The sequence below is a fragment of the Sorghum bicolor genome, chromosome 1 (assembly GCF_000003195.3).
Source record: "Sorghum bicolor cultivar BTx623 chromosome 1, Sorghum_bicolor_NCBIv3, whole genome shotgun sequence".
NCBI classification, from domain to species: Eukaryota; Viridiplantae; Streptophyta; class Magnoliopsida; order Poales; family Poaceae; genus Sorghum; species Sorghum bicolor.
The window spans coordinates 62,146,356-62,217,499 of NC_012870.2; the positions used below are offsets into that span (position 1 = coordinate 62,146,356).

Here is a 71,144-nt window from a genome sequence, read left to right on the forward strand (position 1 = left end):
TGGTGGATTGTAGATGTGGGCTTTTCTTGTGCAATTGATAAAAAGGTTGCAACTCAAGCGCAAAAGAAATGCCTACATCTCGATTGCCAAGCTACTAACATCTTCTATTCATCCATGAAAGATAATATATTTGGTGAGATCATGGACATGAAGTCCGCCCATGAGATTTGGGTATTTCTCAATGAGAAATATGGGATGATCTCCAAAGAAGATGTTGTGCCAAATGTGGAGGCACATGCGGATGTTGAGCATGACCACAACACCATGGTTGTGGAGGATTGCTCCACCTCATGGTCAAGTGAAGATGATGATGATCATTCTACAAGATCACTTGACAAGGATGATGATGATGCCACAAGTGATGGAAATGATGATGCTACCTCATGCATACTTGATGATGAAGATGATGGCTATGAGAGTGATGCTTCCACAAGCTCATCTACTACATCACCACATTGCTTCATGTCACATGATGACACTAAGGTATCTATTGGTGATGTGATTATTGATTGTGATGGCCCAAATTTTGAGCTTGTATGCAAACTCTCAAAAGCTTTAAGAAATGAGCTAGCAAAAACAAATAAATTGAAAAATGAAAACTCATTTCTAAAGACCACATGTGAACAACAAAATCATCTACTTTATGTTACTACTTGTTCACATGAGGAACTAAAATTGGTTCATGAGGAACTTTGTGTTGCTCATGACAACTTGGTAAAAGATCATGCTTTTCTCACTAAGAAGCTTTCTAATGAAGAAACTAAAACTACTGAGAGCTCATCTTTTGGGTCAAATGATCAATCATGTGATATTACTAACCCTTGTGATGTAGGAAAGAAGCATGTATCCACCTCTTGTGATGACTTATTATCTATGCCATGTTCTTCACATATAGATGCTTGTTCTACTTCTATGTCTTGTGAGACTAACCTTTTGAAGGAGAACAATGAGCTCAAAAATGAAGTGAAGAATTTGAGCAACAAGTTGGAGAGGTGTTACAACTCAAGAGTCACCTTTGAGCATATATTGAAGACTCAAAGAAACTATGGTGACAAATGTGGCCTTGGCTTCAAGAAGAAGATGACAAAGGGCAAAAGAAAGCAAGAGAGAGAAAAGCTCTCTCATTTCATGTGCTATCGGTGCCATGAAGTGGGTCATCTTGGTAATGGTTGCCCAAACAAAGAGAAGCTCAAGAAGATAAAAGAAGAAGAGAGGCTCAAGCATGTCAAGTGCTTCAAGTGCCACACTTGGGGTCATCTCACCTCAATGTGCCCAACTAAGCAATTGGTGAAGCAACAAGAAGAGCCTCAACCTAAGCCACAAGTTGAGCAAGAGAAGACACCCCAAGCTCAAGTCAAGATCAACCATGATGGTGATGACTTGATGAAAAAGAAGAAGAAAACAAGAAGGGGTGGAAGAGCAAGGCATCCAATGCAAATCCAAGATGCCAAGATGATGAGCAAGAATCAAGACAAGAAGAAAGCTTATGCTCACATCAAGTGTTTTGAGTGCAAGAATGATGGACACTTTGCCTCGAAGTGTCCTACCAAGCTTGAGAAGAAGGCTCAAGCAACTCTCAAGAGGCAAGGCAATAAGAAGCAACACATGAGCAAGGAAGAAAAGGCTCAATCAAAGAGAAGTTGCTACTTATGCCGGGAAAGGGGACACATGGCTCATTCATGTCCCCTAGGTAATAGTTCTAAGCCTAATTCAATTGATAACCATAATATGCTTAGAAAGGATGGTAATGGTACCTCTATGGTTGCTATTGCAAAACATCCCGCTACTCATACTAAGGCTATGCCTAAGTATGTTGCACCTAACTTGAGAGGACCCAAACTAGTTTGGGTACCATCAAAAAGTGGATGAATGTGTGTAGGTACCATCGGCATTGGAGGCTTGATTCAATTGATCTTATATTTTTCATCATATGATTGAGTCAAGTATTAAAGCTTAGTGCACATCCAAACCCAATGCCATGACAAGTTAGTGAAGTCTAAATGTGCTATAACATACAAGTGCAAATATTCAAGTTGTGGTGATTTATTGGATTATTTGATGACTTGCAAATACATGAGTTGAAGTTTGCAAATTGGATGATCATAAGCTAACCAAGGTATATCTTTGTTGATCATATTCATTTGGGTGCATATGAGTTGATTGAATTGGATATATATGCAATGTTGCTTGCTATAAGATGTTTGAATGGATTAAATGCTTAGTAATCAAGTTTGGATTGATTTGGGTTGGATAAATTCATAAGACAACATTTAGTAAGTGGATTGAATGGATATATGTCTTGTGAATGCATTCAATCAAGTTGATTTCAAGTTTGATTCAATTTGAACAAGTATAGCTCAATTGCTTGAAATTTGTCCTATATTGAAAACCTGAGCTAGCTGAGATCAAGTCTGAGTTTGGGTGATCAAATCTATTTGGAATGACTTGAAATTTGGGATGCATGCTGTACACTTATCATAGAAGATGCTCTAGAAAATTCATGAGAATTGGATAAGGGATACTTCGGTTTTGGAGTAGATCTTATCAGCTATAGTACAGCAGTTTTCAGCATTTAGCAGTGGTGGAAGAATTGAAATCTGGTAGCAATCTAGAAGTCAAATGAAGCTTAAATTTTTACAGCTGCTAGATGACTCAGTGAATCACATCTCCACCAAATTTCGTGGTATTTGGATCTGTACATTGTGAGATATGGATATTTCTTTAAAGGGTACAGAATCTGCCAGAAAAGTGACAATTATTGGATTGATCTAGAGTCACTTCAATTGAAAGGTCCTCAAGTTGGAAACATGATTATAAGTATTTGAGGCACCTAAGTTCGGTTTTGAATTGATCTAGAAGCATGACAAGTAATGAGTACAAGGGCATTTGATTGTGGAATGTACTTTCTGTACACATTTAGTACTCAAATTAAAAGATCAAGATCAAACTCAAGAAGAAGATAAAGTTTAAGTTCTAGTAACTATTGGAGATCATTTGGTAAAAAAATGGACTTAAACAAGTAGAAAGAAAAGGACTTAAAGAAGGATTCATGGTTACTCATCACATTAAGTCCATCACTTGAATCAATCAATTAAAGCAATTCAAGTGAGTATCAAGAATGGTTCTTTAGAGAGAGGTCACTTCTCCCTATGTGAGGGGCGTGCCGCCCGAGGAGTGGGTAAACCAAGTGTGGTGCTTGGAAGGCTAACATGGAAGTGGTGATCTAAAGGATATTTGAGATGCTTAGTTGAAGCAATCAAAAGGATTGATCAAGAAAGCAAGCAACAACCCAAAAGAGAGCTAGTCATGCTATTTCAAGTGATATTCTTAGTAGTTCTCTCATGCAAGCAATGATCAAGAAAAGATGAAGCAAGCCAACCACAACAAGATAGTGCACTTGATCATAAAGTGGTTCTAAATTCATATGGGTGAAGATTTGATCTATCAATTGGCATTCATGATTGGTCTTCACCAAGCTTATAGTTCGACTTCACATTGCTATTTGGAGCTAAATTGGAATCTTATTGACTATCCTCTACTCCAAGATAGCAAAGGTATCATTGTAATGTGCATGATCATTTCATCCTTTACTAGTATGCGGTTAGTGCATATAGTACATTCTTCATAGGATCATGCATGACAAATGAAAAGTTTTAAATTCATAACCTACCACTATTGCTTGAATGATTAATTGATCTAGTGGTATGTATATGAGTTTATTCATGAGCTAGTGAACCCAAGTGCTTGATCTATTTTGATTGTTAACAAGTGCAAGTACAACATTGGCAAGATAACCCTTAATGTGAGGTATGAAAAAGCTTGTCATTGGTTCAAACCGGACTTGGAAGCTTAGGCAAATCAACATAGTTCAAGTCTACAATTAGAAGCTCATGATGATTAGAGTACAAGAACAAGACAACAATGCAAGTGGATATCTAAACTCAAATGTTTCCTCAATTGGTATCCTACAATTGGTACTCATGATAGCAAATGTTCAAGAAAGTAAGCAAGTGGTTCCATACTAGAAGATCTTATTGGTAGAAGAATCCCATATGGTATCGGACAAGATATTTCAAATGATATCACATTTATACATATGGTATCTATCATACAAGAAGGTGGTTCCACAAGTGATCCTCAACTTTAAGTGATCATCAAGCAAAGAGAAGTTCCCTCACCAACAAGATTGACAAGTGAATGACCCATGCTATGACACAGGGGGAGTGCCCCACCAAATGGTATCAAGGTCAAAGATCATATGTGGTATCTTAAGAGCAATTCAAGTAATGTCATTCCAACACATGGTGATGTCCATCAAAAATGCAAGATTCAAGCCTCAACCATCTATCCCAATGCAATCCTTTGTCACAATGAGATTCACATTTTTACAAATGGTATCAAGTGATTTAATTGGTATCACATACCTTTTATGGAAATTGATGACAAAGGGGGAGAAGTTGGAACAAAGATATGATCATGGGATAAGTAAGTTGGACAACATGGACAACCAAAGATATGTTTCATGGGGGAGAGATCAAAGATGGACATGGACAAGGGAGCAACATTAAGATGGATCAAGAAGGATCAAAATGATGGATCAAGAAGGATCAAAATTCTTGGACAAGAGAAGCACACAAGTAGGGGGAGCAAGCTCATGAACATTGGTTGTTTGCATTTGATATGTGCATATTCATGTGCTTGCTTGCATTGCATAAGTTTCTAAATACAATACGCATGCTTGTGTGGTGTGTGCTAGTTATAGAACTTGATTGATGATATGATAACTAGCATGCATAGGTTGGTAGCTAGACGTATGTTCTTCAAGTAAAGACTAGACCCTTGCTTTTAATGTTGATCTCACGGGGTTTCTAGTGTTTTTGTTGTCTAGCTACACATGGTGCTAAGGATGGTGTACATTGAATGCTTCAAATGATATCGAATTTGGTATCAAACTACAAAGGTTTATTCTATACACCTTAGCACTTAGTAGGGTTTTATGGTGCTTATCCAAATCTTGACATAGAGCTTAAATGTTGGATAAGTAGCATAAAATCCAAAACAAGTTAAGCAATTTACACTTGTGTGAAGTGCTAGCTTGAAAAAGCTTTAATTTCCATATCTTTGTAGAGTTGTCATCAATTACCAAAAAGGGGGAGATTGAAAGGTCCTTGTTTGGTTTTGGTAATTGAGTGACAACTTAGGTGGACTAATAGTGTTTATGTGAGATACACAGGAGATTAGTCCACAGGTGATGATGTGATGATGGAGGAGCTCATTGCATATGAGACATGACATGGAGTCATGTGACCAAGGTGGAGAAGATCAAGATGAGGCTTGGCTCGATGGACCGGTTGCAAGAGTGAAGGGCAAGTCGGAGGCTTTGAAGCGAGGGACCGCGTGTGACGGTGAAGCTTGAGCAAGACTTGGCGCCGATGGACCGAGGCAACAGTGAAGAGCAAGTGAGGTCAAGATCGATGAACCAATACGGTCGCGTGATGATATGAAGTGGATCATATCATTTGGTGATTGGTTGGTGCATGTGTTGCATCAACATTGGAGGAGATGGAATGGAAAGCGCAAGGCAAAGGTATAACCTAGGGATTTTCCATTTCACCGGTCATAGGTGTGTAGAGAAGTTTATGACCGAATTTAGGATAGATGGCCGTACTATCAAGAGGGGCAAACTTGTTTGCATATCGGTCATCTAGTGCCACTTGAGCGATCTAACTTTGCATACGTGTTAGGATCGAGTGGCGTGGCAAGTTGAGAGGCTAACTCCTTTGGTGAAAATGTTTGTGAAAATACTAACACACTTGCACATGATGGTGTACACTTGGTGGTGTTGGCACATTTGCAAAGGAGAAGGTGTTGAAGTTGATTTTGTTCAACTTGGAGAAGAGAGAGAAGTCTTTCGGTGTTCTCCCGGACATTAGGATGGCTTTTAGATTGGAATACTGCTTTGATCCATTTTGATTTGGATTGAGTATTCATATTTATTGGATAGTACTCTAAGTAAGCTTTCCAAAATGTCCAAGATCATCAAATTTGGAGTTCGGAGCTAGAAGTTAGCAACCTAACAAGTTGAACTGCAGGCACAGGACGCACTGTTCCAGCGTCCGGTGGCACAGGACGCTGAGAGTCCGGTGCTGCTGCAAGTTTGCGTTGCTCTCTGCGTGTGAGTCCGGTGAGCACCGGACCGTCCGGTGTGAAGCAGCAGAGCGTCCGGTGCTACTGTTCCAGACGCGCGTGCGTGTGCTAGCCGTTGGCGGCAACGGTCAAGTTCAAACGGCTAGTGACACGTGGCTGTTTTTGGAGCACAGGACGCACTGTTCCAGCGTCCGGTGCTACCTACAGTGAGTCCGGTGCTCACGACTTTTGCCCAGTGAAGGGGCAACGGCTAGTTTAGCCCTTAGGGCTATAAATAGAAGTGGTGGCCGGCCTTGGCCGGTGCTGAGCACCCTTGGGACTTAGTGTCCATGCTTGGGGAGTGCTAGTAAAGCCTCTAACTCACATATACTTGATAGTGATCATCCGATTGTGTGAGTGAGCGATTCTAGTGCGTTGCATTGAGAGATTGCATCGAGTGGCACTAGGTGTTCGTGTTGCAAGCCGGTGGTGCTTGTTACTCTTGGAGGTTGCCACCTCCTAGACGGCTTGGTGGCTTGTGACTCCGTCGAAGCACGCAAGGAGATTGTGCGGTGCTCCGGAGAAGAGATTGTGAGGGGTACGGTGCTCACCCCGCGGGGATCGCGAAGAGCAACTCTAGTTGAGCGAGACGTGAAGAGCGACAAGTGGTCCGGCCGGGTCAAGTGCTAGAGCTTGTGGTAAGCACTCCACGTGGGAGAGTGTGACTTGTGGGTCACCACTAGCAAGAGGACCGGCGGCAACCTTGGAGCTTGTCTCAACGGGGACGTAGCTTGGTGGCAACCAAGTGAACCTCGGGAGAAAATCATCGTGTCAACATTGTTCTTCCCGTTGGTTTGCAAAGTCCCTAACACAAGCTTGTTCTTACATTCATATACTTGTGCTTGTGTAGTTGCTCTTGTAATTAGTTAGCTTGTGTAGCTTGCTAGTTACCTTCTTGCTTGTGTAGCTAGAAGTAGTTCCCTTGCGTGACTAATTTGGTTTGTGTAACCTTGTTAGTCACATTGCTTAGTTTGTGTAGCTAAGTAAGTTGCGCTCTCTAATTTGGCATTAGTTGCCTTGTTATTGAGCTTGCTAGTGAGCTTAGGAGCTTTGTGCTTTTGCTTACTAGTTTGTGTAGGAGCTCCCCCGGTTTGCAAAGTACTAGTTGCATAGGTTTGTGTGACCTTGCTCCTAGAATTGTTTAGGTGAGCTCTTGCTAAGGTAGCACCTTGCTTGCTTGTTTAGGATCTTTTCAAGGTGCTAGAGAACTTAGATAGAGGGGTGTAGTCTTGGCTAGACCGATAGTTTTAATTCCGCATTTGTTTCGGTTAGCCGACGCGTTAAGTTTTAGAAAGGACTATTCACCCCCTCTAGTCCGCCATCTCGACCCTTCAATAGGTACTCTATTGGAGACGAATTTGAAATCTCCTACAACTTATTTTGGATATAAATACCTATATAGGTTTTCTATTGTAGACAATCTTAAACTGTAATGTTAGCATATCACTTTCTTCCATGACAAGTAAAATCCACGAAGATGAATGCAACCAAAGCAACTCACATAGGAGCGCTTACATGATAAATCTAACGCACGTTGCGTCCGGTGAGGCCTTGTGTAGTGAGCAAAATTTTTTAGTTTTGGATGCTGTAGTATGTAGTATTTTCGTTTATGTTTAGTAATCATTGTTTAACCATAGACTAACTAGACGTAAAAGATTTGTCTCATAAATCACAGGTAGACTATGCAATAGTTATTTTTATCTATATTTAATGCTTAATGCATGTACCGCAAAAGTCGATGTGTAGGAGAATCTTGAAAATTTTTAGTAACTAAATCAGGCTTTAGTTGCGAAATTTTTTGGGTTCGATTACTGTAACACTTTCGTTTGTATTTAGTAATTATTGTCTAACCATATACTAACTAGACTCAAAAGATTGGTCTAAAAAATTGCAGATAAATTATGTAATTAGTTATTTTTTAATCTATATTTAATGTTTTATGCATGCGTTCAAAGGTTCGATGTGACAGAAAATCTTGAAATTTTCTAAAAATTAAACAAGGCCTGAATTTACGTGATTATGACTTAGGGCCGGTTTGGTCAAACTTTAGTCCCTATCGGATATTTGACATATGCATAAAGTATTAAATATAAATTATTTATAAAATAAAAATATAGCTAGAGACTAATTTGCTAGATGATTTTTTAAGCATAATTAGTCCATGTTAGAACTAATTGCTACAGTAACACATGTGCTAATGATAGATTACTTAGGTTTAATTAATTCGTCTCACGGAGTGCTGGCAGAATCTGTAATTTGTTTTTCTATTAATATTCGAATACCCTATAGATCACCTCATGGTGTCATATTAAACTTTAATGCCTATAACCAAATACCCATTAGATTTTTTGGTTTTTATCCACATTTAAGCCCTGTTTGATACAAAGTAATTTGGAGTTTTAGAAAAATGCCATGTTTTTTAAAGTATTTTGGTTTTAGAGTGCCATGAAATGGTTAGGTGAAATTTTATGGTTTTGCATACTATGGTATTGATGTGTACTCCCTCCGTCCCAAAATAAATGTCGTTTTCGCTTCCCGAGAAGTAACTTTAACTAAATATATAATAAAAAATATTAATATTTATAGTATATAATTAGTATCATTGGAAAGATATTTAAGTCTAGTTTTTTAACAAATTTATTTAGAGATATAAATATTGCATATATTTTCTACAAATCGAGTCAAACTTGTGGCACAAAAACCTAAAACGACACTTTTTTTTGGGACGGAGGGAGTAGTCTTTTTGGAGTTTTGAAAACTCCACTCTAAACTTTTTTTTCTAAACTACCGTTTTAGTCATCAGTTATTCTAAAACTATAGTTTTTTAATATTATGATTTTGTAATACTAGAACGTATAAACTGGGTCTTATTTTTGTCCATATGCTCGCACATCCTAATTTTTTATCCCACTTTTCTAATTGTATCCACAAATTAAACTTCTTCCATTACAAAATTATAATATATTTCCGTTTTTTAATAGATTGTTTTTACTATATACTTAGATATGACGTTCTAGAGAGGCAAAGTTTTTATAATTTAGATTAGAGTAAAATTAATTTTTTTTTTGTTCGTTTTCCATTTCTATCCCTACCTTAAAAAAAAAGAGCGAGCGCATATACCAAAAAAATTATATTAGAAAAAATATCTTTTTTTGTCCGTCTTCCTTTTTATCCCTACCCCAAAGATGATATGATAGTGGGAAAAAAGATACAGGTGCCGGGATCACTGGTTCAGGAGTCAGGACCCAAGTATCCGCATTATCGCCATTGATAAACCATATCCATCTCCATTTTCCTCCGCCATCACCGCGGCTGGCGGGATCACCGACCAAGCCACAAGCACAAGCAGCTAACCGATTCCGGATTTCCCAGTTGAGCTCATCGCTGCTCCGCTCGCCATTGCTGCCGTGTGGAGCGGCAATGGACCTCTGCTGCTCAGGCGTCCTAAGCGGCGCCGGCGCGTCGCGACCGGCGCCGTCGAGGACCTCAAGGCCCGGCAACACCGGGGCTCCGTCCACTGGGCTCCTGGTAGCCCCGCCGACGCGGCGGCGGCGAGGCGGCCACGCCGGCTGCCGCCAGTCGGCCCCGCCAGCGCCGGCCCGGGTTCACGAACGGCGGCGGGCCGCGGGCGCGGGCACGGGCACGGAGAGCGTCGTCCACATGCTCCGGTCGGCGCCCGGCCCCGCCGAGGCCCTGGAGCTCTTCACGGCGGCGGCGCGGCAGCCCACGGCGGTGCACACGACGGAGTCGTGCAACTACATGCTGGAGCTGATGCGCGCCCACGGCCGGGTCGGGGACATGGCGCAGGTGTTCGACCTAATGCAGAAGCAGATCGTCAAGGCCAACGTCGGCACCTTCGCCACCGTCTTCAGCGGCGTCGGCGTCCAGGGCGGGCTCCGCAGCGCGCCCGTGGCCCTGCCTGTGATGAGGGAGGCGGGGATGTCCCTCAACGGCTACACGTACAATGGCTTGATCTACTTCCTCGTCAAGTCCGGCTTCGACGCGGAGGCCATGGAGGTTTACAAGGCGATGGTGGAGGACGGCATCTCGCCGAGTGTGAGGACTTACTCCGTGCTGATGGTGTCGTTTGGGAAGAAGAGGGATGTCGACACGGTTCTCTGGTTGCTGAACGAGATGGAGGCCCGCGGCGTCAAGCCCAACGTGTATAGCTACACCATCTGCATCCGGGTTCTTGGGCAGGCCGCGAGGTTTGATGAGGCGTATCAGATTCTTGGGAAGATGGAGGATTCAGGGTGCAAACCAGATGTCGTCACGCATACTGTGGTTATACAGGTTCTCTGTGATGCTGGTCGGCTCAGTGACGCCAAGGATGTGTTTTGGAAGATGAAAGCGAGTGATCAGAAACCTGATCGTGTCACTTACATCACTCTCTTAGACAAGTGTGGTGACAGTGGTGACTCACAATCAGTTATGGAAATTTGGAATGCCATGGTAGCTGATGGGTATAACGACAATATTGTTTCTTACACCGCAGTTGTGGATGCATTATGCCAAGTTGGGAGACTTGATGAGGCTTTGGCTGTGTTTGATGAGATGAAGGAAAAGGGTATATCACCTGAGCAGTATTCATACAACTCCTTAATATCTGGGTTTCTGAAAGCTGATATGTTTGACCGTGCTCTGGAGCTCTTCAACCATATGAATGCTTGTGGTCCTAGTCCAAATGGCTACACACATGTCCTCTTCATTAATTACTATGGAAAATCTGGTCAATCTTTGAAAGCAATACAAAGATATGAGCACATGAAGAGCAAAGGGATCGTTCCCGATGTTGCTGCTGCTAATGCTGTTTTGTCTAGTCTTGCTAGATCTGGCAGACTTGGAATGGCAAAAAGGGTGTTTTATGAATTAAAAGATATGGGAGTTTCTCCAGACACTATCACCTACACAATGATGATCAAATGTTGCAGTAAGGCATCAAAGGCTGATGAAGCTATGAACTTTTTTTCTGACATGGTGGAAACTGGATGTGTTCCTGATGTTCTTGCATTGAATTCATTGATTGATACACTCTACAAGGGAGGCAAGGGAAATGAAGCATGGAAACTTTTCCATCAATTGAAAGAAATGAAAATTGAGCCCACTAATGGTACGTACAACACACTTTTGTCAGGATTAGGAAGAGAAGGCAAAGTTAAGGAGGTAATGCATCTGCTCGAAGAAATGACCCATAGCATTCATCCACCTAATTTAATTACATACAACACAGTTCTAGATTGTCTCAGCAAAAATGGGGAGGTGAACTGTGCAATAGGTATGCTTTACAGTATGACTGAGAAAGGTTGCACACCTGACCTCTCATCTTATAACACTGTCATGTATGGCCTTATTAAAGAGGAAAGATTTGAAGAGGCATTCAGGATGTTTTGTCAAATGAAAAAGATTCTTGCTCCAGATTACGCAACACTGTGTACTATCCTCCCGAGTTTTGTGAAAAATGGGTTGATGAAGGAAGCTCTGCATACTGTAAAAGAATACATTTTGAAGGCTGATTGTAACACAGACAAGTCTTCATTCCATTCATTGATGGAAGGGATACTGAACAAGGCTGGTGTGGAAAAGTCGATCGAGTTTGCTGAAAACATAGCATCTAGGGGAATTCTGCTGAATGATTTCTTTTTATGCCCATTGATTAGGCACCTCTGCAAGCACAAGAAAGCTCTTGAAGCACATCAACTCTTCAATAAGTTTAAAGGTCTTGGAGTTTCACTAAAAACTGGTTCATATAATTCTCTTATCCGTGGCCTTGTGGATGAAAACCTGATTGATATCGCTGAAGACTTGTTCACTGAAATGAAAAGACTAGGATGTGGCCCAGATGAGTTCACTTACAATTTGATTCTTGATGCCATGGGGAAATCGATGCGGATTGAGGAAATGTTAAGAGTCCAAGCGGAGATGCATCGTAAGGGATATGAATCAACTTATGTTACTTATAACACTATCATTTCAGGTCTCGTAAAATCGAAAAGATTGGAGCAGGCTATAGACTTGTACTACAATCTGATGAGCGAAGGCTTCTCCCCAACACCATGTACATATGGTCCTCTTCTGGATGGGTTGTTGAAAGCTGGAAAGATGGTGGATGCTGAAAATCTTTTTAATGAGATGCTAGAGTATGGATGCAAACCTAATTGCACCATCTATAATATTCTACTGAATGGACATCGAATAGCTGGCAACACAGAAAATGTTTGTCAGATTTTTGAAAAGATGGTTGAGCAGGGAATAAACCCAGATATAAAATCCTATACAGTTCTTATTGATACCCTCTGCACAGCTGGAAGATTAAATGATGGTTTGTCTTACTTTAGACAGCTACTAGAATTAGGACTTGAACCTGATCTTATCATCTATAATTTGCTCATTGATGGTCTTGGAAAATCTGAAAGAATAGAGGAAGCAGTCTGTCTCTTCAACGAGATGAAGAAGAAAGGAATTGTCCCAAACTTGTACACATACAATTCACTAATTCTCCACTTAGGGAAAGCAGGGAAAGCTTCTGAAGCTGCGCAAATGTATGAAGAACTACTGATAAAAGGATGGAAACCTAATGTTTTCACATATAATGCCCTTATCAGGGGTTACAGTGTCTCTGGCAGTACAGATAATGCATATGCTGCCTATGGTCAGATGATTGTTGGAGGGTGCCAGCCTAATTCTAGCACTTATATGCAACTTCCAAATCAATTGTGACTGAGAACTTAGTTACAGTATGTAGTTATTTCTGTAAAGTTGTGTCCATAGTGCGAAAATGATCAACTGTACATAGTAGCCAATATTTTTAACATACCTGAGGATCGATAGATCTTGTTCTACATTATTGTTCCATTCTTACTAGCAGAAGTTTTTGTAATATACAGATAATGTTACCATGTGCTCCATTTCACTGGCATGTTCAAAACAGTCACACCTACCGAATTCACCTGTCTGTCATGAAAAAGATCGACTTGCAGTACAGCTACAGGTTTTATAATAGTGGTTTCTGCTGCTATTAACGTGGCATGTTATATATTTTGTTTTGATAAGATTACTTGTGATTCAATTACTGAACTAGGCTGACAAAATTGCATTTGCTAGTTCTATTTGTTGACACACAGTACTCTGTTCTGACCAAACACTGCATACTACATAACTGTGTGATGGCTTTTTGAGATATTTTTCCCATTGTGCACCATGTTTTTTTTTATGGTTTATTATACTCATTTAATTGATTGATCCTTTTGCTCTTTTTTTTTGTGCAAGCCATTTGCTATTATTAATTCACTCTTTCGGAATAATGGTTGGAAGAAATGGTCTTGCTAAAGCATTATCTTGCATATATCATTCAGCTGAGCCCGTACCTCAGCTGATCATGTGTTCTTCTGTCACCTTTTAGCCTGCAGTTTTTATCAGATTGATTATCCATGTTGATGAGGCCATGATCATCAAGTTATAACTTATCAAATATCAATATGCAGAGTGTTGTTGCACCTAGATCTTGATAGAAATGCTCACTTCATGCTGTGCCGCTGAATAGGCTATCTTATTGTTCCATCTTAGAAGAGTACTTGCATCTCCGCTGTGAATTTGTTCCAAAACATGAATGCCATTATTTGCATGTCAGATTTTTTCCTTCTGCCTTTTACCGCGAGTTCATGATTGTTGGCTGCTGCACTTCTGATTTAAATAGCATCCTCACTTAAGATTGTGTAGCTGTTGGAGTTTCACTAAAAACTGCTCTTATCAGTGGCCTTGTGGATGAAAACCTGATTAATATCGCTGAGGGTTTGTTCGCAGAAATGAAAAGACGAGGATGTGGCCCAGATCAATTCACTTACAATCTGATTCTTGATGCCATAGGAAAGTCAATGCGGATTGAGGAAATGCTAAAAGTCCAGGAGGAGATTGCAGAGGATTTGAATCAACTTACGTTATAACTTTTAAGGCAACGCAAAACCAAAAAGAAAAGAAAAGAAAAAAAGATCAGGCTTTAAACTTGTATTATAATCTGATGAGGGAAGGCTTCTACCTGATACATGTACATATGGTTTTCTTCTTGATTGGCTGTTAAAAACTGGAAAGATATACTCCCTCCGTCTCAGGATAGTAGGTGCAACCGTATATTTTATGCAGAAAATTTTTGTACTTAACGGGCATGGAATAGCTTGTAACACAGAAAACATTTGTCAGCGTTTTCAGAAGATGTTTTTTTTAAGGAATCTTTTCAGAAGATGGTCGACCAGGGAATACGCCCAGATATACAGTTTTTATTGACACCCTCCGCACAGCTTGAAGATTACATGATGGATTGTGTTATTTTAGACAACTAAAAGGAATTTGGACTTGAGCCAATTTTATCACCCACATTTTCTAATTGGTAAGGAGAAAAAACGAAACAGTGCAACAGGAACTCACAAACAACAACTGGATTAGAACCTTGAGAGGAAAGATCACTACCGCAATCCAAATTGAAGAATTCGCATCCCTCTGGATCCATATCCAGAATGTCCATTCACAGCTGGATGAAAAAGATAAAATTTAAGGATCCTCATCCAAAACAATAATCCAACAGGAACTCCATGCATATGCCGCAAGATTCAATGTAATGGAGAATTTTTAAAAAAAAATGTAAAATTTTTGGGAAGTAAACAAGGCCTGAGTCTGTTCCTATGTAAACACATACTCTATGCATTCAACTGAGTCTCATGCGCAAACACATACTACTGTGAATCATGCGTCAAATTGGTGTGAGTAAAAAATGTGGATCATGCATAATAGTAACTAATTTCAAAGAGGAAAAATGTTCAGACTTTGTTTACCTACAACTAAATTAGTTCATTCATGTAAAACTAAAAGTTTGTGGCCTTTTCTATGTAGATATTGCAGGTTTCTACCCAGCTATCACGTATGGTACTCCCTAAATAAATTATTTCCTAGAATCTGTGCAAGACAAACTATCTTAAGTTTGTCTAACTTTATAGAAAAGAGTAACAACATTTATGACATATAATGAGCACATTATAAAAAAATATTCTTTGGTATGGCTAATTATATTAATTTGATGTCATAGATTTTTCTAAACTCGGTCAAAGTTAAAAAGTTTAACTTAAAACAACTCTAAGAATCTATTTATTCAAGGACAGAGAGAGTATAATCAACTGTAAGATGGTTTCTCATTGACCCTCTCGAAGAAAATTCATACATATGATAGAAATTTAAGGACATGCATACACATCAAACAAGCTAAGAAAACACCAACATTCCATTCCAAACTCATAAAGGCAATAGGTAAAGACCCTACATCCATATTTTTATAACCACACTGCCCTAAGCCACAACATCATTAGTTAGATCACTGATACATACACATCAAACAAAGCTAAGAAAATTACACAGCACACTCCAACATATGCACACATCACCACAATAAGGAGCTACCCATAGCTAGAAACATACTAGTAACACAGGAGGAACCTGAAGCATATCATAAGACCGCAGACACAAATTAAGGAGTATTTTATGAATCGTCGGATTCAATGTCATCCTCTCCTCCTACTCCTCCGATAAGGAGGGCTCCTGCACTTGAGGTCAATCTTGAAAACGATGATCGGGGTGCATATGCAGCGCGTAGGTCTCCGGGCCTCCAAAGATGGCACTTCCCTCCCGTGGCAAGTTTTTTGTATATGGTGCATCGTGGAGCATTTTGGGTTAGGCGGGTGCCACACTTGTATAAAGACGTTAGCTCGTGAACATAACAATATAGATCGTGTTGATATAAGTTGGTAGAAGAAATTGATTTAGAGTCTGAAAGTGTCGGATCAAGCTTGCTTTAATTGGCCTTCTAGAGTTGAGACCTACACTGAGGGACTGTTTGTTTGCTAGTCACAATTTGCCACACTTTACCTTAAGCAAGTTTAACCAAGTTGGCAAGTGTTTGGTTGACAACTAAGCTTAGACATGATTTTTTTTGGCTCCACATGTCATAGAGTTAAAAAGTGTGCCAAAATTCCTTTAGACATGACAAAGTGTGGCAACCAATTTGCTAGCCATACTTTTTGTGGCTTGCCACACTTACCTAAAGTTAGTTGTGGTAGACTATAGCTAGCAACCAAACATCCCCTGAATATCCTCCTAGGCTCATTTCATTTTGTTCGCTTGAGCTTGCTAAAATCAGTCCTATTTTCAGACATGAAACAGTATTTTTTTTCTCACAGATCAGCATCAACGAAAAAACAGCTAGCCAAACAGAGCGAAAGGGGGGAAAAAAATGTCACCATCATTATTATCCACGATAAGAATCATCCTTCGCAAAGCTTACGCATCCGTATTCTGTGTTTCCACTATATGAAAACTGAAATCATGTGTCCACGTCGGATATGATTCTTATGACATTTATCTAGTACTTAAAAAAAAAGACCGAACGACTGTATCTGCAATTTCTCCATCTCCCAGTTCTGCAATTACTTTTTTCAAAAAAAAATATATTTTTTAAAATTACACAGCTTCCTGGGGTGAAGCTGACAGCTGGGACTGGACATGGAAACTCTCATCGTGCCATGCCCTAGAAAGCCAAGGCGAAGGGTTGTAGTGGGAATACGTAACACAAACTGTTTATGTTACGGGCTAACGGTGTAAGATTTTGGAGACCAGGCTTCCTCTATAATTAGATTTGTATCGATGAACTTAGAGATTTCAAGTGTGCACTTACAACATTTACAAAGAATCGAGACAATGGGGACACAAGCTACGGACCGATGGACCCATAAATTTCGTGTAAGTTAACCATCCCTCTTTTCCCGCAAAACAAAAAATGTCCATCCCCTGCTAGGCTGCTCCTGGCACAATTCATTCGGCCATATCATCAGCACCGTCCGCTTCGCCAATCTCTGACACCGCAGCAGATCGCTTTCTCGACTGTTGGGACCGGACAAATTCCTCGATCTGCAGCTTGAGCTCCGTGTTTGGTATCAGCATGTCTTGAGTGAGGTGGGAGCGGTTAAATGGATCTGTCTGCAGAATTATATATACCACACTTGCTAAATACCACAGCATAGCACTGAATGAAAGTTTGTATCGATAGTTGAGGGACATCACGGTACTTACAGAATCACTCAGCAGATGCCTGATGATTACGGGCCGATCTACTGTGACCTTCGATGATGGCAGTGTCACAGGATCTTTCATTAGAGTATACTGCAAGGTAAAATCACAGGTCAACAAGAAGTAGCAGATTAAACGAGAAGGTTTTATGGGCAGCACACATCATGACAAACCCTCCAACAAGTGTGGAGGTCTGGTGCTAAGACATCAAATGGTCTGGATAAAAAATATGGTTCCGAGTGGGAGCAAAGTGTGTTCTATGGTTCCAGTTCAGGAGCTCTCATCAGCCTTTAGGTCCCTTGCTCACCCAGAAAGAACCATACAATACACCGCGTCTTAGTTAAACTAGGATAAAAATGCTTTTCAAATCGCTCAACAGTCTTGAGGTGGTGCTTTAGTCAGCTCTACCAATACAGGAAAGACAACAGAGACACCAAGCTTAGCCTTGAGGTGGCTGGTTGGGCCAGATCATCCTGATACCAGCATATGCATTATTGACTATACTAGAGCTGATATAAAAAAAGCTAACTCAAAGATCAATCCCATTGACTCCAGCCATGCAAAATAGAATGGAAGAAAGAAAACAAGCAGAGTTATCGAGGAAAAAAACTAATGATCCGAAAACAATGAAGTGCAAGACTTCCAGATACCTTCAATTACGTTTCACCTTACAAACTCGTCTGAGGAAGAAGAAAATGATGGAATTTGTAGGAAATAGCAATATATAGTACCTGAATTGGATCGAGGAATTCATCTGGTATGTCCCCAAGGATTGCCTCAGCATCCATAGCTTCAGAAGCAGCAAATTTTGCCCTACCAGCAAGTTGCATGAACTCCTGTATGATTTTAGGATCACCCCCAATCTTCCACAGAATATTAGCTGCACTAGCAAACAACTGCAATGGATAGACAATGGTCAGAGTACAAATACAGGAGCAATCTCTAATTGGATAAACAAAGCACAAATTACCTGATCATTATATGCTCTGCCATCTTTCGAGATTGCAGCTGGGAAGACAGATTCCTTGTCGCCCCTTGAGATATGGACATAGATGGTGGCAATCTACAATGGAAAGACAAGTAAAGAAAACGGAGAGAACTATCCCACAATAGATGTAATGTAAAAGAAAGAAGTGACTGAAGAGTAAATCGCTCCATCCACGGAACCTGTTTCAATAGCTGCTTCGGCTTGAACTCATACTTCTCCGGATCCTTTACAGTCAAAGATTTCCTCTGGGGACCAGCAAGTTGCAAGAGGAAGTAATTAAGCATGCTTGCGACCCTTTCCACCTGAATAAGAATAAGGGATTATCAAAATATTTACACAAAATGGACAGTCTAACAGTGATTCCCATTTGGCTATCATGGCAATGCTATAATAATAAAGTTTAGAATAACACAGGGCATCATGACATATTAACTGGAACGAATATATAATAAGCTTACCATTTCAGGGAGAAGGAAAGGTGCTGGAATTTGTTCTGAGGTGAATGCAAGCATCCCAACATCCTCATTGGCTAGCCTCATGTCAAATCGAACAATCTGGAAAGTGAAAATACATAGATCAAAAAGTCATTCAGAAAAAGACAATTGAAGTAGATACATGAATTGTAAACACTGCTAAACAAGACTAACATTTTCCCACTGATGAAATACACGCAGTCGCTCCTCTCTTTCTTGAGCAGGTCTGCGCTCCCACTCAACGGTGTTAGCCATTTCAGCCTCTATTTCTTTCAGTTCAAGAATTTTGTTCAAGCTCTCATCAAGAAGATAGATGCTATCATTGATGAGAAAGTTAAGAAAATTTAAGTATACACCCTTCTCCTCCTCTTTCGCTATCTGTCACAGAAAATGTGGAAAATATATCAATAAAAAGTGAGTGCAGAAAAAATGTTGTCCAGGAATATTCACTCACTTGTCTCCATGCATTTCGGTGACTAGGAACATCCCATAAATACTCCAGAAGCTCAGCAATATTATGTCGAATGTTAAACTTGTCAAAAAACTGCAGAAATAGAAAAGAATAAGACAATAAATTGCACAATTCTGAAACGATCTGAAATGATTAGTGTAAGGCACAGATTAGTCGATGGAAATTGTCAAACTGATCATGCCACTCACTTGTGTATGGGAGCCAGTGAATTCAATATCCACATAAAGCTTTAGAAGATTTCTAACAAGATAGTCAAGACACAGTTGGTGCCCCTCAAACAACGATGCTGTAGAATTCAAGCCACTGCGCAAATGACATAGGAACCTTCAGTACAAAACCTTACAGTCATAAATCATAGATCATAATGGAGTGCATAAAATTATGAACCTTCTTTGCGGCATCCAGCAATTCAAAACTTCAACCATCTTTGCTCTTAGGTAAGGATTCTTAATGTAAGATGTGCTTCCCATGAACATAATGATGAAGCTGAGAAAGTCATCCTGTTGGAAAAAAAAACAAAATTCAAAAATTATAAGCAGCTATATGACCAAGGTATGGCAATCACAAAATCAGACAAAACTGAAGAAAAAAACAAATTAGACCCATAGGGGAAAACCGGAAAAGACATCCCCTGAGGCATTGCATTAAGGGGGTGTTTGGCAGGACTCCTCCGGAGGAGCCAGAAAAGTTTTAGAGGAACCATTGGCTCCTCCAAAATGGCTCCGGCTCCTCTGTTTTTCACTGAAAAACGCCTCCTACAAAACATTTGGTAGGGCTCGGAGCTGGAGCCACGGAGGAGCCCTGCCAAACAGGCCCTAAGAAGACACTAAGGCACTAAGGCCAGGGCTGCTCAGGAACGCGCTGAAAGCGGCATAACTCAATGAGGCCCCTTTTGTTTAATGGATAAGGAGGATACTCACCAATACAAAGCTTTCCAAAGCCTTTGGAATTCTAGAGGTTAGAACAAGTAAATCCATTGCATCGTCAAGAAAATGTTCTGGAATGCAAGCAAACTCCTTGGGGCACTGTGATGGCAAAGGCATCTTAAATCCGCCAACTAGGTTAACTGACCACAGTATCATTAATCTGTAGAAAGATAATGCTCGTTGAAGGAATGCGCCATCCTGACAAAAGAGATTCAATAGTAAATCATGCAGTTTTAAATTAAGAACAATTAAAGCTGCAAAAGTAAAGACACTTCGCTGTCCATAAACCAGGATATCCAAAGGAGATTTTCAGAACTTCTGACAAAAAACCCTAACGAAACATGGGATCTATGACCTTGCAAGTGTATGAAATCAGGAACTAGCACAAAAGCATCATTTTATATGACACGAACTAGCACTGCAGGAAAATTGGCATAAATATAATGAAAAAGAAACTACAGAATAAAATTTCTTTGCAGGGACAATGAGCTTGATCAAGAGGGGTTTGTATATAGCAATTACAGGAAAAAAAAAAGGTGCAAAACCATTGAATGCTCACCATCCATTCTATGATATAAAAGGAAAACAACCAGAAATAGGTCGTACAGTCCCAAAATTTGGTCAAAGAAGATTCACATTAATAGGCAGTAAGATGAATACAATATAGAATAAACAGACTTCAGTTTATGAGCATACTCGTAGTATCTGAGCTTCATAACAGAATTTGTCCTGTGATAAAATCTCGACAATCTTCTCCAAGCGAGTTATATCTTGCTCAAGCTGTGGTGAGCCCCCTCCTTGATCTCTCACTGCTCTGTTTGATTCCAAATCATCTTCAAACCTTGCAAGTTGCTGAATTTGTAATATACATGGTATGTGTTCAGTAGAGGGTTCAATACATAAAGTTTGCACTAACTATGTCTTCGTCCTAACAAAACTAGGAATTTATCAGGTAGTGTTGCATGGATCAACAAATATACTGTCCATCTGAGATTATATAGCTCATTTTAACTTGCAGTCTTGCACATAAAAAGGGTGAGATTCAAAATGACTATGCTACCACAGTACCACTTATGATTGAACGTGTGCAGGTAACCAGTGCAAAGTAAAAAAAATTGGATATTTAGAGGGGTGCATTTAGGGTTTTTTGCACTGGAATATGAAATGTGCACTACATTTATGGACAAGGGCATCCAATATGTGCCCTATGTTTTCACTTTTCAGAAAGATGGAATACCAGAACATGCTGTTTAAAGGAAGATAACAAAAAAACATAAATGTAAATAAAACAAGAAGAAACATATGTGTTATGTGAAATAAAGAAAGATATCTCCAGACCTGAGAAATATGTTTGTAGTCTGATATAGCTTTCATCAACCCGAGATTAAGTACCCTTGAGGTCATGAAGAAACATTCACAAATAAATGAGAAATTATCCTTCTTTGTGCACCTAAGTAGTGAGGCTGTGCTATTTTTGCCAGAGCTTGTGGCTTCCTGTGATTCCACAAATCGAGCCTCTCCACTGGCATTATTTTGAGCATGCTCATTGTTTATAGTCTCTATCCAAGACGAGACTTCTTCTGAAGATGCATTTATAGCTGTCAAATCCCTATATTCAAATGCAATGTATCAGTGAAATAGTTTAGAACATGGAACATACTCAGAATTGCACATCAGACATTTCAGGCACATTATCCTGAACACTCACTTGAAATCGATTCTATTGTTACAAAAGAGGTACTTGACATCAATCTTATCCTTCTTTGATTCCATGTTGTCCAGAAAAGGCTCGCATAGACGGAGCATCACAGCGCTAAGATTCACAAACATACCTGAACTCGCGCATTTTAATGGGTCTACCTGTTGCATGACACAGGATGAGTTCACTAAAGAATGTAATACCAACAAGCATTTTACAATTTGAAGTATAGTTTATTCATCCAATGAAGGACAATATGCCACATAGGTCACCATCTATTAGATTTACATTGCAACTATTTGAAGATACAAACACATAAATGCACTGTTTTCTCTATGTTAGTGTAAAAATGCTATAAAAAGTAACAAGTTTAAGATTGCACTATCTCAATGTTATTTTCATGTCCAAAGTACAGGCAATGAATGAAAAATTCTTTTCCTCCACTTGGGCTCTGTTTGGAACTAAACTGACTCTTGCAAAGTTTTATAATTTGTACTCTGGATTTAGTGGTCAATTGAAAGCATCCTTAATGGAGCTATAACAGTAAAATCATACTGAAAACAGGCAAAAGTTCACTAGATTCCACACTGCCACATACTGTGGTACATGAATAAACCCACAAATTGGCACGTAGTGCTAAATATTTTAAAACACTTAATGGAGCCATAACAGTAAAATCATACTGAAATTAGGCAAAAAGTTCACTAGATTCCACATTGCCACATACTGTGGTACATAAATAAACCCACAAATTGGCACATAATGCTAAATATTTCGAAACACTAAAGTGAATGAAATCTGACCTTGCAAACATTGTGTTAAATATGTACCATAAGATGTGATTTAAAGGAAAACATGGTGCAAATAGGGAAACTTAGTCTAATAGAACAACTCATCGTGGTTATGCTCAGTTAAATTTATTTGATTACCTGCATGCCAGATCTGGATGCATTTTTATTTATCACTTCTGCTATATACTCAAGAACCTTTTCTCGAGTATCCAAATTTTTTAGGAGGATTAGAAGGACATCCTTAAGGCCATCATACAAGCCGTTCATAACAGTCTTGATTGTTGAGAAAGATGACAACAAGTCAGCTGGCCGACGTGAAGATGCCTCTGAGAAACATTGTTGCCTGGCCAAAAGTTTAAATAATCAAAGAAAAAACATAGACCTATATGATTATCTGCACAAAAAGTAAGTAGTGGGCCTGGATTGGAACACATAGTCTTTCAGTAGTCAAAAGATAGGGTATCAAACGCCCAAAGACATGGTAAATTAAAAGCTAGGACCTTGTTTGGATGTTGTAGTATTAAGAAACCATAGTATAAAGAAACTGTAGTTTTAGAACCATTGATGTGCAAAACCGTGGTTTAGAAAAAAGAGGTCCAGAGTGGAGTTTTTAAAACTCCAAAAAGACTACAGTTTCAGCAATACCATGGTATTCAAAACCATAAAACTAGGAGGATTCCCCGCGCGTTGCTGCGGGTATGAAGGGGGAATATAAATATAGTCTCACTGTAGTCTATTAAGTCATCTATATAGGAAGAGAGAAGATCACGTGAGAGAATAATTGCTAGCCGTATGCATGCATGGTCATGTGTAGGTAGCTGCATCCATTACTGAAACTGTTTGTGAGTGGGCACTTAATTGCATGCAGAAGAAGAAGAAGAAGAAGTGGATGATGATGTGGCGTAAGGAGGTGCAAGAGAATTAGCTTAGTGGGGTTTGTCTTTATAGGATATATAGATATAGATTTGTTGTACCCAAACACTTCATGGCGCTCTAAAACTAAAGTATTTCACAAAACCATGGTATTTTTCTAAAAATCTAAAAATACTTTGTATCAAAACACGGCCTAGATCCTGAAGTCCAAATTATGCCTTTTAGCAAAAAAGTAACCTCACAAGACCATGATAAAGAACAGATTTTTTTAATGAATCCAAAGAAGAACATGGAGAGTTTGAACATTGAAAGATTCAATCTTGCAATTGTGAACATTAATTGATAGGGAAATTCCTTATATGCCATACAATGTTTGCCACATCCCTCAGATGGCCCTCGTAGGCTTGGCAGATAAAGAATTATTAATCTTTTAACTGACCCATGCCAATCCTTAGCTGAAGCACACTATATATGATATTTTCCGATTGAGATTCTCTTCCAAAGTCCTAATCCAACATCAAGGATGCCAAAAAAATCAGCTGGCCAACTACACACGATATAAATCTAAAACTCCATTAGTTTAATACTCCCTCCATTCCAAATTATAAGATGTTTTAGCTTTTGTAGATACATTGCTTTTACTATGTATCTAGACAGTGTATATCTAGGTGCATAACAAAGGATATGTAATTAGAAAAGCCAAAACATTTTATAATTTGGAATGAAGGGAGTAATGAACTAATGGATGCTAGATTTAATACCTAAGTAGCAGGAAGAAAGATCAACATTCTTGTCCCACTCTCCTGACCTTGGAAAGAGAAGTTTCTAGCCTAATCCCAAGCTAGCATGCGAGTACCAAAAGTGCAGTGACAGACTTGAAAGTTCACAGCTTAACTGAAGCAGTGCACAATAAAAAGATTCTTTAGAAGCCGTACTTAAAAATTCAGAATTCAAATATCTCCACAAAAGCAATATTCAAAATTTGAAACTTTTGTATCCTATTAGCAGTAAGAAAAGGCTTGCTTGACCAAACTTTTGTATCCTATTAGCTCAATCTCTAATCTCTAATATAATTTATTTATGGGTCGTTGGTTTCAGTCATAGCCAACCACCAACAGCAGGGGCACAGTACCCCAAATGCGAGTTTTGCACATATAAACAAGCATATATGGTAGCTGTAACGATCGATCAACAAGAAAGAGCAAGATAAATAGCACTCACCCGACATCAGGCTTGCTGGCAAACTCACGGTCTCGGATAGCGCTAACATGGAAGAAGGCTCCAAGTACACTGTAGAGCTCCATGACTCTCCCTTCCCCAATGAGCATGATCTGATTCTTTGGTATCCACTTGGGATGGTTCACCAGGGCCTTGGCGCAATTGGGGATCCCCACAAGCCGCCTGAGCACCCGCAATGGGCGCTGGAAGTCACCAAGGGCCGAAACTTTATCGACGCTCTGCCTAAGTAGCTCGTACAGCTCCCCCATGGCTGGCTCGATGGAGTCATAGTCCGCGCCGCCGAAGAACTCATCAATGAAGCCCGGCGGTGGCGGCGCCCCGGGGGCCGGGGTGGGGTCGAGCGGGTCGGCTGCCTCGGCGAGGAGGAATACGAGGAGGTCGGCGGCGGGGTGTTGCGCGCCGGGCGGGGTGGGGAAGGTGTCGGGGTTCCCGGCGACGATGCGCGAGTAGGAGAGGATGAGGGCCCGGAGGTGCGCGATGGAGGCCGCGAGGCGCGCCCGGAGAGCGGCGTCGCGGATGGTGGAGATCTTACGCGCCTCGTCGGCGGCGCGGCGGAAGGCGGAGACGAGGAAGGCGAAGGGGGTCGGGGACCCGGCGGGCGGGTCCGGGAGCGAGAGGCGGTCGATGAGGAGGCGCTCGGCGGCGTCGCGCAGGGCGAGGAGAGGGCGCGACTCGGAGAGCAGCTCGGCGGCGGTGAGCTCGAGGTAGGCGACGGCCGGGCTGGGGTTGGCCGGCGGCGTGAGGGAGACGAGGAGGATCTTGCGGAGGATGATGTCCTCCACCTCGTCAGGCGAGCGCTGTGGACGCGTGGAAGCCGGCGATGGGGACGCCATCGGCGGCGGGCGGCGGCTCGCTGCTGGTTGTGCTGCTTCGACTTGGGGAATCGCGTGTTGTGGTAGGTCGAGAGACTCGAGAGAGCGCTGGACTTGAGGTTGGGGGTTTGCGGTTGTTTCAGGGGGCAGACAGGGTATACGGTACTCGGCCGATTACGGTGAAACATGCAGCAAAATAGGTACTCAATCCATCCAAATTATAAGTCGTTTGATTTTTTTAATATCAAGTTTGACCACTCGTCTTATTCAAAATTTTGTACAAAATATCACTTTTTTTGTTGTGTATTGGTTTATTAATAAAAGTTCTTCAAGAATGACTTAAAATTTGACTATATTTACACAAATTTTTTGAATAAGACGAGTGGTCAAATTTGGGGTAAAAAAAGTCAAACGACTTATAATTTAGGATGGAGTAGTGCTCTTTTATTATTTCACCGTATACCTATTTTATTACAAGTACTGTTTTATTATTTCAAATTATTAGATATTTTAACTTTTGTACGTGCTCGTATATAGATCTTGTAATACACTTTGATATATATTATATGTCCATATATTAAAAATTATATATCAAGAAAAGTTAAAATATTTAAAAATATCAATATTCATATGTCATTTCTTATAATATATCTTCATATGGGTTGCGATTATCTTTATGTTTTTTAGCAAATCCACCTTGAGGAGTATGTAACCTAAATCGTTTCAAAAGGAGTTTTTATTCATGGTTTCAAGTCACTTTCACTTATAATACAACAAATATTTGATCGTCCATACAATATAGCCCATCATAGCTCGCTCAGTAATGCAAATACTCTCTTTTTCATCTCAATCGTGGTCCATTCGCGTCAAAGTCGTGGCTTGCCTTTCACCTTTGCTTATTCTACCAAAGCTCTTTCCTTTCTATGTATACCCTATCGAGCTATTATCAAGTCATATCATATATTGAAACAACATTAAACATCCATTTGAACTCCCATATGAACATTATCCATATCCAAAGTCATATTCCAAAAGTTGTACATCACAACTACATGACTTGGCTCATCTTCGTCTGATTATATATATCTTGACATATATGAATCCACATCGATAAGGTCAAAGCCAATTCACGATTCCATATATCCTCTTCATTTTGTCTTGAGACAAACATTAGTTTCGACATCTATCTTCACACTAGTATTACTCTTGATAAATTTCTTCTTCTTTCTTCAAACTTGAAAAATATCAATGCGTAGTGATTTTCAAGTCTTTCTTCATACAAGCAAACCAATACTGAGACCACCTTGTATCCTATATATTATCTCATTTGTCATTGACCTTTGCTTGATATTTCTTCACTTATGCATTCTTGACTCATTCTTAAAAAAATAATCAGTATCAATCTCTCCTTGTTCATGCAAAGCATGTCAGCCACTATTGAGACCAAACATATTCATTTCTCTTTGTCCCATTCTGCCTTGTCAAATATGCTTGCTTCTTATTATTTTGAGCAATATCATTAATTTGACATAATCATTTCTAATGAAATTTATTCAAAGACTCACCAAACTCATTGATCCTTTTATTGTTTTGTTATCCAATCGCCAAGAACCATTATAACAAAGGCCTATACGCACTTTCAAAGTCAGTTCCCATGAATTTGTACTTCTTTACATGGATTGGTGGACCCATGAATAATTGGATGTCATTCTCACATCCCTCGGATGCAAACAATGTTGAACCAATACATTAGATAGCTTGAAAGTGTGTCTTTGCCATTATAGAATCAAACAAGCGATTAGAGAGGGTACACTAACTAAAGTGGACTAAACAAGCTAAAAAAACCGGACACACTACTACTAGCTAAAGTACTAGTATTATGGAGCAATTACTCGAGATGACATTCAGACAAGCATACTACTGCGACAAGGATAAAACAAAGATAAGAAAACTACTAAATAGAGGAGCAATATAGAAGGAAAAAACAAATAAAGAAAAGAGATAGGTTAATGAGTAAATTAATCCCCTACAAGCAATGATCAGAACGCTATTGCAAAGAGAAAACTTCTCACAAAGTCACTCCCGCACCACTAGTTGCATTAATACATTTATTTATCTCCGCAACCTGTTTAATGTGAGATACAATTTTATCATGAATGAATCTTACATGTGAATCCTATTTCACTTTTAGGCCATGTTTAGTTCCAAAAAAATATTTTTCATCCCATCACATCAAATTTTTAGACACATGCATGAAGCATTAAATATAGATAAAAAATAACTAATTGCATAGTTTGCATGTAATTTACGAGGCAAATCTTTTGAGCCTAATTAGTCTATGATTGAATATTAATTGTCAAATAAAACGAAAATGCTACAGTAGCCCAATCCAATTTTTTTCATGAACTAAACATGGCGTTAGTATGAATGTGAATTTCTTCTTCTTGTCATTGACGTTGAGTAGAATTTCTCCAAGTCCCACATCTTTGTGAATATTCATGGTAACAAATAACTATAGTCTCAAGTATGAGAAGGGTCTCCATGACAAGCAATAGGAAGTCCATCAGACGAATAAGTTAGGGCATATTTGGATGGCACTATTTCAAAAACTGTAATACCACAAAATTATACTTTTACAAACCAAAAAGATACTAAACTATGAAAAGAGATCATGGGTCTAAATTACTACATCAAGCATCGCTTTTGAGCTAATCTTTGGTTCGATTTAATCCCTTTAACTATTTCAGTTAGTTCAATTTACTCCTTAAAAAGTTTTGTCCTTTTCATTTCTCTACGTACAAGTTAATTTTTACTTTTGAATTTTGTGAGGCGGTCATAGACAACATATACTATTCTTAAAATATATTATGAATTTTATATCATTATGTTTAATACACTTTTGTTTTTCTAGTATTAATTTATTATTCTAAGTACTAACCTACCAAAATAATGATATAATCATGATATTTTTAAAAACACAAATTATGGTGCTACTATTCCCTCATAAAATTTTAAATCAAAATTTAACTTGAATGTGGAGAAACAAAATAGACAAATCTTGTCTTGAGGTAAATTGAATCAACTCAAATAATTGAGGTTAGTACACCAAATAAAACCAAACCAAACAATAGTGCAAGGGTTATATGTAGATAGGCTATACTTGATAACTTGAAGGTTGTCTTTTGGACCTTTTCCTAAATCAAACTTCAGAACAACTATAGTTGTTCTAGAGACTACAAAATTTGTTACTCCCTCCGTTCCAAAGTGCAGCGCTCGCACTTTTAGGAGACAAAAAATCTTAAATTTAATTGGATTTATAGAAAATAGTTGTAACATTTGTATATCTAGTTAGGGTTAGTATAAAAACATATGATGTGATTAATCTAATGATGGTAGTTTGATATTACAAATCTTAGTATTTTTCATATAATTTTGATCAAATTTAAGGTTATTTTGATTCCCCAAAAAGTGTTAGATGTACATTTAATTTAGGAGTATATCACAACAACAGTAGCTTTTGAAATACTTAGCATCAAACCTGCCTTAGGCGTTTGAATTTTTTTGGTTCAGTTACTGTAGCACTTTTGTTTGTATTTGACAAATTATTGTCCAATCATGAACTAACTAGGTTAAAAAATTCGTGTCACAAATTATAAGCAAACTGTACAATTAATTATTTTTTATTTATATTTAATACTCTATACATACATCTAAAGATTCTTAAATTTTTTTTGAACTAAACAAGGCCGTACTGATTTTAAGTAACTGTAAAATTCCATGGCTGCTTGACTTTTTTTTTAAAAGAAAAATCGAAGTAGCACCCACGTCAGAGAGGCTGTAACGGGTAGGTCCCACCTCGAAGCAGACCTGTGGACCGCATACACATGGCGGCCGCCCAACCCTCCAAACCGCCCCCTTCCATTTGCCACTGGCCATCCGCACCGCCACCGCAGATCCCCAATTCGTTTCCTCCCACCGAGCCAAGCGGCGACGACGGCGGTCGCAGCGTCCCCTTCCCTCCTCCCTCCGTACCGCCGCCACAGGTGAGCCCCGACGCCGAGACCTCTCCCTTTCCTGTGATTCGAGCGCTTCCCCTTACAGCCGTCGCGCCCCTGCTCCGCTTTGCTTCAGACGAGCAGATTGGGCCGAGCACCTCCCCGGCAAGCAGCAGCGCTGTCGCCGGTACCAAGTCCTGGTCCGCCGCGCCGTGGGGCTCGCTGAAACGGGTACACGTTCTGCCTCCGTTCACCCGTTTCTCGCTCCTTGTTGCATGAGCCGGTAACAAAATTAACGGTTCAGTTTAGGCGCGGTGGATGTGCGTGCTTGCTAACCTGGAAGCAAACCTTATGAATTATATGATCGTCCTTTTGTACTTTCCTTCTTAATTGACTTCCATGCGTGCATGCGTCATCTAATTCTTAGTGTGCCAAATGTGATTCGTCTGTTCCATCCGGTGACTTGCTCAACGGAATCTGATTGTGGACCGCTGGATAGGTTTGTTCCCAATTGGAGTGTATCAAGTTTTGATCTGTGGATAAGAAGATGTAGAACTATTTAGGTGCCCATGCTGCAAACATCAGGTGTTGTTAGGCTACCTGCACACTAGAAAGCGATTACAGAGCTACAATGTGATCTACACACAGTAGTAATAAAATAATAAAAATTAGCTAACACAGTGGAAAAGGGGGTCAAATTGCTATTGCTAATCTAGTACAGAAACCGGGAAAAACGGTGTCTAGGCGTCCAGCACACATTATTACCCTGTTCAACCTCAACCGCTCTGCTAAGTAGTTTCCATAAGCTGAGTTTCTTTTTCTGAGAGGAGTGGTTGAATGCCCACATGTATGAGGAACCTACTTATTTAGTTTTCCTAGAATGTTTATGACCTATGATTGTCAGCATGGGGTTAAAAAGGTTGTTTGGTTAATCAGATATATGCACTGATTTCTTTTCTAGCCATGATTAGACTATAACAACTTTTCAGTTTCAAATTAGGGTTCATATTATTTTCACTGAACATCATATGCTTCCCCATACCCGTGCAATAATCAGTTATACTTATACTGTACCAAGGAACATTTGATTATAACCAAGTGCCCCAAAACCATAACAGTTTAGCCAAGTAACTAAGCCTTGTCTGGCTAATGCACTGCCAAAACTTTTCACGATGCAGCCTTTCTCAGCTCAATATCTGGGCGTGGTTTCATATTATCCAGGTCTGGATATAAAACTTGCTTCTCTATCCTACTTCTGTGTCTTTCTATTTCTTATTTATCAGTAATCAAAGAAGTTGGTTTCTGGTTGAACATTCAACTGCTTGACTGTTTTTTTGCTATTACTAGGTTGCTTCAGAGAAAGATAATTCTAGGGTAGATTGTTGTCATTTTCCTTATTGTGTGCACACTATGTTTGGTATTACCCCAATCTGCTTTGCATGCAGCAATGATCTTATTTTGTAGACAGGCTGAATATCTGCATGGACACAGTCCAAAAGCTTATGTCTCCATCTCCTGTATTGTTTCAGGAAGCATTTTCGAGAACTACTTTTATCTGCTTATCAGATGGAAAAGCATCTAATTTATTTCTCTGAAGCATTTTTACTTTGAAGTGATTTCGTAATTTGAGTTTTGTTTTTTTGGACAAAAACATGAAACACCACTGTACCACACTCCAGACTTAAAAAAAACTCAGTTTTGTATATAGCTTCATAAGTTCTTTGTAATTGTTATAAGATCAGCCACTTATCAGCACTAGCTAATAGTTCAAGCAATGCATATGCTATAGCAATAGTGGATTGTTGAATTATGTATGATAGGCTTGTTAGAAGAATTTCCTAAAGTATATCTTGTTATTTAAGAACTCTTAGTTGGATATAAATCTTTTCGTTCACAAAATGGATGTACCTTTGTTGTGCATATCAAATTTTGTTGACCTGTTGGAAATGTTGTTTCTTAATTATAGTACTCAGTTTAAAACCAGCAGAAATGAAGGTTTAAAACAAAGTGTCAGTATTACCTGATAAAGGTATACACCCTCCGTCCCAAAATCGTTGACGTTTTAGGTTTGGACACGGGAATTTAAGAGTGAAAAGATGTGGTGCACAGAAAACAAGGAGAGAGATAGAGAAAAATAGAGATATGATGCATTGGGAAAAGAAAAAGGTGTATTGGGAGAAGAGAAAGGTGCATTAGGAAGTTAGAATGACAACTACTTTGTGACAAAATATGAATCGTATAACGTCAACTATTTTGGGACGGAGGGAGTATGTCATTGACACACAGTTTCTCTAGAGAACTTCTTGGGTCTCTGTTCCTTCCTTTGAATGATTTTGGTGTAGCTATACAGTCTGGCCTATGTGAATTATGCACAAGTTAGGTGAGTTTAAGTCAACTGCACAATATTTCTTTTACTCCTAAAAGTCTTGTAACAAGGATGCACTAGTAAGTGATACTGTCATATGGAACATAACATAATTTTCATCTGTATCTAGCTCATATTTGAAGCTAACCAAGAGGCTAAGGCTTATTTAACTGTTTTCTTCTTAGACATGGTTTGAATGCTTTCCACTTTCTTATGTTCAGTTTTTTCTTTAAATGACATGAGAAAAAATGTGGCCCCTGTTGTCTTATATAGTTTGAGTATTACCATTACATTGTTCATTAGGTTAATATGTCTGAAGAGCACAATGTTTCTTTTCTACTATGGCCTTGTTTAGTTCGTGAAAAGAAAAGTTTTTAGGTACTGCAGCACATTTGTAACTATAGCAATTAGTGTCCAATCATGGACTAATTAGGCTTAAAAGACTCGTCTCGCAAAATACATGCAAACTGTGCAATTAGTTATTTTTTAATTTATATTTAATGCTCCATGCATGTGTTCAAACATTCGATGTGATGAGGCGAAAAGTTTTTGGGTGGGAACTAAACAGGGCTGAGTATCCTGTGTAGTCATGCTTTAATTTTAGTAAAACTTGCTTAGTGTTGACTATTGAGCAGTGAAACTTGGCCATCTTTAGTTCCTTCGCTTGCTCCAGCAGTTTCCTTATCTAGCCTAGCCAAGCAATGTGTTGTTTAGATCTGAAGAGGTTGCTTTGAGTGATTGCTTCAGTTATCTATTCTATGATTTCAAAACAAAAGAAGCAAACAACTAGTGCCCCTAACATGTTTGCATCAGCCTCTCCTCATGTGGGCTAGTTGCTTCATGCCGAGCAACACGAGGTGGGCAGTAGATTCAAATGACCCTTATGATTGTCACTCTATGCTGATCTCTGACTAGTTAGATGTTTGGTATTGATATAGTGATATCTCCTAAAAAATATGTTTCTATTATGTGTCTTTACTTTCCTATGCCTGTATGAGGGTGGTTTAGAGTAAAAGTGCTAGTTAGCTGTGTGCATTCTTGTGTTTGTATTACACTTCATCGTTTGCCTACTTCTTTTCCCTGAAGAATGCTAGTATTTCAAATTATCCCAGTGCTACACTCTCCCTTTGGTAATAATATACACTTACACAGTGATCTTATTTGACCTTCCATCAACTTACATGCATCTTTCTAAGTTCTTATAGCTTTCTGTCTCCCCTCTTTCTAAAATACCAACATCAGCTATACATTGTATTTTTCTTATTATTGCCGTTGTTCTAGGTGGAAGCTCTGATACATGGTTCACTTGTTGTTTCAGGTCTACTCCCAAGTGAAATCAGCCTCTTCAAGATAGCTTACTGAGATGTGGGGTTTTGCATCAAATGCTTGGGCATCTGGGCTGGGGAAGAGGAGTCCCCCAAACTGCACTTCTTCAAGTGCTGCTGGTTCTGATGATGAAGCATCCTCATGCACAAGCAGGGAAGAAGGCCTGGAATGCCCAATTTGTTGGGAATCTTTCAACATAGTGGAAAATGTGCCTTATGTGCTGTGGTGCGGCCACACCATGTGCAAGAACTGCATCCTAGGACTCCAATGGGCTGTCATCAAAGTTCCAACTGTGCCGATCCAGCTACCATTCTTCATTTGCTGTCCCTGGTGCAACCTCTTGTCACTTCGCATACTTTACAAAGGGAACCTCACATTCCCACGAAAGAACTATTTCCTCCTTTGGATGGTTGAGGGGATGAATGGCGAGCGGGCCAGGTCACGCCCAGCTATTCATAGTGAGCAACAGACTCCATGGCTCTCAAGCAGCAGCAGATCAAATGGAAATGCAGGCTATTCAAATCCCACTAGGCGGCACCTTCCACCACCGGTTGACATGTCGCCCACCAATGCCAATCATAGCAACCATGGGGTCCCTCTGCTGAATGCAGAGAGGGTACAAGCTTCGCTGCGCAAGTCATTGTCGTTCCTGGTTCACTTGACTGCCAAGTTTCCCCTTGTGTTCATCTTCCTCCTCATAGTGCTCTATGCGATCCCTGCCAGCGCAGCAGTCTTGTTATTGTATGTCCTTATCACTGTGTTGTTTGCGCTTCCCTCGTTCCTAATATTGTATTTTGCGTACCCGAGCCTAGACTGGCTAGTTAGGGAAATCTTTGCCTGAGATTATTTCCTTGTTTGGGGAAAATCTCAGTGCTGTTGTTGTGTCTGTGTAACTGAACTCTCCCTAGATTTTGTTGTAAGTGCGAATGTTATTGCAAAGTTTTGGTTTTTGACCTGTGTTTACCTGAAGTCTCCATGGAAGGGCCCTCTGTTGCATAAAACATGAGTGTGCTCTGGGCTGCTGGCATATGTTTTGTTGCACAAGTGAGGTGCTCTGAAACTGAAGTTCAAGAGTATATTTGTTGGGCATCAGAATTAACTATCGCTGGAGTGCTTGGAGCCTTGGAATGGCAAGGAGTGTGGAGTGTCTGAAAAGGTTTCCCTGGACCTTGCATGGTTTCTCCAAAATATATTTGTGCCAAGCAGCCCAATCACAAAGTTACATTGTAAAAACCGCCAAAAATAAAAAAACCTGAACTTCATCCTTGTAAGGGTGAGCGCACACTTGTTCGCTCTGTGGCATTATTAGATGCATGGGAGCAAGCAACTTGGGGCCTGTTTAGATGCAGCCAAACAGCCAAAACTTTTGAAGAAATGAGTACTTTTTGGAAGAATGGATCGAAACAGGGGCTTGTAAAACTTGGCTGTAAAGATTTGGAACCTTGGAGCCCCAAAACTGTGTAAACTTGCTTAGGAACCCATATCATGTGTCTTGTTGACCAAAAAATTTAGGAAGCATCTAAACACCTATTTGAATGTAAAGTTTACAACCAAAAGTTTTAGGATGTAAAGATTTGGGATCTAAACAGGCCCTTGGCAAGCCACCGGGGAGCCAAGTGATCGATCGATTGGCAGCCGAGGCGGCGAATGATAGCAGCAGGTCAGCAGCCAGCAAGTGAGCTACCCAACTTGGCCAGCATGAGTATCTCCGCAAATATACTATTGTCATCTGCATCCCCAGTCCACACGCGTGCCATCAGCTTGGCATCTTGCTGGTCATCCTCGGCTTGCAACTTGGTGACCTCGACGCCCATGAACAAAGACACAAACAAGGCTGAAAGCAAAAGGAAGATGTGGATCACGGCCTCTCCCTCTTGGACCGTCGGGTCAAGTGAGCCAACGTCTAGGATTTCAGTTCGAGGCGACACAACTGTCACTAGATGAATATATCGTGGGCGTTGGTTAATTTCTGATCCAACAACACCTCCCAATGGGAGCCAGAGTGCGCTAGCATGGAGGGCCATCCCAACACGCTGTAGTGTTGTAGTACACTCGCTACCAGTCCCTGACGGTTCCACCAATCTATAAATTAAAGCAACAACTTGATACATGCTTGTGTCAAGGGTGAGCTTTGTTTATTTTCCAAGTGTTGCTTGGACCGTCTACTCTCCAAAGATGTTGAAAATTGTTCTCCCTTTACAAGGTAGAGTACACTTCAGTCTTAGCTGGACATTTGCATATTGGTCAGCTGGTCCATAGCAAGTGGTATCGGCTCACATCTAATCGCCAAGTTGCGAGCCTTTAAATCTTTAGTGTTTTTTTCTCTCTCTTTTGCTTATATCAGAACTTTATTGAAAACAACTTTGCTATAATGTGGCCGAGCAAAAATTAGTTTCCTCCCTTACACCGATTTTTTACTTTTACGATATTATCTCTTGCCCTACTCTAACATCTTCCCCAATTCTAAGAAGCTAAGAGCAATTCCAAAAGCCTCTTTTTATCGTTCTATATTGGTGTGAGTATAGATTTTTGTGAAAAAAATCCTTCTTTAGTTAGATCTCCAAATGTTGTTGTCCTCTATTCTGGATTTCTCTCTAGCCAAAGGTAGAGATGGAGAATGATTCTCTAGAGTGCACATAAGATATAAGAAAGTTGTTTGTTGGATATATGGGTCAGGTACCCTCACCGACCACACCTATGATTCAAATTCTCTCGAACATCTACACAATCTTGCCACCTGGTTCATTGGGATGATCACTCATGTTGACGAGGTGATGACCAAAGCATCGAAAGAATGAGTTGATGTCGACCCAAATGGCAAGCAACTCATCATTGATCTTGATGACTTCGACTATGACCAATTCTTCTTTGATATCAGGGGTCGGATGAAGAAAAGGAAAAAAAGAGGATGTTAAGCCCTTGAAGCAACGTGGGTGCTACATGAGCGTGCAAGATCCTGAGCCACCTTGGGAGGAACTTGAGAAACTTTCACTTGATTTCCCTACTCCCCCAGTGGATGACATACCACTTTTGATGCTTCTCATGAGACCAGTCATGAGGCTCGCCTTCGACTACTTTGTCAGAATGATATGCAACTTGAGCAGCCTTTTGGCACATGGCGGCCTTAGGCAACAAGAACTCACCTGACAAAAAGCCAAGACTTGGCAATCATTCTCAAGGAACGCCCATGATACTTCGATGTCCACCAATGTTGGATGAAAAACAATCTTGACAGCTCAGGCACTAACCCTAGATCGTGAGACTCCTGAGGCGAGCCACATAATAGCCACATGAGGTTGGTGGCATCGTTCCTTGGGGGCCAAGGGTTGGTCCATGGGATGTTTGTGCATCCACCGACTTGAACACCACCGAGGCTAATCCATGGTCAGCTAGGAGAGGTGATCGGGACGCATGTTCGATCATCAACACATGGTGAAGGGAGCGTTCCCCAGATGGCTTCTCCCTCTATGCTCTTTGGCGATGACAACAGGTTCTAGTGGTGGCTTCTCCCCAACATGCCTGACACGCATGTGCTCATCCCCACGTGGCTCCTCCCTCTATCTTCTTCAGTAGTGGTAGTGGGTTTCGGTGATAGCGGTGGTGGTGAGGTAGGTGGTTTTGTCCTCCTAGATCTACAAGTTAGGGTACCAACAAGCTTCTCTTCTATCTCGCCCTACATTTGGTGAGCTTCTCCTCTCTCTCTCTCTCCCAACTTGGGGTGACCTTAGAAAAAGGAGGGACCATAGGGTGGTAGGTAGGCCATGTGAAAGCCCTAGTTTGGTTTTGGATAATTGATGAAACCCTAGTACTAATCTCTATGCTAAGTGTGTGTAGACTTAATGAGGTTGGTACATGCCAAGTGTTGGAGCAAGAGATGATCATGGTGATGACCACAAGGTGATCAAGTGCTCAACTTGGAAAAAAAGAAAGAGAAAAACAAAACCCTATGGAGATCAAGGCAAAGGTATTGCTTAAGGTTTTGGTTTTGGTGATCAAGACACCATAGAGGGTGTGATCACATTTAGGATAGATAGCCGTACTATAAAGAGGGGAATTCTTTGGCTAAGCGGTTATCGAGTGCCACTAGGTGTCATTGTTCATGTGCATGCATTTAGAACCTAGTGAGCTAACTTAACTCCTTCGTAGAAAATGTTTGTGAAAATGCTAACACACGTGCACTTGTTGGTTTACACGTTGTGGTGTTGGCACACTTTGAGAAGGAGGTGGAGTTTGAAGAGTAGAGAGAGGATGGGTTCCTCTCTCCCTCCCGCCGAGCTTGCGAGGCGGGATTCGGCGCTTTTCGAGAAAATGAAGTGCATATTTTCTATTGCGCCGGTGGGAAATTTGGAGAAGTCGCGGGAGTGTTTCTCGCTGAGAAAACACTCACCGGACGCTGGCTTCTGGAGCACCGGACGCTGAGTCTGAGCGTCCGGTGCAGACAGTGCCTGGCCCAGCTAGGGTAAGGCACCGGACGATAGGCACCGGACGCTGGCTTGAGCGTCCGGTGGTTAGCGTCCGGTGTGCGGGCGTTTTGCGACCCTCTCTGCGCATGGGTCCGGTGAGCACCGAACGCTGAGGGTGCGTCCGGTGGCTTGCGTCCGGTGACCCTGCGAGTTTGCGGAACTCTCTGCGCATGAGTCCGGTGTGCACCGGACGTGTCCGGTGCCAACTTGCTCAGCGTCCGGTGCTCTGCAGGTTACCATTAGACTCTGACACGCGGCTGACGTTGGAGCACCGGACGCTGGTGTTGAGCGTCCGGTGCCCCTTTAAGAGCGTCCGGTGACCCCGAGTTAGACCCGGTGAGAGAGCCAACGGCTCTATTTGTTTGAGGGGCTATAAATACGTGTTTGGCCGGCTTGGGGCTCACTCTCTTGGCATTCTTGACTACTAGACATCCTTGTGAGCCTAAGCAAACACCTCCCACTCATCTCCTTCATAGATTAAACATCTTTGTGAGATTGGGAGTGATTCCAAGTGCATTTGCTTGAGTGATTGCATCTAGTGGCACTTGGGGATCGTTCTAGCTGCGGTTTTCTTGTTACTCTTGGTGGTTGCCGCCACCTAGACGGCTTGGAGCAGCGGAGGAGCTTTGGCACGAGTTGGTGATTGTTCGTGGCCATCTCCCGGTAATTGTGAGAGGTTTGTGCCTACCTCGGCGGAGAGCCAAAGGCAACATTAGTGGATTGCTCGTGTCTTTGAGCTACCTCACTTGTGGGTAGGTTCTTGTGGTGTCCTAGTGAGGACGAGGTTCGTGCTACACCTCTTAGCCACCGAACCACCAAGTGTTGGTCGACACAACGGGGACGTAGCGTGCCGGCAAGCACGTGAACCTCGGGAGAAAAATCCTGTGTCTCTATTGTGTTTGTTGATTGGATTTCTCCCGGTGATTGGACTCCATAATATTATGATTGGTTCATCCCCTCTACGTGGTGGTATAAAGATCAAACTCTCTCCCTTACTTTCTTGCAAACTAGAGTAGCTTACTTCTTGAATAGAAACTTTAGGTAGCTCTCTAGTGTAAGTAGAGACTTAGCTCTTGTGTGCATAGTGATCATAGCAACTAGAATTGTTGGGTAGGTGGCTTGCAAACACCCCTTTAGAGCTAGAGCAAAAAGCTTCGCTTTGTTATTTACTAACCTCTTACTCTAGTGTTTTTGTAGAATTTTTTAAATAGGCTATTCACCCCCCTCTAGCCATATTAGGACCTTTCACCATGCGGTGGGGATGGTGATTGAGCGGTTCAAGGCCCTAGCGATGGTAGAGGCAGAGGGGCCACGTTAGGGTGGGGGAGTCACAATAGTTCGCCAGAGTTAGAGAAGAAAGGAGTAGTGGAAGGGGAAGAAAAATAGGGAGATTGTCTTAGTGGGGCGGCAGGCGGTGGTGGAGGTGAGAGCAAGGCAGTGAGGACGCCATGGCAAGATGTGGAAGATGAATAGCGTGTCACCAAAAAGAAACAATTTTTTCAAATGCCTAGAATATAGCCCTATTTAGTAGTTCTTCCTTTTCACATTTTGGGTGGGTAATGGTGTTTTTTCTTTATTGGCTGTATGTTTTCTGTGTGTTAGTTTGATCAGTTCACTTTCCTATGGTGAGATCTATACCAACAAGATGTGTCCCTTCTCCCTCTAAGCCAAGTAGACGAAGATGGATTCGACTAACATGTGGTGTAGGTGTTGTACCCTAGATGTGTGGGACACACTTGAAAACTGTCTTGTCTACAAAACCAAATCTCTACTTGAGCAACTAGGCTATATAGAGTCTAGTGGTTGTGATGCATTGTTGTTATGAATGGAACCCTAAGCTAGACAGCTCAGGCAACCTGAATCTATCACTCGAGAATACTAAGTTAGCAAGAAATTTGCATGATGTGAAACCAAAAAAGTCTTTACACCATAAGCGATGTTTTGTGTCTATTGAACGTTCACATTGGATGCGTGTGAAGCATCACGTGTAACACAAAAGATGAGAAATTAATAGCTTTTGTATATAGCCAAATCTTTATGTTTGATGGTTGTAGCTTATTTACATAAGCAATGGTCACAACCATTGAATGCCTACATTCATTACGTGTTAAGTGAGTGTGTGTCACACAAAACATGAGAAATAAATGTGTTTACACTTCCCACAACATGATTCAAACACTTAAATGGGCAAGGAGCAGGTCCATTTATATTTTACTCGATTCATCACAAAAAAATGATTCTTTTGATGGATTTCTAGCATTTTAATGATTAATTTAGCACATTTCCTATAGAGGAGACACCTAAGATTCAGGTGACAATTACGTGATGCTTTTGCTCCCACATCCCACATTCCCTATTAACATGTAGCTTGTCCCTCTCTCTTAGTGGTGGTGGTGGCGGGTTCTGATGATGCTCCTCCCCAATGTGACTGATGTGCACGTGCTCCTTCCCATGTGGCTCCTCCCTCTATCTCCTTTGGCGGTGGAGGGGGTTCTAGTGCAAGTTGTGGCAGCAAAGTAGGTAGTTCCTCCTCCTAGATCTACTAGTTAGGGTTTCAATGAGCTTCTCCTCTCTCTCTCCCAAGTCAATTGAGCATTTGTTCTCTCTCTCCCAACTCTGGTGACCTTAGATAAAGGAGGGCCCCTTTAGAGGTAGGTAGGCTAGGTGGCTCAATGCCCTAGCGATAGTAAGGGTAGTGGGTTAGGTTGGGGCAAGGGAGTCATGATCATTCACTAGAGCTGCAGAAGAAAGCAGCGATAGGAGGGCGAGGAAAAGAGGATAGTCGCCTCAGCAGAGCAATGGACGGTGATAAGGGCTTATCTCCTCCCCACTGCTTGCATGCTCTCTCTCTCTCTCTCTCTCCTAGGGGACATCCTTCCCAGCACCTGACGAGATCCTCCCTGGTGCTTGGTGAGCTCCTCCTCTCGGCCACACCCCACTACCTCCCTACGCCTCCACCCATGCTTGCTTAGGTTTTTAGTGGGTTCAAATCTGAGGAGGCGGGTTCAACTCTTGCAGCGGTGGTGGCTTTGGTGAGGTAGGTGGTTTCTTCTTCCTCCTCCTCATTGTAGATCTGCTCGTTAGGGTTCCAGTGAGCTCACCCTCTCATCTTCCTATACTCTAGTGGCCTTAAAAGGGAAGGGGTTTAGGGAGGAAGGCTAGCCAAGCAGTTGGATACCAGTGGGTGGTTTAGAGGCCCTAGCGACAGTGGAGGCAAGGGTGGACCCAACACTAGGGCAGCCCAGGCTATGGCCCTAGTCGCGGCCCAAGTTTCTAGAGAGCAGGTCATCAGTTTTAGCCCAAGAAGTGGCCCAATACGTGAAGCACAACTGCCCATGGAAAGGGTATCCAGGGAATACGAAAGTAGGACAACAGAACGCTCAGCCTTCCATCAGTGGCGACTCGTGAGTTGTGACTGCCGCCGCACGCCATCCTTCCCTCGCGGCCTCGCCTGCCCCTCACCTATGACTGCCCTCGGCCCTCGCCTATCGCCCACACTGCCAAGAGCCAGGCACCGGTCGCCGGCATCCACCACTCGCCTTCTCGCCCCCTCTGGCCCTCCTCTCCAATCCTGCTCATTCTCATGCTTCGGCTCCACGACGTTGCCCCCTGCAGCCCTGCTGAGGTGCCCCCTCCAATCTAGGCAGTCCACGGTGGTGCACCGGTGTGGTTCTGCCTTAGTCGGGCGTTGGGCGCCCCCTGCTGCCGAGAAGAGCAAGCCAATGGAGAAGAGCATCTGAGGCCGAGCAAGCTTCATTGTTAGGTTGGATCTAAAACTAATTTTGATTCCAAAATTTGAATTTCCAAGTTTCTAGTTTTGACCCTTTTGATTCTAGTTTCTTATTATATACAAGATGAAGAGGACAAGAACTTTAGTTTCATATTTCTCTCGAGCAGTTCCTGAGCAACAGGGAGATGCCGAACAACAAGCTACTCCATACGCAGCATCAGAACAGCAAAACGTCCAAGCTCCTACACTGCAATCTCAAGGTACAGATTAAGTTTTTGGTTGTCCCTGTTCTTATTAACTGTTACGTCTTGTCCAAAAGAGGAGTTGTTATTGAGTACATGGAGGTGGAAAAGGTGAATGCAACAAATATTCACTAGACAATAGGTATTTATTTTTCAATGTTCATTGATATTTCTTTGCTATTGTATTGTACTATTAATTATATAGTTCAAGAATTTCTCTGGATTTGCAAACTTTGTTTGAATTTTTATTTTTTGTGATATACGTGTGTATATATATGGTCCTATAAACTATATTATAGGTTGTAGCTTTTGGATTTTGGCCAATAGGATTTAGCCACCAGGATTTGGCCCTAGTCTTGGTCAAATCCTGGGTCTGCCACTAGGTGGAGGTGGTCTAGCCAGGTTAGGATGGGTGCACCATGGGAATGGTGGTGGGGGCAAGGAAGGGGAAGAAGGTGGCACCATGGGTGATGGCAGGGGGAAGGAGTACATGCATGCTCATGAATGACACAAGGAAAAAGAAAGCTCTAGACACGAACAATGACTGGAAGAAGAAAGCAGAACTACCGTTAGATGTAGATCCTGTGGTCTATATTATGGAGTGACACTTTAAGAAAATTTTAGTCACCTGCCACAAATGAGTTTCCTAATTTCTCACACAATGTGGGTGAAACACTTAAAGAGGCAAGGAGCTTCTCCATTTTTTCCTCATTCCTAGACATATTTTTTCTACCTATTTTGTTCATCTCTCCTTGTCCTTCATACCTCGTTTCTTTTGCCCTCTCTCTTGCTAGCTCTTGGCTTCCCTTTCCTAATAGTGATGCCTAGACTTATCCATTAGTCACCTACGCCCAAGCCAACTCCCCACAACCCGTATGCTCACAACACCACATGATTTATCTCCTTCCTACCACATGTGTGCTATGTCTCTCCCTCCCTCTCTCCTCAGTGAGATCCTCCCTAGTGCCTAGCAAGCCCCTTCCCGTGGTCATGCCCTACTGCCTCCTTGTTTCCCACCCACACTAGCTTGGGATTCTAGTGGACCTAGCTTCGATGGTGGCGGGTTCAACTCACTTCGATGGTGACAACTATGATGAGTAGGTGGCTTCCTCCTCCTAGATCTACTCATTAGGGTTTCAACAAGCTCTCTCTAATCATACCAAATTCCAACGCCCTTAAAAGGAAAGGGGTTTAGGGAAGGAAGGTTGGCCAGGTGGTAGGGATGTCGGTGGGTGTATTTAGGGGCCCTAAAAGTGATGGAGGTAGCTAGGCTAGGTCTAGGTAGGGGTGCCATGGCCATGGCAGTGGGGGTGGCACAGGGGAAGAAGGTGTGGCATGACCATCGACCATAAAGCTCTGATGAAATCCTAGCTCATCATGGTGGGGTGACGGGTGACGATAGGGGCGAGGAGAAGCATAAGCCTACTTGTGAATGACACAAGAAAGAAGAAAGCTCTAGACATGAATGATGGGAGGTAGAAGAAAGCACAACTTCCGTTCGATGTAGATCCTATGATATTGACTCGCACTTAAAACAAATTTTTAGTCAGCTACCATAAATGTGTTTCTTGGTTTTTGACACAATGTGGCTCAAACACTTAAATAGGCAGGGAGCTACTCCATTTTTCCTAACTCCTAGCCAAAATTTTTCCACCTATTCCGTTCATCTCTCCTTGTCCTTTGTACGGTTGTACCCCATCGTGTTTTCTCCTCTCTCTCTCTCTCTCTCTCGCTCGCTCACTTGCTCTTGGCCTTCCTTTCATAGCAATGATGCATGGGCCTATTCATTAGTCACTCGCACCCAAGCCAACTCCCCATGCTCTGTCCAAACAAAATGCCACATGACTTATCTCCTCCCCACCACACGTGCTCTCTCTCTCCTCTCCCCCAATGAGATCCTCCCTGATGGCCAATGAGCTCCTCCCTATAGTCACATCCTACCACCTCCCTACAATGGCTTAGGGTTCTAGCAAGTCCACCTCCACCTATAGCGGGTTCAACTCTAGTAGCAGCGATGGCTCTAGTGAGGTAGGTGGCTTCGGCATCCTCCTCCTAGAGCTGCTCATTATGGTTCTAGCAAGCTTGCCCTTTCATCTTCCCAAAGTTTGGTGACCTTAAAATGAAAGCAGTTTGGGGGTGGAAAGCCTGGCGAGGCGGTGGGATGCTGGCGAGCAGTTTAGGGGCCTTGGCAGTGATTGAGGCAGCTAGGCTAGGTCAGGGTAGAGACACCATGGCCATGGTGGCGTGGGTAGGAGGGAAGGGAAGAAGGTGGAACCACGAGCAGTGGTGGGAGGATGAAGGAGCGCAAGCCTACTTGTGACCGACACGAGGAGGAAGAAAGCTCTGGACGTGAATGGTAGGAGGAAGAAGAAAGCACAACTACCATTAGATGTAGATACTACGGTTTAGATTATTGACTGAAACCTTAACAAATTTTTAGTCACCTCCCATGAAGGTGTTTCTTGGTTTCTCACACAATATGGTTGAAACACTTAAATAGGCAAGGGCTGCTCCATTTCCCTCCCACTCCTAGATAGAACTTTTCCACCTATTCTATTCATCTCTCCTTGTCCTTTGTACCCCCTTCCCATTTGTAATTCTCTCTTGATCACTCATTCTTAGCCTTTCATTCCTAGCAGCGATGCCTAGGCTTATTCGTTAGTTACCACAGGCACAAGCCAACTCCCCATGCCCTATCCACACACAACGTCACATGGATTATCTCCTCCCTACTACATGCACTCTCTCTTCCCTTCTCCTTGACACCTAGCGAGCTCCTCCCTACACCCCCATCCACGCAGGCTTGGGGTTCTAATGGGTCCAGCTCTAGTGAGGTACGTGGCTTCCTCCTCCTCCTCCTCCTAGATTTGCTTGTTAGGATTCTGGTGAGCTCTTTCTCTCATCTTTCTAAACTCTAGGAGCCATAAAAGGAAAGGGATTTGTGGAAGGAAGACCGACCACATAGTGGGGATGTCGATGGGCAGTTTAGGGGCCCTAGTGGTGGTGGAGGCAATCGAGCCAGGTTGGCGTGAGGGAGAAGAAGGTGTGGCATGTTCGTGGAACTCTAGTGAACCCTAGATCCCCTGGTGGGGCGATGGGTGGCAGCAAGGGCAAGGAAGAGTTCAAGCCTGCTTGGAAACAACATAAGGAAGAAGAAAGCTCTAGACATGAATGGTAGGAGATAGAAGAAAGCACAACTGCTGTTAGTTATAGATCTAATGGTCTAGATTATTGACTAACACTTAAGCAAAATTTTAGTCACCTACCAGAAATGTGTTTCTCAGTTTCCCACACAATGTGGCTCAAACATTAAAATAGGCAACGAGCTACTCCATTTTCCCCATCCTAGCCAAAATTTTTGAGTAATGCTAAACACTAATAGGATATTTTATCAACTCTAACACCCAACTCCCTCATTTTTGACGTGCATGCCCTTGGTGCTCCTTCCAACGTGGCTCCTCCCTCTCTGCCCTCTAACGACAGTAATGAGTTCTGACGGTGCTAACACAGAGAAGGTAGGCCAATTACCCCCCTTCTCTTCCTATAGAGCAGATGCCTAATATTCGGGTGATGCTCAGGCAATGCTCTCACTCCCACACGCCCCATCATTTACATGTGGCTCCTCCCTTTGTTCTCTTTGGCGGTGGATCCTCCCCAACACGCCTGATGTGCACATGCTCCTTCCCACCGCAGCTCCTTCCTCCGTCCCCTTCGATGGTGGAGATAGGTTCTAGAAGCAACAGTAGGTTTCAGTGGCGGTGAGGTAGATGGTTCCTCCTCCTAGATCTATGAGTTAGGGTTTTGATGAACTTCTCTTTTCTCTCTCCCAACTCTAGTGAGCTTCTTCTCTCTCAACTCTGATGACCTTAGAAAAAGTGGGGCTCCGAGAGGTAGGCTGACTAGGCGATGGGGATAGCTATTAGGTGGTTTGGGGCCCGAGCGATGGTAGAAGCAATGAGCTTTAGGCCATTCACCAGACTTAGAGATGAAAGCAACAATGGAGGGTGGAGGGAAACAAGGAGGCCACAAGGAAAGGAGCATGGCAGTGCAGACACCATGGCGAGAGGTGGAAGCTTCCTTGCCCCCACTTCCACCCACCACCCTACTAAGGCAGCCTCCATCTTTTCCTCTACCCTACCAATATCACTTTGTTCTCCAACTCTAGCAAATGGGCTGGCTTGGCCCCGCCACTGCCACCATTGCCAAGGCCCCAAATTGATTACATGTATGAGAAGAAATTGCTAAATCTCAAGTTAACAACTCAAAATTATGGGTTAATAAAATTGATACAACATCATCGCTTCTCCTACTCTACACTAATCTATTCTTTTTCTTTCCCTCTCTATTCAAGTTGCCTTTTTCAATTTGAGTTGAGTACAACTATGTAAGTAAATGAAAGCACCATCCATCTTCCATGCCATCACCATAGGGCATTCCTTTCCCATTCACTCCCACCATGTCACTGCCATGGAGTGTCCCTGGTTCATCCTTGTCCTCCTTGCCATCACCATGGGACATCTCTTCATTATCTTCTTTCTCATTGCCATCACCATTGAGTGCCTCTTTGTCTTATTCCTTCTTATCATCACCATGACACTTCTTTGTCAACTTTCTCCTTGCTATCACCATCAAGCACTACTTTCCCATCCTCTCCCACTTCTATGCCTCAGTGTCTAACCTAATGGGTCATTCACATTGGATCCGAGTGAAGAACCATGAGGAATTAATAGCTTTTATATGTAGCTAAATCTTTATGTTTGGTGGTTGCAACTTATTTATGCAAGTGATGTTTGCATCTGTGAAAGCCCTAGTTTGGTTTTGGATAATTGATGAAACCCTAGTACTAACCTCTATACTAAGTGTGTGTAGACTTAATGAGGTTGGTACATGCCAAGTGATGGAGCAAGTAATGATCATGGTAATGATGGTGATGACCACAAGATGATCAAGTGCTCAACTTGGAAAAGAAAAAAGAGAAAAACAAAACCCTTTGGAGATCAAGGCAAAGGTATTGCTTAGGGTTTTGGTTTTGGTGATCAAGACACCATAGAGGGTGTGATCACATTTAGGATAGATAGCCGTACTATAAAGAGGGGAATTCTTTGGCTAAGCGGTTATCAAGTGCCACTAGGTGTCATTGTTCATGTGCATGCATTTAGAACCTAGTGAGCTAACTTAACTCCTTCAAAGAAAATGATTGTGAAAATGCTAACACACGCGCACGCTCGTTGGTACACACGTTGTGGTGTTGGCACACTTTGAGAAGGAGGTCGAGTTTCAAGGCCGAGCTTGCGAGGCGGGATTCAGCGCTTTTCGAGAAAATGAAGTGCATATTTTCTATTGCGCCGGTGGGAAATTTTGGAGAAGTCGTGGGAGTGTTTCTCGCTGAGAAAACACTCACCGGACGCTGGCCACTGAGGCACCGGACGCTAAGTCTGAGCGTCCGGTGCAGACAGTGCCTAGCCCAGCTAGGGTAAGGCACCGGACGATAGGCACCGGACGCTGGCTTGAGCGTCCGGTGGTGCGCGTCCGGTGTGCGGGCGTCTTGGCGACCCTCTCTGCGCATGGGTCCGGTGAGCACCGGACGCTAAGGGTGCGTCCGGTGGCTTGCGTCCGGTGACCCTGCGAGTTTACGGAGCTCTCTGCGCATGAGTCCGGTGTGCACCGGACGCGTCCGGTGCTAACTTGCTCAAGCGTCCGGTGCTCTGCAGGTTACCGTTAGACTCTGACACACGGCTGACGTTGGAGCACCGGACGCAAGGGCTGAGCGTCCGGTGCCCCTTTAAGAGCGTCCGGTGACCCCGTTTTTCGCCCAGTGAAAGAGCCAACGACTCTTTTTGTTTGAAGGGCTATAAATACGTGTTTGGCCGGCTTGGGGCTGACTCTTGGCATTCTAACAGACATAACATTCTTGTGAGCCTAAGCAAACACCTCCCACTCATCTCCTTCATAGATTAAACATCTTTGTGAGTTTGGGAGTGATTCCAAGTGCATTTGCTTGAGTGATTGCATCTAGTGGCACTTGGGGATCGTTCTAGCTGCGGTTTTTTTTGTTACTCTTGGTGGTTGCCGCCACCTAGACGGCTTGGAGCAGCGGAGGAGGATTGGCACGAGTTGGTGATTGTTCGTGGCCATCTCCCGGTGATTGTGAGAGGTTTGTGCCTACCTCGGCGGAGTGCCAAAGGCAACATTAGTGGATTGCTCGTGTCATTGAGCTACCTCACTTGTGGGTAGGTTCTTGTGGTGTCCTAGTGAGGACGAGGTTCGTGCTACACCTCTTAGCCACCGAACCACCAAGTGTTGGTCGACACAACGGGGACGTAGCGTGCCGGCAAGCACGTGAACCTCGGGAGAAAAATCTTGTGTCCCATTGTGTTTGTTGATTGGATTTCTCCCCGTGATTGGACTTCATAATATTGTGATTGGTTCATCCCCTCTACTCGGTGGTATAAAGTTCAAACACTCTCTTTTACATTCCCGCAAACTAGAGTAGCTTACTTACTTGTATAGAAACTTTAGGTAGCTTTCTAGTGTAAGTAGTGACTTAGTTCTTGTGCGCATAGTGATCATAGCAACTAGAATTGTTGGGTAGGTGGCTTGCATACACCCCATTAGAGCTAGAGCAAAAAGCTTCGCTTTGTTATTTACTAACCTCTTGCTCTAGTGAGTTTGTAGAATTTTTAAATAGGCTATTCACCCCCCCTCTAGCCATATTAGGACCTTTCAATCTGCCAAATGGCTATGTTGGATATGTGTTAAGGGAGTGTGTGTAGCACAAAACATGAGAAATAAATGTGTCTCCCTTCCCCCAACAACATGGCTCAAACACTTTTATTTGAAATAGGTGGCTCAAACACTTAAATAGGCAAAGAGCTACTCCGTTTTCCCACCCCAAGCCAAAATTTTTTAGTAATGCTAAACACTAGTCAAATGTTTTATCCAACTCCAAGACTCGACTCCTCCTCCTCGACATGCACGTGCTCGACACTCCTCCCCATGTGCCTCTTCCCTCTCTCTCCTCCAATGATGGCAATAGGTTCTAATGGCACCAACACGTATAAGGCAGACTCATCCCCCTCCTTATATAGAGGAGATGCCTAAGATTCAAGTGATGCTCAAGTGATGCTCTAGATCCCATGCGCCTCGTGCCCTACTCGCTCGTGCCTCCTCCCTCTCTTCCCATCAGTGGTAGATCCTCCCTAATGTGCCCATTGTGCACGTGCTCCTCCCCATGTGGCTCCTCCCTCTATCCCCTTTGATCATGGTGGTGGGTTCTGATAGCGGTGAGATAGGTGGTTCCTCCTTGTCCACCTAGATCTATGAGTTAGGGTTTTGACGAGCTTCTCCTCTCTTTCTCACTCTCCCAACTCCTGCAAGCTTCTCTGCTCTCTCTCCCAACTCGGACGACCTTAGAAAAAGAGGGGCTTTAGGTAGGTAGGTAGACCAGGCCTTAGCAAAGGTGGAGGTGGTGGGCTAGACCAAGCCATTCGTCAAGGTTGAAGATGAAAGCTATTGCGAGAGGGTGGAGGGAAAGAGGGAGGATGCCTTAGTAGGGAGGCAGCGGGGTAAGGAGCAGGCTGTTGTGGACACTATGGTGAGAGGTGGAAGCTCCCTCTTTTTCTCCACCCTTCCTTGACTTCTTTCTTCTCCAACTCTAGCGAACAGTCTGGCCTAGCCCTGCCACCTCCACTCTCGCTAGGGCCCCAAACCAATTACATGTATGAGAGGAAATTGCTAAATCTCAAGTTAACACCTTGAAATTATTGGTAACTAAAATGAAGACAACATTCTCGCTTCTCCCAATCTACACTTGTCAATTTGTTTTCTTTCCCTTTCTCTTCAAGTTGTTTTTTTCAATTTGTTCTGAGTACAACTCTGTAGGTGAATGAAAGTGCCATCCATCTTCCATGCCATCACCATAGGGCATTCCTTCTCCATTCACTCCTACCTTGTCACTACCATGGAGTGCCCCTAGTTTATCCTTGTCCTTCTTGCCATCACTATGGGGCATCTCTTCATTATCTTCTTTCTTATTGCTATCGCCATTAAGTACCTCTTCTTTGTCTTCTTCTTTCTTGTCATTAGCATGACACTGTTAATAATCAAGTTTCTCCTTGCTATCACAATGGAGCACTTCTTTCCCATCCGCTCCCACTTCCAAGGTTAGTGTCAAACCTAATGGGTTACTCAATGGATTTGTTGCACCATGAGGAATTAGTAGCTTTTATATATAGCCAAATCCTTATGTTCGGTAGTTGTAGCTTATTTACACACGCGATGTTGGCATCTACCAAATTTTGGTGCTGGATATGTGTTAAGGGAGTGCATGTGGCACAAAACATGAGAATTAAATGTGTCTTGCTTCCCCAACAATGTGGTTCAAACACTTTTTTTTGAAATAGGTTGCTCAAACACTAAATAGGCAAGGAGCTGCCCTATTTCCCCTCCCACCCATAGCTAGAATTTTTGAGTAATGCTAAACACCAATCAAGTGCTTTATCCAACTCCAACACTCGACTCCCTCCTCCCCAACATGCACGTGCTTAGTGCTCCTCCCATGTGGCAACTTCTCTCTCCCCTCTAATAGTAGTGATGGGTTCACACGACATAGACATCGACAAGGTAGGTCAGTCCTACGTCCTCCTTTTCCTATACAATAGACGCCTGACATTCGGGTGATGCTCAGGAGATGTTGTAGTTCCCACACACCTCGTGCCCTGCTTGCAAGTGGCTCCTCCTTCTCTTTTCTCTAGTAGTAGATCCTTCCCAATGCACCCAATGTGCACATGCTCCTCCTCACATGGCTCTTCTCTTTGTCCCCTTCGGTGGCGATGGCAGGTTCTAGCAACGGAGAGGTATGCAGTTCGTCCCCCTTTTGGATCTATGAGATAAGGCTTCAATGAGCTTCTCATCTCTATCTTCCAAGCCCCATGAGCTTCTCCTCTCTCTTCCAACTCTGATGACCTTACAAAAAAGGCTCTAGGAGGTAGGTAGACTAGGTGGTGGGGACAACTATCAGGAGGTTTAGGGCCCTAGCAATGGTGGAGGTGGTGGACTAGGCCAAGCCGTTCACTAGAGTTGGAGATGAAAGTGGTGGTGTGAGGGTAGAGGGAAATAGGGAGGTTGTCTCAGCGGAGCAGCAGTGGGGGCAAGGAGCAGGCTCGTGTAGACACCACAGTAAGAAGTGGTAGCTTCCATGCCCCTATTGCCGCCACCACCTTGCTGAGGTAGCATCCCTCTTTCCCTCCACTATCTCATTATTGCTTTGCTCTCCAACTCCAACAAACAGCTTGGCCTGGCCCCGCTGCCTCCACCATCACTAGGGCCCCAAACTGATTACACGTATGAGAGGAAATTACTAAATCTCAAGTTAACACCTTGAAATTGTGGGTAACTAAAATCAAGACAACATTCTCGCTTCTCCCACTCTACACTTGTCTATTCTTTTTCTTTCCCTTTCTCTTCAAGTTGCCTATTTCAATTTGAGCTAAGTGCAACTCTGTAAGTGAATGAAGGCACCATCCATCTTCCACGCCATCACCATGGGGCATCCTTTCTCCATTCACTCCCACCTTGTCACTACCATGGAGTGCCACTAATTCATCCTCGTCCTCCTTGCCATCACCATGGGGCATCTCTACATTACCTTCTTTCTCATTGCCATGGCCATTGAGTGCCTCTTCTTTGTTTTCTATCTTCTTGTCATCACCATGACACTCTTCTTCGTCAAGTTTCTCATTGCTATCACCATGGAGCAATTCTTTCCCATCCTCTCCTACTTATATAGTTAGTGTCTAACCTAATGGGTCATTCACATTGGATCCATTTGAAGCACCATGCAGAATTAGTAGCTTTTACATGTAGCCAAATCTTTATGTTCCATGATTGTAGCTTAATTATGCAAGCCATGTTTGTATCCACCAAATGCCTATGTTGGACACATGTTAAGGGAGTGCGTATAGCACTGTGTCTCGCTTCCTCAACATTGTGGCTCAAACACTCTTATTTCAAATAGGTGGCTCAAACACTTAAATAAGAAAGGAGTTGCTCCATTTTTCCCTACCCCTAGACAAAATTTTTGAGTAGTGCTAAACAATAATCGACCTCCTCCCTCTTCCCTGATGTGCACGTGCTAGGTGCTCCTTCCCACATGCTTTCTCCCTCCCCTCCAATGCTGCCAGTGGGTTCCAATGGCACCAACTAGGATAAAGTAGACTAGTCCTCCTCCTCATCCTCCTCTTCTTGTTGAATAGACACTTAAGATTTGGTTGATGCTCAGGAAACCCCCTAGCTCCCATGCGCCTTGCTTGCACGTGGCTTCTCTCTCTCTCTTCCCTCTAGCTATAGATCCTCCCTAATGCGCCTAATGTGCACATGCTCCTCCCCACATAGCTCCTCCTTCTATCCTCTTTGGTGGTGGTGGCAAGTTCCGACAATAGTGAGATAGGCGGCTCCTCCTCCTAGATCTATGAGTTAGGGTTCCAATGAGCTTTTCATCTCTCTCCCAACTCTTGTGAGCTTCTCCACTCGCTTTCCCAACTCCGATAACCATAGAAAAATAAGGGCTCTAAGATGTTAGCCAAACTAGGCGATAGGGACAACTGTCATGCGGTCTGGGGCCCTAGCAACGGTGGAGGCACTAGGCTAGGCTAGGCTATTTGTTGGAGATGGGTTGAAAGTAGCTATGGGGGGTGGAGGGAAATAGGTAGGTTGCCTCAGCAGGGTGACAATGTGGCAAGGAGTAGGCCGGTGCAGACACCATGCGAGAGATGGAACCTTCATTGCCCCTACTACTACCTACCACCCTAATGAAGAAGCCTCCCTCTTTCCCTCCACCCTACCATCGCTGCTTTCTTTTCCAACTTCAACGAATGGCCTAGCCTACCCCTGCCACCTCCGCCATTGCCAGGGCCCTAAATCGATTACATGTATGAGAGGAAATTGCTAAATATCACGTTAAAACCTCGAAATTATGGGTAACTAAAATCATGACAACATTCTCACTTCTCCCACTCTACACCATTCTATTCTTTTTCTTTTTCTTTTCCTTTCTCTTCAAGTTTCCTGTTTCAATTTGTATCGAGTCCAACTCTATAAGTGAACGAAAGGACCATCCATCTTCCACGCCATCACCATGGGGCATTCCTTATACATTCACTCCTACCTTGTCACTACCATGGAGTGCCCTTGATTCATCCTCGTGCTCCTTGCCATCACAATGGGGATGTCGGTGTTTTTCCCCCGGGGGGTCACACCAACGAGTAAATTTGTATGCGTGCTCCCCTTTCCGGATGGTGATGCAAGAAGACACAGAGATTTATCCTGGTTCGGGCAAGAGAAAGCCCTACGTCCAGCGGGGGGAGAGAGTTTGTATTATCTTGCACCTAAGTGCTTGTACAGGGGTGAATACAAGCGTGGTATGAAATGTGTAGCTCTACTTCGTGTGTGTGTGTGTGTGCTTGTGTTGTGATCTATATTCCCTCCTGTTCCTGAGTCCCTCCTTTTATAGCTCCAAGGAGAGTCACAGGGTACATGCATAGATGTTAGAGTAGGGATCGATAGCCGCATGGAGCGCTGACCTACTCGAGGCTTCCGTATGGCATGGCCTCGAGCTGTCCCATCTTGATAGCTCGGTGATGATTGCGCGTGCTCCTGTGTTCTGCCCTGCCAGCCGCCTTGTGCTGGTTCTGAGGTCGCATGCTTGTACGGTATGGTGGCGGATCCGGCGGAGCAGCTGTGGTGTTGTCAGTCGACGCCCGGCTTGTCCCTGGGAAGGGACCTTGTTCGGTCGAGGGTCGAGCGCCGCGTAATATGCTGTTATCCGGAGCGCTGACCTTGGGTGTCTCGAGGGGGTCCCGATTAGACGTTCCATCCTCGTTTCCTGCGTCCTGACACACCCTGGGTCGTTCGGTGGGAAGGCTGCAAAAAGAACGATGGGACAGAAGCTTGTTCCCTATCACGCCTTCCGTGACCCGTGTGTTAGGTGGGAAACGTCAGATGCATTTAATGCTCCCGCCCGCGTGCGCGCGTCAGGCGGCGGACAGTGTCCTGACGCTCGACGTCTCTCGGTTCGCTCGAGCTCGCTTCCGTCTTCGACGGTAATCGTCGCTCGAGCCCTGACTGATTCGCTCGACGCTATTTCCGTCTTCGAGGCTGTGACCGTCGATGGCGGCGCGTACGTAAGATTAAAGCGTCGCATTGAGGGTCCCAACCTTCGTACGGGCAATCTCATAATGCGCATCGCTGAGGGTACCCCTTACCGATACCCTCGACAGTAGCCCCCGAGCCTCCATTTGAGCGCTAGCGCTCGAATGGAGGTTTTTGATTTACGGTTGAATTTTCGTGGGGGCGCGCGAGCGACCCCGCGGGGTAGCCCCCGAGCCCTCGGAGGAGTTTTTAACTCCTTCGAGGGTTATGTTATCTAATTCGCAGAAGCGCTTTCGACACCAGTGGTGGAAGGTTCTGACTAGCTCGTTTTTGCCCGGGGGCTTTGACGTACTCTCGATAGAGCGAGCGTCTTCCACCCCAAATTGAGTTCCTAGCGGGTAGTCCAAGTGAGAACCTGTGCCCCTTTCGAGGGGGTCAGCTGTAGCCCGGAGGCGTCCTCATAAAGCAGGGTCGACGTGGGCGGGGATACCGGTCTCATTCGATAGAGTCCAGTGGCTCGATGCCTCCCTTCGGTGGGATTCCTCTCGACTGTCTCGACCCTACCTTGAACATTGCCAGCAAGTCCTCGAGGCGGGCCTCGATCTTCGACCGCTCGCTGGGGATCCCTGACTCTGGCGCTCGAGATCGGCTGTCGAACCCTTTCGGCGGGCCAGCCATCGACCTCTCGAGACTTTTGCGGTTATGTCTCTTGGTTTACGAGGGAAGGAAACGGCCGTGGCGGTTCGCCTTTCTGCCCGTTGGGCGCGTCTTTTTAGGCGGATGACGCTACAACACCGTATCGGCGAGGAATTCGGAGAGTCCGGCCTGTGAGGAGAGAGAGAGAACTGTCAGGCGGCGCATTTATGGGGGGGGTTACCTTACTTCTCGGATCTGTCCGTTGGCGGACGGCTGCCTATAAATACGTCGTCGCGGCACCGCCGTTCCTCTCTCTTCCGCCTTCTTGCTCTTGTTCCTTCGCTGCCTTTGCCTTCTTGCCATCTCACGCGCCTACGCTCCCTCGAGCTGTAGCGAACTCGCCGTCCCTTTAGCCAAGATGCCTGTAAGACTCGTTGCCGCCGACGACTGGCGCCCGTCGTCGATGACGGAGCGCCGGCTGTTGGAGCTTGAGAAGGAGGGACTGCTGCGCCGCCGCACCTCGCTGTCGTCGCCAGAGTGGATCGCGCCGCCGGCGAGCCACAGGGCGCCTCAGCCGCCCGAGGGCTACGTGGTGTCATTCGCCAAGTTTCACCGCCATGGTCTGGGCGCGCCTCCAAGCCGCTTCATGCGGGCCCTCTGCTTCCATTATGGGGTGGAGCTGCAGCACTTCTCTCCGAACGCCATCACCGTGGCGGCGGTCTTCGCCGCCGTGTGTGAGGGCTTCCTAGGGATGATGCCGCACTGGGAGCTGTGGCTCCACCTCTACAGGGGCGAGCTGTTCCACGCCTCCACCGGAACCACGGGCGTGAGGAAACCCGTGCGAGCGGGTTGCCTCAACCTGGTGCAGAAGACGGGGAAGACGGACCGGCCGCGGGAGTACATCCCGGTAGGGTTGTCGACCAACCATGCCGGTTGGGATTCTCAATGGTTCTACCTGCGCAACGACGACAACCTCCTACCTCCCTACTCGGGCCGTCTGATCTTGGAGCGCCCAGCGGACTGGACGTACGGCGTCGTCCAAGCTCATCAGTCTCGGCTCGACCCCCTCCTCGACGCCCTGAAGAAGCTTCGCCAGGAAGGTTTGACCGCCGCCCTCGTCCTCTCGGCGGTCCATCATCGGAGAGTTCTTCCTCTGATGTCACGACCGCTGAGGATGGACGAGATGGGCCCTGGCGTCTCGTCTCGGGACCTCGAGGCATGTCGGATGTCCAGCGAGCCTCCGACGGATGATGAAGTCGCGGCCCGAGTCAGGGCCGCAATCGCCGGTGATTTCAAGCCGGAACACGTCAACGGCTTCCCCATGCGACCCGACGCGGGCTCGATCGATCTGGTACGCTTTCTTCTTGCGCGCATCCTCGATTCTAGGTTTTGCCCCCTCCCCTCTCTTTTTTCTAAGTCTACCTTAGTTTTGGCAGGGCCGGATTGACGTCCGGTCCTCGAGGCCTCCAGTAAAGGAGGACGAGGTCGATCGCGACAAATGACGCCAATCCGCCGAGAAGTCGAAGTCTGCCAAGGACTCCGCGAAAAAGGGGGAGAAGAAGAAGAATCTCGAGCGCCAAGCATTGGAGGCGCGTCGAGCCAAATCCAGGCAGAGGGGGGAGCCTGAGGAAGAATCCCCCAACGATGACGATGATGACGACGAGAGTAGCGACGACTCCGAGGGGATGGCGTCGCGTCTCGATCGGCTCCTCGAGGGCCCCCCTCGAGATGACGTCGATACCCCCCAGACGGAGGTGCCGGGTGAGGGTCCGAGCGGGTCTCGTCGTCCCCGGCCCGACGCTCCTTCCGCGCTCAAGGCGGGCCGGGACGCACCGCGCCCTCCCCTGGCGCCCAAGGAGAGTGGTCCGGCAAGATCCCAGGCGTCGAGGCCGCTGACCCGCGGTCGCGCTGCGGCTTCTGAGAAAGGAGACGCCGGCCGTAGGAGCGCAAGTCCCGGCACTCGCCAAGCGGGACCCGATGTGCCTAGGCCAGTCTCTGCCCTCGAGGGGCCTAGCGCCCCGACGCGGGGTGGCTCGAGGCCCGCTGGTCGGGGTAGCGGAAGGCGAGCCGTTCTGCCCGTGGGGTAAGCCTTTTTGCTGTTGCGGTCTTTGTCCCCTTATTCTCTCACCATTCCTCACGTGCTTACTTTTTCTCAGGCTGAAACGGGCCCTCGAGCAGGCCCAACCATCGATGGCCAAGAGGCTCAGAACGGGTGCCGCACCCACTGAACAAGGTTCGTAGTTAATTCCTGGGTGTCGCGATATTACTACACCGGTTATCATGGCGTCTGACCCTTACCTTTTGTTTCGCAGGGCCGTCCAGCACCCAACCTTCAGCCGGCGACGAGGCGGCGTCGCCTCGTCCCGCGCCTACTCCGTCGCCACCAACTCATGATGCGACCCCTCAGACGCGAGTGTCAGAGGGAGCCCCCGAGCTTCCTCGATTGGGGGTCGAGGGGGAACCCATCACCATCAGCGACACGTCTGATGGTAACGAAGCGTCTGGGGGCGTCCGACCCATGGAGGAAGAGGCGTCGACTCCCAACGTCGCAGGACAGACTCCCTGGCCCGTAGGCCTTCGAGCCCTCGAGGCGCAAAGGGAGATGGAGGAGGAGGAGGCGCGGGAGCGCGAGGCGGCGCAGCCGTCACTAGAGCAGCAGCAGCAGCAACCCCAGCCGGAGGAGCAACTGCTGCATCAGCAGGACGAGCAGCAGCAGCAGCTGGGGGGCCAAGAGAACCAGCCACTCGAATCCCCGCCTCGAATTTTGGCCGGATCGGTGCCGCAGGCGTCGCAAGAGCCCGGCGATCAAGAGGGAGATTTGCCGGTGTACGGGCCTCCCACCCCAGCGTGGCTTCTCCCGGGGGCGCCCGCCGCAATCCGGGCAGAGTCGGGTCGAGCGGACGGAGTGGTGGCGCTTGCCTGCATGATGCGCACCCCCACCGACCCCGAGTCCGAGATCAAGGGGACGCTCTATGGCATGGACGGGATCGCCCCAGGGTTCCTCCGGGAGCGTCGAGCGTGGGAGGACCGTTTTCCTTCTGAGGAAGACGAGATCGGGTCGTCTGGGAGCAAGGACGGTACGTGGAAGACGGTGGATGACGACGGGCGGTTCCCTTGCCTCGCCGACCTGTTCTTGCGCCACGGGGGTTCTCTCGAGACCGTCGAGAACTTTCTCCGCGGTGTCAAGGTGCGGGCCGATCGGGAGATGGAGAACTGGTGTCCCGATCGGATTCGTATCCGAGCTTCCAGCGACCCGTCCGAGCCCAACATCTTCCTCGACGACAAGAAGGAGGTCGAGAAGTGGGAGCACGTCGAGGAGCTCCGCCTTTGGATGAAACATGTGGTGGGGCTCCTATCGGACGTCATCAACAACGGGCTTGGCCCAGCCTATTTTGTAAGCGTTTCTCGAGCTCCAATCTTGGTGGTGCTTTTGGGTTTCTATGTTCTAATCCCCCTGACCCCTGATTCGCAGGATATGAAAGAGACCTCTCGCATCAAATCTAGCTTCATTCACGCCACGAGGGGCGGATGGGAGCAGCTTCCCCTCCTCAAGGATCAACTCCTCGAGTCGCAGGAAAAGCTGCTTAAAGCTTACAAAGATCTTATAGCACTCGAGGAGGAGAAGAAGGTGAGGGAGGCTGCTTTGGCCGAGGCCCGAGAGGTCTCGAAGAAGGCGGAGGAGGAGGCGGTGCGGCTACGAGAGCGGACTCTTACGGTCGAGGAGGCCGCGTCCAGAGCCCGTGAGGAGGTCCTGTCCCACAAGAACGTCATCGCGGATCTGGACAAGGAGAAGGGCCTTCTCCAAACCGACCTGGACTCCCTCCGCGATACCTTCCAGAAGATGAAGGTGGCTTGCGTGGAGAATGAGGTCGCCAGAGGTGCCGCCGAGGACGCGAAGAAGAAAGCCCTCGAAGACCTCGAGATAGAGCGAGCTCGATCCCGCAGTCTCTCCGACGACGTCGAGCGTCTGAAAGGAGAACTGCTGGAGAAGAGCGGAGCCGTTGCCCAGGCCGGCAAGGTGATTGAAGATCTCCGCGTCGCCAATACTGAGCTGGCGCGCTCCAACAGAGAGATCGAGCGCGCCAATACCAGATTGGTTGGCGAGAACACGGCTCTAGAGGAGAGCATCAAAGGTATGTTTCCTTTGTCGAATTTCCTCTTCGAGGTGTGTTTGAGTTTTTTCTAAACCTTCTCTGTATTGGCGTTTATAGGGCTCAAGGACGAACTCCTGGCCGCCCAAGCCGAGGCTCGCAACGCTAAGGCTCAACTCGAGGCTGAGGTCGCTTTGAACCGTCGAGTGCGGACGGCGATAAGCGATCTCTCGACCTCTTGGGAGGTCGAGCCTATGGATGAGTCGAGGGAGGACGCTCGAGGCGACGCCCTGATCGACCAGTTGTGCTACATAGGCGCGACGCTGCGAGATCGGGTGCGGGATGCCCTCCACATCGGGGTGAAGCGGGCGATGGCGGTTGTCTGCTCGGGCTTCTCCTACGACATGGAGGTAGTATCCCACGGCTTCGTCACCGACATCTCTAAGACCGACGCGGAGAACGAAGAAAGGCTTCACACTTTGATCGATGACGCGGAGGCCCCTGGAGAGAGGCTGGCCAAGCTGTTTGAGCCTGAGGTGCTTCCTCCTGAGACTGGCTCGGGCGGAGGTGAGGGTGGCGAGGAACGTACCATGGACTGAGGCCTGCGAGCCTGCTCGGGGTGCCTCGGGTATGAAACTTAGTTAATCCTGTTTCTAAGCGATACAGTATTTTTGTGGTTATTAAATGTTTGTTGGTCTTTCCACTCGAGGTTCTTTTATTTCTTTTGTGCCTACACATGTGTTCCTTGTTCGATTTTTCGTAAAACACAACTTCGATCGCCTCGAGGGTGAGGGAGTGAGTAGAGTTTCCATAGCCCGGGGGCGTAGGTGTTCTCAGGCTCGCTATCCTTCGGTCCTCGAGGGGCTCGAGGCGCCTCGACTACTCGATCGTTCAAGGTTTACTAAGTAGGAAAGAGAGAAACTTTTTGGCTTTTTCGACGCTTGGGGAGGGGTCGTCCCTCTGGTAGCCCCCGAGGGGGTGCGGACCATGATGGGTCATGGTCGGCATCCCCTTTTAACGTCGAGACTATAATTCGTAACTATTTTTGGTACAGAAAGAAACTGCTCGAGGGGGAGACTTTATTTATTCATGCGTTCATTTACAAAGTCTTTGTACAAAAAGTAAGATCGTAAATCTAGGACTTCTAGGGGTAGAATCGACGTAGCTGTTCGATGTTCCATGCGTTGGTGAAGACTGCCCCCTTTTCGTCCGCCAATTTGTACGTTCCTGGCTTAAGGACCTCGGCCACCACATACGGGCCTTCCCAAGGTGGGGTTAGCTTGTGGCGTCCTTGGTTGCTTTGCCGGCGTCGTAGGACAAGGTCGCCTACGTTGAGGTCCCTCTTGCGCACGTGCTTGTCGTGGTAGCGTCGGAGTTTCTGCTGATATCTAGCAGAGTTGAGGAGGGCCATGTCTCGAGCCTCCTCGAGTTGGTCGACCGCGTTTTCTTGAGCTTCTTTGTTCGATTGCTCATTGTAAGCCTTGAGTCGAGGTGACCCATACTCGAGGTCTGTGGGGAGGATAGCCTCAGAGCCGTAGACCATGAAGAACGGGGTGTATTTGGTGGCCCTGCTCGGCGTTGTCCTTAAGCTCCATAGGACTGAGGAAAGCTCCTCGACCCATCTCTTGCCGAATTTCTTCAATCGGTTGTAGATCCTTGGCTTGAGTCCTTGCAAAATCATGCCGTTGGCACGCTCGACCTGGCCGTTAGTTCGAGGGTGGGCTACTGCGGACCAGTTCACGCGGATGTGATGCTGATCGCAGAAATCCAAGAACTTTCTACCGGTGAACTGGGTGCCATTGTCGGTGATGATGACATTGGGGATCCCAAATCGATGGATGATGTCGGAGAAGAAAAGGACGGCTTGCTCGGAGCGGATGTTAGTGATTGGTCGAGCCTCGATCCATTTGGAGAACTTGTCAATAGCCACCAGCAAATGGGTATACCCTCCTTTTGCCTTTTGTAGAGGTCCTACTAAATCGAGCCCCCACACCGCAAACGGCCAGGTGATGGGGATCATCTGAAGAGCGTGGGCGGGTTGGTGCGTCTGTTTGGCGTAGAATTGGCACCCATGACACGAGCGTACTAGCTCGATGGCATCCGCCACGGCCGTTGGCCAGTAAAAACCTTGCCGAAAAGCGTTTCCTACAAGGGTCCGTGGGGCGGCGTGATGGCCACAAGCCCCCGAGTGTAGGTCATCGAGGAGTTTTCGGCCTTCCTCTATGGTGATGCAACGCTGTAAGACCCCCGTTGGGCTCCGTCGATATAGCTCGTTGTCCTCACCGTAGATCACGTATGATTTGGCCCGTCGAGCGATACGACGAGCTTCTGTCCTGTCTTCTGGCAACTCACCGTGGATAAGGCAGTCGAGAAACGGTGTGCGCCAATCGAATGGTCGACCCGGCCGTCGTTCTATTTCCATCACCTCTTCCTCCATCAAGAGCGCATCGACAGCGTTGGTTGGTTCGGCGATGGTGGCGTCGACGCCAGCCCCCGTGCCTAGGTCGACGGATGGCTCGTGTAGATCTTTTGAGAACGCATCAGGCGGCACTGTGCCTCTGGTAGATGCTATCTTGGCGAGTTCATCGGCTGCCTCGTTGTAGCGTCGAGCGACATGGACAAGCTCGAGGCCGTGGAATTTGTCTTCGAGTCGTCGCACCTCCTTGCAGTATGCTTCCATTTTTGGGTCATGGCAACTCGAGGCTTTCATTACCTGGTCGATGACGAGTTGGGAGTCGCCTCGGACGTCGAGGCGTCGGACTCCTAACTCGATAGCGATCTTGAGACCGTTGACGAGGGCCTCGTACTCTGCGACATTGTTAGATGCGGCGAAGTGAATCCTGATTATGTACCTCATGTGGACACCCAAGGGTGAGATGAATAGTAGGCCGGCCCCTGCCCCCGTTTTCATGAGTGACCCGTCGAAATACATTGTCCACAGCTCCGCCTGGACCTGAGTCGGGGGAAGCTGGGAGTCCGTCCATTCCGCGACGAAGTCTACCAGGGCTTGCGATTTGATGGCCTTTCGAGGCGCGTAAGTGAGAGTCTCGCTCATGAGCTCGACCGACCACTTCGCTATCCTTCCCGTGGCCTCCCTGCTCTGGATTATCTCGCCCAAAGGGAAAGAAGAGACCACCGTTATAGGATGACCCAGGAAGTAATGTTGTAATTTGCGGCGGGCAAGGATTACGGCGTAGATTAACTTCTGGATTTGGGGGTATCGCGCCTTGGTCTCCGAAAGCACCTCGCTGACGAAATAGACTGGCCTTTGGACCGGCAGCGCGTGACCCTCCTCTGGCCTTTCGACCACCACCGCCGCGCTGACGACCTGGGCCGTCGACGCGACGTAGAGGAGTAGAGGCTCCGCAGGTTGAGGTGGAACCAGGACTGGTGCCGAGGTCAGCGTCTTCTTTAATTTTTCGAGTGCTTCCTCGGCCTCGGGGGTCCAAGAAAAGTGGTCGACCTTCTTCAGGAGTCGATACAATGGTAATGCCTTTTCTCCTAGTCTCGAGATGAAACGGCTCAGAGCCGCCAGGCACCCCGTGACTCTCTGGACACCCTTGATGTCTCGGATTGGCCCCATTTTCATGATGGCCGAGACTTTCTCGGGGTTGGCCTCGATACCGCGCTGTGAAACAATGTATCCTAAGAGCATGCCTCGAGGCACGCCGAAAACGCACTTCTCGGGATTGAGCTTGATCCGGCTGGTGCGTAAGCAGCTAAAGGCGACCTCGAGGTCCTGGATCAGGTCTCCTCGTCGCTTCGACTTGACGACAATGTCGTCGACGTAGGCCTCGACCGTTAACCCTATGTGTTTGCCGAAAACGTGGAGCATGCAACGTTGATACGTGGCTCCGGCGTTTCGAAGCCCGAATGGCATGGTCACGTAACAATACATCCCAAAAGGCGTGATGAAAGAGGTCGCGAGCTGGTCGGACTCCTTCATTTTTATTTGATGGTAACCGGAATAAGCATCAAGGAAAGAAAGGGTCTCACATCCCGCGGTAGAATCGACAATCTGATCAATGCGTGGTAATGGAAAAGGAACTTTCGGACATGCTTTATTCAAACTAGTATAATCGACACACATCCTCATTTTCCCATTCTTTTTCTTAACTAATACAGGGTTCGCTAACCAGTCAGGATGATGAACCTCCTTGATGAATCCGGCCGTCAAAAGCTTGTGGATTTCCTCGCCAATGATCTTGCGCTTTTCCTCGTCGAATCGGCGCAACCGCTGCTTCACTGGCTTGGAACCGGCTCGAATCTCCAAGGAGTGCTCGGCGACTTCCCTCGGTATGCCCGGCATATCCGAGGGACTCCATGCAAACATATCAGCATTCGCACGGAGAAAGTCGACGAGCACGGCTTCCTATTTGGGGTCGAGGTCGGTGCTGATCGTCAGCACCTTGCCGTCGGAGTTGTTGGGGTCGAGCGGGATCTTCTTAGTTCCTTCCGCCGCTTCGAAGCTGCCCGCATGACGTTTAGGTTCTGGAGCCTCAGCGGCCATGGCTTCGAGCTTTGCAACGAGCTCAGTGGAGCTCTCGATCGCCTCCCCGTACTCGACGCACTCGACGTCGCACTCGTATGCGTGCTCGAAGGAGGAGCTGACGGTGATGACGCCTTTGGGGCCAGGCATCTTGAGCTTCAAGTACGTGTAGTTGGGTATAGCCATGAACTTGGCGTAGCCCGGGCGCCCGATGATGGCGTGGTACGTGCCTCGGAACCCGACCACCTCAAAGGTGAGGGTTTCTTTCCTGAAGTTGGCCGCCGTGCCGAAGCAGACCGGTAGGTCGATTCGACCTACCGGTAGTGCCTTTTTCCCTGGTACGACGCCATGAAAACCGCCGGCGCTTGGCTGGAGGCGTCCTCTGTCGATGCCAAGGAGGTCGAGGGTTTCGAGGTAGATGATGTTGAGGCTGCTGCCACCATCCATCAGCACTTTCGAGAGTCGGGTGTTGATGATGATGGGGTCGACGACGAGCGGGTAGACGCCTGGGGCAACCACCTTGTCAGGGTGATCTTCTCGGACGAAGGTGATGGGAGTGCTTGACCAGCTGAGGTACTGGGGCACCGCCATCCTTGCCGCGAAGACTTCGCGACGCTCCCTCTTGCGCTGCCTCGCGGTCAACTGAGTCGAAGGCCCGCCATAGATCATGTAGCAGTCGTGGACGGCGGGGAAACCGTCGTCATCTTTGTTGTCCTCCTTGCCGCCTGCCTTCTCCTTCTTGGAGTCATCACGCGCATCTTTTTTGAGCCCCTGACCGTCGAAATGCTTTCTCAGCATGCGACAATCCTTGAGTTTGTGGTTAGCGCCCCCCTTATGGTAAGGGCACGGCTCCTCCAGCATCTTGTCGAAGATGCCTCCTTCCGGAGGGCCTCGCGGCTTCTTCCGATCCACCGTGGCGACGAGGTCGTCCTCCGAATCTCCCTGGTGGAATTGCCGTACTTTCTGCTTCTTTTTATTTTTCTTGAGGCCTCGACCGGAAGTCCTTTCTTCATCGATGGGCTGCTTGCCTTTTCTTCCTTCTGAGCTGAAGAAAGCGCCGACTGCCTCCTCCCCTGCCGCGTAGTTTGCTACTACGTCCATCAGCTCGTCGACGGTCTGAGGTCGATTGCGGCCTAATTCCCGCACCAAGTCCCGACTGGTGGTACCCGAGACGAATGCCAAGATGACGTCGTGGTCGGGAATGTGTGGCAACTCAGTGCGCTGCTTCGAGAAGCGTCGAGCGTACTCCCGAAGAGTCTCTCCTGACTTCTGCTTGCATTTGCTGAGGTCCCACGAGTTCCCTGGCCGTATATAGGTCCCCTTGAAATTACCCTCGAAGACTCTGACCAGGTCGACCCAGTTGTGAATCTGATTGGCTGGGAGCTCCTCGAGCCATCGACGGGCGGTGTCGGAGAGGAAAAGGGGTAGCTGTCTGATGATGGCTCGATCATCCCCCCGAGCGCCACCTAGCTGACAAGCCAACCTGAAGTCGGCCAGCCAGAGTTCTGGCTTGGTTTCTCCATTGTACTTCGCGATGCTGGTTGGGGGTCGGAACGGACTAGGCAGGGGCGTGCTGCGAATCGCTCTGCTGAACACCCGCGGGCCTGGTGGCTCGGGGGCCACCCTGTCCTCGTCGCTGTCGTACCTCCCACCGCGGTGCGCGCTATATCCACGTTCTTCCGCGTCTCCGTGCCGTCGGCGTCTACTTTCTTTGACGTCGTGTCGCGCGTCGTATTGACGTTGATTGTCGGCAGGGAGGATGAGAGCGGTTTTTCTGCCTCGAGGGGGAGGTTGTTGCTGGACAGACACCTCCTCTTCAATTAGAGGTTGTTCGTTGCGTTTCTCCGTGGCAGCCCCTCGCCGTCGAGATGCTGAACTTTCGGCTTGTTGAACCGCTGCCACCTGGAGCAACGTCTGAACTTCGTCTCGAATTCGTCGGGCCTGGGAATTCGATGGTTCTGGCATGTTACGCAGCAGCATTGTCGCTGCTACCACATTCTGGCCTGCTCGAGGGAAGCGGCCGACAGGTTGCTCCGCCTCCGCGTCACCGACGATCTGTCGATGTACCTCTCGAGCGCGTCTGCGGACACTTCCGCCTGGCGGGTAGGGCAGGTCTTGTTCGAGGATTCGCTCGAGCAGGTCGAGGCGCTCGCGATCTTCGTCGAGCTTCATCTTGAGCTCCCGTAGCTGCGCGAGCTGCGCAGTTCTATCTTCCTGAGGAAGAGGTTCGAACCTTCCGCCGTTCCCAGGCGTCCTGGGGTCTTCTTGCGCCGCGGGGGCTTGTCCACCCGCAACGACGTCCCGTATCTCGTCAGTGGTTTCTGCTACTCCGTCGAGGTGACAGCATTCCCTCGTAGGGTCGTAGCTGTCTGTCTCGGAGTCGGAGTCTGGTTCGGCAGTGCGGGAACGCCCGCGTCCTTCCTCCGACCATCGTTGCTCGAGGGAGGTAATCGAGTATCGCCCGGGGCCTAGGCGGCGGAGGCCTCGTACTTGGGAAAGGTCCGGCCGTTCGGATGTCGGCCGTCGCTCTTCGAAACTACGTGGGATGACCATTGGTCTTTCCACGTACGTCTGAGCGTTCGGGCATATCGTCTTGGCGAGCGATGCCGCGGCGTTGTCCAATCCGAACGGCAGTGCCGTCCTTGGAGAGAACAACCCGCGCGGGGGTAGCCTAGCTGCGGTGGGAGAGGGTGAGCGAGACGCGTCTCCCCCCGTCGTCGCGTGGTGCTGAGCCCTCGTGCTTGTTGCTCGGTCAGACGGTGTTGCTGACCCGTGGCCCGCATCCTGCCTTGCACGAGTTGTTGGTCGTGCCGAAACAAGAGGGCCGCGGTGGTGCTGCCCGCGCCTCTTCTTAGGCGGGGAGGCGTGGTGGTGAGGGCGTCTTGGAGCCTTCAACCGTGCTGGCGTAACACGGACTCCTCCTGGTCCTTTGACCGAGAGCAAGATCATGTCGTAGCCGAAGCCCGTGGACATGAACTCGAGACTCCCAAACCAAATCACCGTGGAGTGCGGAAGCGGCGAGGCAGGAGTAGCCATCCGGAAAGTGGTGGGAAATCGGTGGAAAACACGCAGGGCCCCTACCTGGCGCGCCAACTGTCGGTGTTTTTCCCCCGGGGGGTCACACCAACGAGTAAATTTGTATGCGTGCTCCCCTTTCCGGATGGTGATGCAAGAAGACACAGAGATTTATCCTGGTTCGGGCAAGAGAAAGCCCTACGTCCAGCGGGGGGAGAGAGTTTGTATTATCTTGCACCTAAGTGCTTGTACAGGGGTGAATACAAGCGTGGTATGAAATGTGTAGCTCTACTTCGTGTGTGTGTGTGTGTGCTTGTGTTGTGATCTATATTCCCTCCTGTTCCTGAGTCCCTCCTTTTATAGCTCCAAGGAGAGTCACAGGGTACATGCATAGATGTTAGAGTAGGGATCGATAGCCGCATGGAGCGCTGACCTACTCGAGGCTTCCGTATGGCATGGCCTCGAGCTGTCCCATCTTGATAGCTCGGTGATGATTGCGCGTGCTCCTGTGTTCTGCCCTGCCAGCCGCCTTGTGCTGGTTCTGAGGTCGCATGCTTGTACGGTATGGTGGCGGATCCGGCGGAGCAGCTGTGGTGTTGTCAGTCGACGCCCGGCTTGTCCCTGGGAAGGGACCTTGTTCGGTCGAGGGTCGAGCGCCGCGTAATATGCTGTTATCCGGAGCGCTGACCTTGGGTGTCTCGAGGGGGTCCCGATTAGACGTTCCATCCTCGTTTCCTGCGTCCTGACACACCCTGGGTCGTTCGGTGGGAAGGCTGCAAAAAGAACGATGGGACAGAAGCTTGTTCCCTATCACGCCTTCCGTGACCCGTGTGTTAGGTGGGAAACGTCAGATGCATTTAATGCTCCCGCCCGCGTGCGCGCGTCAGGCGGCGGACAGTGTCCTGACGCTCGACGTCTCTCGGTTCGCTCGAGCTCGCTTCCGTCTTCGACGGTAATCGTCGCTCGAGCCCTGACTGATTCGCTCGACGCTATTTCCGTCTTCGAGGCTGTGACCGTCGATGGCGGCGCGTACGTAAGATTAAAGCGTCGCATTGAGGGTCCCAACCTTCGTACGGGCAATCTCATAATGCGCATCGCTGAGGGTACCCCTTACCGATACCCTCGACAGGGGACATCTCTTCATTATCTTCTTTCTCATTGCCATCACCATTGAGTGCCTCTTCTTTGTCTTCTACCTTTTGTTAACACCATGACACTCTTAATCCTCAACTTTCTCCTTGCTATCACCATGGAGCACTTCTTTCCCATCCTCTCCCACTTCTAAGGTTACTGTCTAACCTAATGGGTTATTCACACTAGAACCGTTGCACCACTAGGAATTAATAGCTTTTATATATAGCCAAATCCTTATGTTTGGTAGGTGCAGCTTATTTACACAAGCGATGTTGGCATCTGCCAAATGCCACTACTACATAATTTTTACTGGAGGCGGGTGTTTTGTATTTATGGAGGCGTGCAAAGGCACCCGCCACCATTGAAAGGTCACCATTAATCCAAGACCTCGATGGTGGGTGTTTTTTGTCTACCTCGGTTAATGAAGCAGAAAAAACAAAAAAAAAGAGAAAACACCTTGGATAGGCCCGCCGAGCCCACTAGGGTTGCTACCACTAGAGCTAACTAGATCCGCCACTAGGAACTCCTTCGCACTGGATCCACGGCCCAGGAGCTCCTCCTCACCGGATCTACCACCGGAGCCCCACGACACATAGGCCCTAGTGCAGATCCGTCACCGGGAGCGCCGATCCACCGCTACGGTCGCAGATCCACCGCTTGGAGGGCCCGTGTATTCCTCGCTCGTGCACTAGCTATCGTAGCCACATGCACTGATTCGCCATCCCTAGGAGGCCACACCATGCCTATGAGACATGATCCATTGTCGGGATCTAGGCTCCCAAGGATCCGTGCCGCTGAAGCCGAATCTGAGAGACACAGAGAGAAGAGGGAGACACCACTATGGAGGGAGAGCCACGACCCCGCATCCATGCTTCTAGGAGGAAGAGCGACCGTGTTCCCATCACTAGGGGGAAAGCGATCGCGTCTCCACCATGGAGAAGGAGAGGGGTCCTGTCCACGCCCCTAGAAGGAGAGGGATCACATGTCCATGCCATCAAAAGGGAGAGGGACCTTGTTCTTGCCACTAGGAGGGAATGCAAACTGCGTCCCCACCATGGAGAGGAAGAGGGGTCACACATCCATGCTGTCGGGAGGGAGAGCGACCACATCCATGTGAGAGAGTAGTGTGTACAGAGAAGGAGAGGGATGCTTGGGAGGGATCTAAGCAACTAAGTGAGGGAGAGGAGTGGATGAGAGTTAGGTTTTCAAGTGTTCATGGTATATATACTAGGTATCGCTACCGAGCCGAGCTGGGTTGTTAGGCTAGGCTAGATTTTAGGAGGTGGGCCTTATAAATAACCATCTCGGTTAATGGATTAACCATGGTGGTTATGTTATAATGTCTGCCTTAGTTAATGGGAATTAACCGAGGTAGTTATATTATATTGGCTGCCTCGGTTAAAGAATTTTAGAAGGCAGACCACCTCAGTTAATAAAAATGACCACCTCAGTTAATCTCAGGCATTAACCGAGGCAGTTTAAAATTATGCCCGCCTCTGAGAGGGTTTTGAAAAGGTCATAGTTAAGTTTTTTATAGTAGTGTGCCCGTGTTGGAGCATGTTAAGGGAGTGCGTGCAACACAAAACATGAGAAGTAAATGTGTCTCACTTCCCCCAACAATGTGGCTCAAACACTTTTTTTTGAAATGAGTGGCTCAAACACTTAAATAGGCAAGGAGATGCTTCATTTTCCTCCACCCCTAGCCAGAATTTATTGGGTAATGCTAAACATCAACAGGGTGTTTTATCGAACTCCAACACCCTCCTCTCTCCTCCCTGATGTGCATGCACTAAGTGCTCCTCCTCACATGGCTCCTCCCTCCCTCTCTCTCTCTCCCTTCTGACGGTGGCAACAGATTCTTGTTGCACTGACATCGACAAGGTAAGACGGCCCCCTACTCCTTCTCCTCATTCTATAGAGCAGACACCTAACATTCGGGTGATGCTTAGTCAACGCTCTAGCTCCCACGCGCCCTGTGTCCTACTCACAAGTGTCTCCTCCCTCTCTTCCCTCTGGCGATGGATCCTCCCCAACACACCCAATGTACACATGCTCCTCCACATGCGCTCCTCCTTTTGTCCCCTTTGGTGGTGACAACAGGTTCTAGCGACAAAGAGGTAGGAGGTTCGTCCTCCTCATCCTAGATCTACAAGTTAGGGTTCTAACAAGCTTCTCCTCTCTCTCTATCCCTCTCCTAAGCCCTATAAGCTTCTTCTTCTCTCTCTCTCTCTCTCAACACTAACAACCTTAGAAAAAGAGGGGCTCTAGGGAGGTAGGCAAACTAGGCAATGGGTACAACTCTTAGGAGGTTTAGGGCCCTGACAATGGTGGAGGTGGTGGGCCAAGCCAAGCTATTCACCAGAGTTGGAGATGAAAGCAACAGTAGGAGGGTGGAAGGAAACAAGGAGGCTACCTCAGCAAGGCGGTGGGGCAAGAAGCAAGGCAGTGCAGACACCATGGCTAGAGGTGGAAGCTTCCTTGCCTTGTTGCCGCCTACCACCCTGCCAAGGTGGCCTCACTCTTTCCCTCCATCATCGCACTACCGCTTTGTTCTCCAACTCCAATGAACAACCTAGCTTGGCCCTGCTGCCTCCACTGTCACCAGGGGCCCAAATTGATTACATGTATGAGAGGAAATAGCTAAATCTCAAGTTAACACCTTGAAATTATGGGTAACTAAAAGCAAGACAACATTCTCGCTTCTCCCACTCTACACTAGTCTATTCTTTTTTCTTTCCCTTTCTCTTCAAGTTGCCTTTTTCAATTTGTGTTGAGTACAACTCTGTAAGTGAATGAAAGTGCCACCCATCTTCCACGCCATCACCATGGGGCATTCTTTCTCCATTCACTCCCACCTTGTCATTGCCATAGAGTGCCCTTGGTTCATCCTCATCCTCCTTGCCATCACCATGGGGCATGTCTTCATTATCTTCTTTCGCATGGCCATCGCCACTGAGTGCCTCTTCTTTGTCTTCTTCCTTCTTGCCGTCACCATGACACTCTTCTTTGTCAAGTTTCTCCTTGCTATCACCATGGAGCACTTCTTTCCCATCCTCTCCCACTTCTATGGTTAGTGCCTGACCTAATGGATCATTCACATTGGATCCTTTGAAGCACCGCGAGGAATTGGTAGCTTTTATATATAGCCAAATCTTTATGTTTGGCGATTGCAACCTATTTACGCAAGTGATGCTTGTATCCACCAAATTCCTATGTTGGATACATGTTAAGGGAGTGCGTGAAGCACAAAACATGAGAAATAAATATGTCTCGCTTCCCTAACAATGTGGTTGAAACACTATTATTTGAAATAGGTGGCTCAAACACTTAAATCGGCAAGGAGCTGCTCCATTTTTCCCTATCCCTAGCTAAAATTTTTGAGTAATGCTAAACACCAATTAGGTGTTTTATCCAACTCCAATACCCGACTCCCTCCACCTCAACGTGCATGCGACTCCCTCCTCCTCCCCATGCAGCTTCTCCCTCTCTCCCCTCCGGTGGTGACGACGGGTTCCAGCGGCACCGTGCCAACAAGGTAGGTCGCCCCCCTTCTTCTCTTTCTCCTATTCCTCCTCCTAGATCTGTGTTCGTCGTCTTCTTCCCTAGCTTCGGCGCGGTGGCTAGGGTTCTCACGAGTCTCTCCCTCTCTTTCTTTTCCAACTCCAATGGGTATAGAAGAGGCTGGTCGAGGAGAGGCACGCAGGCCAAGCGGTTTAGGGGCCCTAGTGGTGATAGCAGCGTTCGGATGTGGGAGCGCGCGCCATGGCGGGAGCTTGGAGCACGACGTCGCCATCGAACATGACCATGGTGGAGCTCCGGTGAGAGGGGAGGAGGGGAAGAAGGCGACCGCGGCCTTGTGTGCTGGAGCTCCGACGAACTCAAGGGCGGTGGTCATCAGCGGAGGCAACAAAGAGAAGAAGGGCGGGGTGCTCGACGGTGACGAAGAGGA

At 46.0% G+C, this 71,144-nt stretch overlaps 4 protein-coding genes across 5 annotated transcripts in view; 3 read left to right on the top strand and 1 right to left on the bottom strand.

Annotated features, from left to right (window-relative positions):
- LOC8066277 (pentatricopeptide repeat-containing protein At4g31850, chloroplastic) lies at positions 9,390 to 13,217 on the top strand. The gene has a single exon (XM_021451496.1). It carries the CDS (start codon positions 9,607 to 9,609, stop codon positions 12,901 to 12,903), a length of 3,297 nt encoding a protein of 1,098 aa, XP_021307171.1. The 5' UTR covers positions 9,390 to 9,606; the 3' UTR covers positions 12,904 to 13,217.
- Positions 16,625 to 25,695, bottom strand: LOC8066278 (probable ubiquitin conjugation factor E4). Its single transcript, XM_002467634.2, has 16 exons — positions 24,733 to 25,695; positions 22,777 to 22,981; positions 21,857 to 22,008; positions 21,487 to 21,757; positions 20,845 to 21,000; positions 20,143 to 20,346; positions 19,610 to 19,722; positions 19,411 to 19,525; positions 19,205 to 19,294; positions 18,925 to 19,128; positions 18,736 to 18,831; positions 18,457 to 18,579; positions 18,260 to 18,352; positions 18,021 to 18,185; positions 17,293 to 17,382; positions 16,625 to 17,199 (listed from the first exon to the last, which is right to left on the bottom strand). The coding sequence occupies exons 1-16, from the start codon at positions 25,581 to 25,583 to the stop codon at positions 17,035 to 17,037; spliced, it is 3,093 nt and encodes a 1,030-aa protein (XP_002467679.1). The 5' UTR covers positions 25,584 to 25,695; the 3' UTR covers positions 16,625 to 17,034.
- On the top strand, positions 29,451 to 34,211 carry LOC8066033 (RING finger protein 222). 2 transcript variants are annotated; one of them, XM_002465065.2, is made up of 3 exons: positions 29,451 to 29,605; positions 29,694 to 29,788; positions 33,241 to 34,211. In XM_002465065.2, the coding sequence occupies exon 3, from the start codon at positions 33,286 to 33,288 to the stop codon at positions 34,087 to 34,089; it is 804 nt and encodes a 267-aa protein (XP_002465110.1). In that variant the 5' UTR covers positions 29,451 to 29,605; positions 29,694 to 29,788; positions 33,241 to 33,285; the 3' UTR covers positions 34,090 to 34,211. The 2 variants fall into 2 exon arrangements, with proteins under 2 accessions (XP_002465110.1, XP_021307472.1); XM_021451797.1 differs by lacking the exon at positions 29,694 to 29,788 and having other exon boundaries at positions 29,461 to 29,605.
- The window catches only part of LOC8066279 (EID1-like F-box protein 1), a 3,478-nt gene continuing 3,221 nt past the window's right edge, over positions 70,888 to 71,144 (top strand). Inside the window, exon 1 of the mRNA XM_002465066.2 lies at positions 70,888 to 71,144. This exon is cut by the window's right edge and continues 341 nt beyond it. The gene's annotated coding sequence lies outside the window, so the exon portion shown is untranslated.

Bases quoted from the DNA above. Each gene is read 5' to 3' on its own strand.
- LOC8066277 (XM_021451496.1), top strand. From the start codon at position 9,607: ATGGACCTCTGCTGCTCAGGCGTCCTAAGCGGCGCCGGCGCGTCGCGA.
- LOC8066278 (XM_002467634.2), bottom strand. From the start codon at position 25,583: ATGGCGTCCCCATCGCCGGCTTCCACGCGTCCACAGCGCTCGCCTGAC. The intron at 18,353-18,456 runs GTTCCGTGGATG...TTTCCATTGTAG, and splicing joins CGAAGCAGCTATTGAAACAG to ATTGCCACCATCTATGTCCA. The intron at 17,383-18,020 runs GTACTATATATT...TTTACCTTGCAG, and splicing joins AATTCCTCGATCCAATTCAG to TATACTCTAATGAAAGATCC.
- LOC8066033 (XM_002465065.2), top strand. From the start codon at position 33,286: ATGTGGGGTTTTGCATCAAATGCTTGGGCATCTGGGCTGGGGAAGAGG.